The sequence below is a fragment of the Solanum dulcamara genome, chromosome 4, assembly GCF_947179165.1.
Source record: "Solanum dulcamara chromosome 4, daSolDulc1.2, whole genome shotgun sequence".
Taxonomy (NCBI): Eukaryota; Viridiplantae; Streptophyta; class Magnoliopsida; order Solanales; family Solanaceae; genus Solanum; species Solanum dulcamara.
The window spans coordinates 25,901,810-25,973,898 of record NC_077240.1 but is presented as its reverse complement, the minus strand read 5'-3'; the positions used below and the strand labels follow the sequence as shown (position 1 = coordinate 25,973,898).

General features: G+C 34.0%; 3 protein-coding genes, 1 long non-coding RNA gene and 1 other non-coding gene across 6 annotated transcripts; 2 read left to right on the top strand and 3 right to left on the bottom strand.

The window, feature by feature from the left end:
- The first annotated feature begins 20,561 nt into the window (after nucleotides 1–20,561).
- Nucleotides 20,562–25,550, top strand: LOC129884902 (uncharacterized). The gene is made up of 5 exons (XR_008765999.1): nucleotides 20,562–20,671; nucleotides 20,766–20,857; nucleotides 21,476–21,522; nucleotides 22,513–22,598; nucleotides 25,294–25,550. It is a non-coding gene; the product is annotated as an uncharacterized LOC129884902 (long non-coding RNA).
- Nucleotides 25,551–33,715: 8,165 nt separating this feature from the next.
- Nucleotides 33,716–36,648, top strand: LOC129887125 (uncharacterized). Its single transcript, XM_055962085.1, has 7 exons — nucleotides 33,716–33,964; nucleotides 34,081–34,152; nucleotides 34,983–35,071; nucleotides 35,463–35,619; nucleotides 36,070–36,150; nucleotides 36,272–36,367; nucleotides 36,481–36,648. Exons 1-7 carry the CDS (start codon nucleotides 33,809–33,811, stop codon nucleotides 36,520–36,522), a joined length of 693 nt encoding a protein of 230 aa, XP_055818060.1. The 5' UTR covers nucleotides 33,716–33,808; the 3' UTR covers nucleotides 36,523–36,648.
- Nucleotides 36,649–36,838: 190 nt separating this feature from the next.
- On the bottom strand, nucleotides 36,839–47,260 carry LOC129887124 (DNA mismatch repair protein MSH6). The gene is made up of 21 exons (XM_055962084.1): nucleotides 46,188–47,260; nucleotides 45,509–45,602; nucleotides 45,280–45,382; nucleotides 45,144–45,197; nucleotides 44,938–45,012; nucleotides 44,546–44,614; nucleotides 44,349–44,432; nucleotides 44,056–44,250; nucleotides 42,403–42,953; nucleotides 42,199–42,328; nucleotides 41,811–41,902; nucleotides 41,539–41,717; nucleotides 41,262–41,464; nucleotides 41,083–41,184; nucleotides 40,268–40,430; nucleotides 38,945–39,234; nucleotides 38,735–38,872; nucleotides 38,180–38,259; nucleotides 37,948–38,047; nucleotides 37,570–37,699; nucleotides 36,839–37,400 (listed from the first exon to the last, which is right to left on the bottom strand). Exons 1-21 carry the CDS (start codon nucleotides 47,044–47,046, stop codon nucleotides 37,162–37,164), a joined length of 3,930 nt encoding a protein of 1,309 aa, XP_055818059.1. The 5' UTR covers nucleotides 47,047–47,260; the 3' UTR covers nucleotides 36,839–37,161.
- An 844-nt stretch (nucleotides 47,261–48,104) lies between these two features.
- LOC129887122 (uncharacterized) lies at nucleotides 48,105–71,853 on the bottom strand. Of its 2 annotated transcripts, XM_055962083.1 has the most exons (25): nucleotides 71,598–71,853; nucleotides 65,432–65,847; nucleotides 63,365–63,516; nucleotides 62,367–62,606; nucleotides 61,969–62,078; nucleotides 61,788–61,865; nucleotides 61,556–61,662; nucleotides 57,105–57,199; nucleotides 56,890–57,023; nucleotides 56,370–56,473; nucleotides 56,224–56,301; nucleotides 55,929–56,010; nucleotides 55,454–55,625; nucleotides 53,976–54,046; nucleotides 53,512–53,592; nucleotides 53,357–53,427; nucleotides 52,967–53,063; nucleotides 52,819–52,878; nucleotides 52,251–52,305; nucleotides 51,744–52,141; nucleotides 50,576–51,671; nucleotides 50,031–50,416; nucleotides 49,306–49,875; nucleotides 49,157–49,215; nucleotides 48,105–48,845 (listed from the first exon to the last, which is right to left on the bottom strand). In XM_055962083.1, the coding sequence occupies exons 2-25, from the start codon at nucleotides 65,782–65,784 to the stop codon at nucleotides 48,650–48,652; spliced, it is 4,845 nt and encodes a 1,614-aa protein (XP_055818058.1). In that variant the 5' UTR covers nucleotides 65,785–65,847; nucleotides 71,598–71,853; the 3' UTR covers nucleotides 48,105–48,649. The 2 variants fall into 2 exon arrangements, with proteins under 2 accessions (XP_055818058.1, XP_055818057.1); XM_055962082.1 differs by having other exon boundaries at nucleotides 50,031–51,671; nucleotides 71,598–71,852.
- On the bottom strand, nucleotides 61,300–61,427 carry LOC129888155 (U6atac minor spliceosomal RNA). Its single transcript, XR_008766581.1, has one exon. It is a non-coding gene; the product is annotated as a U6atac minor spliceosomal RNA (small nuclear RNA).
- Nucleotides 71,854–72,089: the final 236 nt, after the last annotated feature.

Below are 72,089 nucleotides of genomic sequence, written 5' to 3'. Positions count from 1 at the left end.
CATGAAAGAAGCCCATAATTCTAAGTATTCCATCCATCCAGGTTCAATAAAGATGTATCATGACTTGAGAGAAGTATACTGGTGGAGTGGAATGAAGAGAGATATAGCAGAGTTTGTGTCCAAGTGCCCAAATTGCCAACAAGTTAAAGTTGAGCACCAAAGGCCTTGTGGAGTGGCTCAGAATATAGAGATACCGGAATGGAAGTGAGAAATGATCAATATGGACTTCATTACCGGTTTACCACGAACCCGCAAACAACATGACTCTATTTGGGTGATTGTGGATAGGATGACCAAATCGGCCCATTTCTTGCCGGTTAAGACTACGAACACTGCAGAGGATTATGCCAAACTGTATCTTAGAGAGATTGTTAGACTGCATGGAGTTCCTTTGTCTATCATCTCTGATAGGGGAGCTCAATTTACTGCTCAGTTTTGGAAATCATTTCAGAAGGGCTTGGGTTCAAGAGTGAACCTTAGTACTGCTTTTCATCCGCAAACAGATGGCCAGGCAGAGCGTACGATACAGACTTTGGAGGATATGTTAAGAGCCTGTGTCATTGACTTCAAAGATAATTGGGATGATCATTTACCTCTTATTGAGTTTGCATACAATAATAGTTTCCATTCGAGTATTCAAATGGCTCCTTATGAAGCTCTGTATAGGAGGAGATGTAGATCACCAATTGGTTGGTTTGAAGTTGGTGAAGCTGAGTTGATTGGACCAGACTTGGTTCACCAAGCTATGGAGAAGGTGAAAACCATACAAGAGAGGTTGAGGACTGCTCAAAGTCGCCAAAAATCCTACATTGATGTTAGAAGAAGAGATTTAGAGTTCGAAGTGTACGATTGAGTATACTTGAAAGTTTCACCCATGAAGGGTGTGATGAGATTTGGAAAGAAAGGGAAGCTTAGTCCCCGCTACATTGGTCCTTATCAGATTATGAGGAGGGTAGGTAACGTAGCCGATGAATTGGAGTTGCCTCCAGAATTAGCTGCTATTCATCCCGTGTTTCACATCTCTATGCTTAAGAAGTGTTTGGGAGATCCTTCACTTGTTGTCCCAGCTGAGAGCATTGGGGTGAAAGAGAGTTTGAGTTATGAAGAGATTCCAGTTCAAATTCTTGATCGTCAGGTTCGCAAATTAAGAACTAAGGAAGTGGCATCTGTCAAAGTCCTATGGCGAAATCAATTTGTTGAAGAGGCTACATGGGAAGCTGAAGAAGATATGAAGGCTGACTATCCTCATCTATTTATGCCTTCTGATGACGATATTCAAGGTAATATTCCTTACTTCTACCTTTGAGTCGATGTTTATTCTTGAGTTTGAGTCATTAACCATTTAAGTATCGGAGTTGATGTATTGATGATATTCATTCTTTATGTCTTCTATTTTCATCTTCATTCGAGGATGAATGATCCCAAGGGGGAGATATTGTAACAACCCCTAAAATGTTGTATGTCGGTATTTCAATTCTCGACAAAAATAATACAGCCTTTGTATTTTGGGCATAACTTTTCATAGGTTGGTCCAAATTAGGTGATTCAAATTTCTGGGTAATCAAAACATCCTTACCTACAACTTTCATGAAGAACATAACTTCAAATTCGGAGTATAAGTAGGTCAAATAAATTAATCTTTGCAAGATATAGTGCTGTGACAGAATTGAGTGTTGATAGAAGAAAATTCATATCTCACTGTAGGTTGCTCCAAATTGGTTGATTCTTGAACGATATGAAACTAGACTTCCATATCTACAATTCTTATGAAGAAACCAAATCCTAATAAGGAATTTATCTTATTCAAACGTAGCTTCGAAAATGAGTATTCTGTTAAAAAGAACTCATCTTACCTACCATGGAAACATCTAGATGCATTTGACATCATGCATGACATAAATTGTCCTCCATTTACCATCATCCATGACATCAATATATTCCATTAAATTTTCAGATTTTTCTTTATAATTATTTTATTTATTGTTAGGTCCCTCTTTCCCACCTATAAATACCCACCTTATTTCCTCATTTTATTCATCAAGCTTTCCTAAGCATTTCTTCTCTCTATATACTTCTTCTCAAATATAGTTTTAGTTTTAGTAGTATAAAAATACTACTCCGGTTATTCTTATACTCCGGGTAGTACACAAAATACTCCGACGAGGAGAAAAGGCTAGGGATCCAAGAGTATTCCAATTCGGAGTAAACCTTCGGATTTAAGGTATGTAAGGCTTTCATAGCATTGGATTGAGTTCGTCCATGCGCCCAATATTTAAATTTATTATAATTGAGTTATAGTTGAGTTTTATTCAAATCTTGAATTCTAGATGAATTAATTCTTCTTCTATTAAGTTTGATATATTTATGCATTAATATTATTATTATTGTTATCTCTCATATTATTGGAATTATTGTTCATGGCTACTTTCCCATGAATTCTAATTGATTTGATGTTCATGAATATTTTTACATATGTTTTGAGTAAAGATGTTGGCTTTTTATTTTTTTTATTGATAAAAAGAGAGTTATATGAATTAATACTATATATGTATTTTATTGAGTTTTGAAAGAGTAAAAGAGTTGAATTTGAATGAATTTGAGAAAATGATATTTTGAGCAAGATGTTTTGATGAGATGTAAATGATGTTTTTGGAAGTATAATGATTGATGAACATGAAATGAGATGAGTTTGATGATTTAAATTAAAGTCCAATGAGACTAGATGATGAGTTTAATATGAGCACATATTTTGGGAGTAGTATTGAGCACCGAGTTGGGTAAGAGTTTAATTGACTCAAACCCCAGAACTACGTAGCCAGCGTAGGATGGAGGCTATGCCTCTTAAGTCCCAAAAAGAGGACTTTGATGAATGGATCCAAGATGGTGATGTCCTTTACCCTGGCAAGGTATTGGATGGATGTGGCAACGACATCGCTTCGTTGTATCATCGCTAGCTCATAAGTGATGGTTGTCGGTTAGAGAAACTCCCAACTGAGTAAGCATTGCTTATTACTATTATTTTTATTATTATATTTTAAACTTGCATTACATATTCATGTTGAGATGATGTTGAGTTCTGAGCTGAGTTTTCTTGAGAGGAGTTTCTTGATATCTGTCCTTACCTTCCTGCCATTTTACATACTCGTACATTCCACGTACTGACGTCATTCGACCTGCATCGTTTTATGATGCAGATACAGGTGTTAGAGATCCTCAACAGGCGCATCGTTGAAGATCATTTCTTTTCAGCTATTTGGTGAGTCCTTCTTGTATTCGAAGGAACTCCTTATCCTTTTATTATTGTTGAGTATGATGTTTCTTTTGAGGTAGCCATGGACATGTCATTGGCACCATCTAAGAGTATTAGAGGCTTCATAGACAGAGTCTGATGATGTAATCGGAGTAGTTCTCCTTAGAAACTACTACTTCTAAGAATTATCTATTTTTCCTTTGATTATGACAATCCCACATTAGTATTATTAAGTCTTCCACTGATGAACAAATGAGTAATGAGACCAAGTGGTTCTCTCGGAAGCCAGAGATGGTTTCTGAGTGCCGGCCACGCCTAGGGTACCCTCTCGGGGCGTGACAATTATGTCATATCGAAATTATGCCTATAGGATTTAATAATATTTCAAGCATATAGAAACCATGCTTATAAGATTTTCATCGGGAATGTCATATAGAAATCATGTCTATAGGATTAATACATTATTTTTTGAAGATTATAAAAATAAATCATGTCTCTAAAATTTATTTAGCATAGCATTTTATATAGAAAATCATGCCTATAGGATTTAATTATATTTTGAGCATATTATCTTATATAGAATTTAAAATCATCCCTATAGAACTAGAATTAGTTTCATCACAGTAATTCATAAAAAAAATTATATCTATAGGATTTAATAAATGTTTTCAATATATACTTCATTTAGAAATCATGGTTATAGGTTAATAATATTTTCAACATGTTAGTTATTTAGACGTCAAGTTCATAGGTTTTTTATGCTAATATCATGTAGCAAATCATGTCTATAGAACTTAATGAATATTTTCAGAAGGTTACTTTAGGTAGAAATCATGTCTATAGGTTAAGATTAACCTCCCTAATTAATCATCCCTAATATTAGTGACAAATAGTGTGATCAATCTAGAAGTCATGCTCATAGGACGTGATAAATAATTCTCATCAGGTTAATTTAGAAATCATGCCTATAGGATTTTAATAAATGTTTATCATGATGTTATATATAAAAACCATGTCTATAAGATTCTAATAAATATTTATCATGTTATTCTATTTTTGAAATCATGTCTACATTTTAATGAATTTTTAGCATATCATTTCATTCAGAAACCATGCCTATAGTATATTAATAATTTTTAGTATGTGATTAATTAGAAAACGTATGCATAGAATTTTATACATATTTTCAGTCAACAACTAAAATTGTCAAGCATGCCTTCTTTTATTATAATCACTGTAGTAAATAAAATTGCCCTCATGTGTCTAAATAATGAAATTTTCCTCTATGTTATTCAAGTTTTTATATTTATGATATGTACGCACATACGGTAATCTTTATGATCCTTCACAACTTATTTGTGTTTTCAAGCATGCTAATTAATTAATCCAAGGGCTCATTTGAGATTCTATGTACTAACTGCTCGTCCTATCTGTTTTGTTTTGATGATGTGTCTAATTAGGATGCCTATATTTTCTTTAGTCTAAAACTTATCCTAATAGTACGTTCAATGTCTCTTAGACATTAAGTTGGGCGTTAGATACTTTTTAGGACGTTAGTTTTTATTATTTCTTTTAGATCGCTTTAGGATTATAATAATAAATAAACCTAAGAGGGGTAGGGATAGATAGGTCCTTCGAAAATGATGGAAGTCGACCCGAACAGAAAAATAACAAAAATACTATATTTTTGTCTTTCGATTAGTAAGTCAACGTTGATCCGAAGAATATGAGTATATAAATATTTTTTATCCTGTCTACTTTTAAATATTTTCATGTGTATATATTTGGGGTAGTTTAATATTTTAAAAAATCAAAATGATTCATTTTAGGCATCACTAATTTCTATTATTTTATTTGTCTTCACTCTTATTTAATTAGTTTAATATTTTAAAAAAATGAAAAGTAATGTTCAATTTATATTCTTTTTTAAAAAATAAATGTGCATTACCTCACAAATTCAGTTAATTTGAAATATAGGAAGTACATGTCTAATTTCAGAAAGTTGCAAACAAAGTTCAAATGAAAAAATGGGCCAAAAGGCCCAATACAAAACCTGCCCAATTTCAATTTTTGAAAATGTAAACCTGCCCTGTCCTACCTTCTCCATTTAAGTTTCTGTCTTGCCTTGTTAGGTCTTTGCCCAGCCCAATTCCACCTCAATTGTCATTCCTACTCCCCTGCACTTTGTACTTTTACTGTGAGTTAGCCATAATTTTTTATTTACTCAAGTTTTCCCTATAATCTTATTTCTTACTCTTTCATTTGAAAAACCACTCTCCCATGCAAATATCTCTCACGTGAATTTATACTTCATCCCCAAATGTTAGTGTGTATATCCTTTTAATCCTTGTATACACTGATATATGACATATATCCATGTATATTCACTCATATCCTTATATATTTCTATGGAAGATTTGGAGAAAGACATGGAGAGAGAGAAACATGGAGAAAGATACTAGAGAGGGAGAGGAGAAGAGAAGGCAACGTGGATGCGTAGTGAAAAAAGGTGAGTATATGACTATACTTTTTAATGTGTAAATCGAGTAATAAAGAAAATATATGGCTATTCTTTAAAGTGATTTTATTTGGATTGTTAATCTAGTTAAATCTTCATTCCTTGCTCATGGTATCAGAGTCGGCTCCCCCCTAATTTTTGTCATCTCTAATGTTGGGCCTCCATACTAGCTATCTTGATCATACTTTAGTTGTCGGACCTAGGTGTGCAGTCAGTATTAGTAGATCTGATGTGTTAGATGACAATTCATATCTTTAAATGGTTTTGAACAGTTTTTGTATTTTGAGTTAACCTTTGGCCCATTTTCTTATCAATATATACTTAGATTGTGCAACGTTGAGACAGCCTCATTTTTTAGGGAAAATTACTCTTTTACACATATTAAGATGCTATATTTACTTTTATTCCCTACTACATCAAAAAATTCCCAAAATCCCTCTTTTTCCTTTCTCTCTCTCTCGCTCACTAATACATCCGCCTCCTCCTTCATCCTCGTCCTAATTTGCTCTAGTTAATTTGATCCTCTTCAACCGTTAATCAATTTCAAGGTTCCAACTAAGGTATATTTTAATCTTTCCTTATATGGAATTTCATTTCATCCTCATTCAATCTAATTTCTCCTAAAATTTGTATCTTTTCATTTCTTCTGTAAATCTTTGAAAAATCTTCTAAAATTATTATCATTTGCTTTCTTCTGTAAATCTTTCTATTTTTGTTTCTCATACCTTCAATGATAGATATGGAATTCGTTCATGGTCTCAAATAGTCCAATAAAAATCAAGGAATTCTTGTTTCACCTGGTTCTGATTCGTCTTGGGAAGGTTACGATGAGGTTAGATCCAAACATCATAACGATCCAGCAGTGATGAATAAGCTACGTGAGAAATTAAAGTCGAAATCTACAGTTAAACATGCACCCAAAGAAATAGACAACAAGATTTAAGGGGTTACAACACGCCCTAATCTCCCAAAGGTATGGGTTCAATTACGTTTTTTTTAGAAGGAAAATTTTGTGAAGGTTTTTTTGATTCTGATACATATCATTTATGTATCAGATACATAATGTTTTTTTCAAATGCAATTTTTTGGAGATTTACTATTTTTGATTCATCATGTTTAAGTGTCAGTTTCTGTTGTTTCAAGTTTTAATGATTCTGATACATATCATTTATGTATCAGATACATAATGTTTTTTTCAAATGCAATTTTTTGGAGATTTACTATTTTTGATTCATCATGTTTAAGTGTCAGTTTCTGTTGTTTCAAGTTTTAATGATTCTGATACATATCATTTATGTATCAGATACATAATGTTTTTTTCAAATGCAATTTTTTGGAGATTTACTATTTTTGATTCATCATGTTTAAGTGTCAGTTTCTGTTGTTTCAAGTTTTAATGATTCTGATACATATCATTTATGTATCAGATACATAATGTTTTTTTCAAATGCAATTTTTTGGAGATTCACTATTTTTGATTCATCATGTTTAAGTGTCAGTTTCTGTTGTTTCAAGTTTTAATGATTCTGATACATATCATTTATGTATCAGATACATAATGTCTTTTTCAAATGCAATTTTTTGGAGATTTACTATTTCTGATACATCATGTTTAAGTGTCAGTTTCTGTTATTTCAAGTTTTAATGATTCTGATACATCTACATTTATGTATCAGATACATAATATCTTTTTCAAATGCAATTTTTTGGAGATTTACTATTTCTGATACATCATGTTTAAGTGTCAGTTTCTTTTATTTCAAGTTTTAATGATTCTGATACATCTACATTTATGTATCAAAATATAATATATAACTGCTTCTGATACATCTTTTGTATGTATCAGAATCTCATCTCATGCATCAGATATTTTAATGCATATGATACATCGTATTTATGTATAAAGTCCAAGTTGTATTTAACCATTTTCATGTCAATGCAGAGAATGAAATACGTCATCAAGAAGATCCTGTCCCACCCATTGAGATTCGGAATAACATATAGGGCTAATTTTCTTGATGATTTTGAATCATCAATAGGTGAAAAGGTATAAAGTTATTTAGGCAATCCATATTTGGTCACTACTTAGATATGCCAAACTGCAATTTTCAAGGGCAAATCATCAAATGCCTCTTACTTCTTGAGGTATAGCAAAAAAACAAAGAAGAATTGCACATTCGTCACGTGCAGGGTAATATACTACGATTTACAATAAATGATTTTGCCATCATTATTGGTTTACGATGTATCAGTAATATCAATGACTTTCGATATTCTGATGACCAAACAAGTAGATTATTGTCTTTATATTTTCCTGGTGCCAAAAATGGGGTCAACAAAGCTCGTTTCGTTGAGCATTTTCTGGTTGGAGGATGGAAAACAAATGAAGACGTTGTTCAGATGGCCATTCTCTACTTCATCCACACTTTTGTTTTTTCTCAACTAGGTGATGCACCTATATCTGTTGATGATTTTAAGATGGTAGAAGATGGTAGGTATGAGCAATATCCATAGGGGAAAATAGCATTTTCAAAATTGATAAAAGGAATGCGTTAGGAATTTTCAAATGCTAAACAAATGTATCGTCTAGTCGGCATGCCATACACTCTGAATGTTTGGATATATGAATGTGCATCTCAAGTTCCCTCTGAAATTGTTGTAAGAGTGGGTAATAAAATTCCCAAAATTCTTAACTGGCGTGTTATTGCTGTGAAGCCAAAATTTGAGACCTTCATGTCTACCATCTTCAGTGAGGTACACACATTGAATATTATTCGTTTATTCACTGATTCATTATACATAACATCTAAGATACATTATATATTCATGACCTTGATACAGTATAATTTGATTCATAAAGTAGATGTATCAGCTCATATATTTATGTATCAGGATATAAATGTATCAAGATATAATGTATCTGATACATATACTTTATATAACCTTTCTGATACATATAATTGTATGTAGCAGAAACTCATTTATCAGTATTTACAACTCATGAAAACTCTATCTTATGTATCAAATTATAATGTATCAAGAATTACATCTCATGATACATTTGCATTTATGTATCAGATTCTACTACTTCAGATAATGTTGTTTTTCTATTAGTTTCTCATGTATGAAGGATTAATATTTCTGATACATCATGTTTATGTATCAGAATTAACATGTATCAATTATTCACTTATTTTCTGACAATCAATCAATATTTTTTGCAATATCGATGCTCCAACATTCTCCAATCTCAACATGAAATGAAATCTATTGTCATTCATGGCAGCCAACAGAAACCTGAAGCTTCAATATCAGTTGCCAAGGTCAATTTCAGAAAACCTCATAAAGACCCCGAATTTGAGGACTTTTCAACAACACCACCCACAGAATTATTAAAAAGATCCAGTCATGTCGCTGATACATCTTCTCCACCTCCTTCCAAAAGAATGAAGACTTCCCCTACTAAAGAGCCAATTCAAGTAGAAACAGCCAACATGCACAAGGATTTCATACCACCAAATGAATCAAAAAAGCCTATTTTTCCTGACAATGTACCAGCGGCGAAGTCAGCTGTAGGAGGTGAATCTTACGGTCATTCGGATCAAATTATTAATATGCAATTCAAAGCATTGAAGAAGTCCATAAAGAAGTCTCTAAAGAGATACGTAAGTTATCACTTTAAGATGTATCACATACAATATACTTTTAATTAGGTGATACATTCTGATTTTTCATATACCTGTATCAAGGTTGACCGGAAGTGTAACAACCCCTAAAATGTTGTATGTCGGTATTTCAATTCTCGACAAAAATAATACAGTCTTTGTATTTTGGGCATAACTTTTCATAGGTTGGTCCAAATTAGGTGATTCAAATTTCTGGGTAATCACAACATCCTTACCTACAACATTCATGAAGAACATAACTTCAAATTCGGAGTATAAGTAGGTCAAATAAATTAATCTTTGCAAGATATAGTGCTGTGACGGAATTGAGTGTTGATAGAAGAAAATTCATATCTCACTGTAGGTTGCTCCAAATTGGTTGATTCTTGAACGATATGAAACTAGACTTCCATATCTACAATTCTTATGAAGAAACCAAATCCTAATAAGGAATTTATCTTATTCAAACGTAGCTTCAAAAATGAGTATTCTGTTAAAAAGAACTCATCTTACCTACCATGGAAACATCTAGATGTATTTGACATCATGCATGACATAAATTGTCCTCCATTTAACATCATCCATGACATCAATATATTCCATTAAATTTTCAGATTTTTCTTTATAATTATTTTATTTATTGTTAGGTCCCTCTTTCCCACCTATAAATACCCACCTTATTTCCTCATTTTATTCATCAAGCTTTCCTAAGCATTTCTTCTCTCTATATACTTCTTCTCAAATATAGTTTTAGTTTTAGTAGTATAAAAATACTACTCCGGTTATTCTTATACTCCGGGTAGTACACAAAATACTCCGACGAGGAGAAAAGGCTAGGGATCCAAGAGTATTCCAATTCGGAGTAAACCTTCGGATTTAAGGTATGTAAGGCTTTCATAGCATTGGATTGAGTTCGTCCATGCGCCCAATATTTAAATTTATTATAATTGAGTTATAGTTGAGTTTTATTCAAATCTTGAATTCTAGATGAATTAATTCTTCTTCTATTAAGTTTGATATATTTATTATAATTGAGTTATAGTTGAGTTTTATTCAAATCAGTAATGTTCTTGCTCTTCAACACTGCAATTGCATGTGGACATGGTATCTCGTCTAGTTGAAATCTACCACAAGTGCATGTTTTTCTTTCTAGACACACAATGTATCTTATACCTAATTCGTAAACAGAGTAAAGATAGTTTGATGAAGCAACAATCTGCAGGAATTAAATTTCAAATATATGTATCAGTACTCCTTCCTCACATACATAATTATGTATCAGAACTGATGTAAAAGGGTAATAATTATCACAGGATATACATAACCGATGAATCAACAGCCAGCAAGAAATAAATTTCACATATATGTATCAAAAAGTATGTATCAATTACAGAACTGATGTATCAAAACTGATGTATCAATATATATTTAGAACATGTTATGTTTATAGGTGTCAGTACTTATGTATCAACTACACATTTGATGTATCCGAATTGATATATCAGTGTATAATTAGCACAGGCTATACCTAAATGATGAAGCAACAAACTGATATAAATAAACTTCACATATATCTATTAGTACTTATGTATCATCTACACAACTAATGTATCTACACTGATGTATCAGTATATATTTAGAACATGTTATGCATAACTGATTAATCAACAGCCTAAAGGAAAATAATCTTTACATATATGTATCAGAACTTATGTATCAAATGTAGAACTTATGTATCATAATTGATGTTTTATTATTTAATTAGTACATGTTATACATAACTGATGAATCAATAGCCAGCAAGAAATAAATTTCACATATATGTATCAGAAAGTATGTATTAATTACAGAAATAATGTATCAGAACTGATGTATCATTATTTAATTAGCACAGGTTATACCTAACTAATGTATCAAATAACTATGTATCAAGTACTTATCTACTTAAAAATAATTATCGTGTACCTTCATTCTCGAACACTTGATCGTGTTTGAAACTAGGATATCTTCGAATTTTCTACCCAAAGTATGTTTTATATAAGATGCTATTTCCCTATTTTTGCAGTTCCAAGCACCAAATAACATTCTCATTTGCTCCAAAAAGTCAATTATAGGCAGCTCTCGTGCTTCAACAAGACATCCATTGATACATTCTGCTATGTTAGAAGTCTTCATTCTACCCCTGTTGACAGTGGCATGAACCCTTGACCACTTTTCGTATCCTACATTTTTTAAATATTGTGCCACCCGTTGATTGATTCTTTCAACTTTGGCCATTAATTTATCGACTTTATCTTTTCGGTATGCCTTGGCCATTGAATAGAAGATGTCACTTAGTACAGCTTTGCTCCTTCTGTATTTAGTACACATATTTTTCCATATATGTCATATGCATGCAAAATGAGGAACATTGGAAAATACCATGCTTACACTCTTGATTATGCTTTCGTTCCTATCTAATACAACACATATATTGTCTCTCTCACCAAATACATTCTTGAAATTCTGAAAAAACCACGTTCATGATGTATCATTTTCTGTATCAACAATACCATACGCCAACGGCAATATGCAACCTAATAAATCAATAATAGCGATACAATAGTTATTAGAATTTATCAGAATCACAATAAACGTGACAAATGAGATGACACACTGTTATTCAATAAGCAACAGTATCAGAAAGTAATACCTGCCCCATCAAGTGTGCTAGCTGATACAAACGTCCCTTTATAAGGTCCATCAAGATGCGCACCGTCAACAACAACTACTGGTCGACAAAACTGAAACTCCCTCATCAAGGGCCTTAACGCTATGAACAAATATATGAACTCATCAGTTGATGACTTGTGCATACTTATGTACGAATTTGGATATACGGTTTTTATCATATGTATGTATACAGACAGCTGTCTATATCCATCAGCAGGCTTTTCCCTTAACATCTCCAAAGCATGCTCTTTTGAACGCCATGCCTGTTGATAGGTAATATCAATTCCATACGCTGATTTAATAACCTCTCGTATATCATTAGGGGTGAGAATTCTCTTGTGATTAACCAATTTAGGTGGTGTGAATGCACCAACAAAATCCTTTGTAGCATGAATTTTGTTGAAAATCCTATCTCTCAGTGCACATGAATGTTCACTATTGAAATATCTAACTTTGAATATATCATATTTTTTCCAACATGAAACTTTCATTCTCCAACAACAACCGTCTGAAAAGCATACTAACACATAACTGCATTTTTATAAAAAAAATGACATGTATCATACTAATATTTTTTCATATATAATATCAACAAACAAAGTGACATTCTGATAGGAAGTGTGTCAACGCATGTACTTGATACATGCTTCTTAGTATGTATTATGAAAAAAAAGCATCTGATACACAGAGTCATATGAATCTGATACATACTAATAGCATTATTATCATTTTTTAACTGAGTTACAGAAATAGAGTTTTGATGTATCATGACAGGAAAAAATAATTTTTTTAAGAATGTATCAGATACACACATTCATATGTATCTAATACATATTGTAAGATAATATCCAACATCAAAATTTCCAAATGCAGAATATGCGCATACCTTTTACTGTCGGATCTTTTAACCTTAAAATTAAATTCATTATTGATTTTGTATTTGGCCATTACATCAACTAGAGTTGCTTTATCCTTATTGTAACATCCCATAAAAACGTTGTATACGATGTTTCAATTTTCGCCTAAACATGATACAGCCTCTGTATTTTGGGCATAACATTTCATAGGAATATCCAAATTGAGTGATTCAAATTTCTGAGTAACCACAAGATCATTACCTACAACCTTTATGAAAACTATATTTTAAGATTCGGAGGTTAAGTAGGTCAAATAAATTAATTTTTGTAAGGTAAGATGTTGTGACAGAAATGAGTGTTTATAAAAGAAAAATCATATCTCACTGTAGGTTTATCCAAATTGGTTGATTCCTGAACAATATGAAACTAGACTTCCATATCTACAATTCTTATGAAGACACCAAATCCTAATAAAGAATTTATCTTATTCAAACGCAGCTCCCAAAAAGAGTATTCTGTCAAAGATAACTCATTTCACCTACCATAGAAAGATCTAGATACATTTGACATCACTCATGACATAAATTGTCCTCCATTTAATATCATCCATGACATCAATATATTCCACTAAATTTTCAGATTTTTCTTTATAATTATTTTATTTATTGTTAGGTCCTTCTTTCCCACCTATAAATACCCACCTTATTTCCTCATTTTATTCATCAAGCTTTCTCAAGCAAATCTTCTCTCTATACACTTCTTTACACATTCTCAAATATAGTTTTAGTTCTTAGTAGTAAATAAATACTATTTCGGTGATTCATATACTCCGGGTAGTACACAAAACGTTCCGGCGAGGAGAGAAGCTAGGACTCAAGAGTGTTCATTAAGTCTTTCGATACCAACTAAAGCTTCGGTCTCCAGGTATGTAAGGTTTCAATGAGAGTAATCATTCCACTCTCATGTCTAAATTATTTTGATTATATGATAAAATATATTTATTTTTTTTAAGCTTTACTCTAAGTTATGTGGGTGTTTATCCATGGGTTCTTCCACCCATGTAGTCCAAAAATTCATTCAATTAAATATCTTAATTTCAAGTAATATTTTCTTATGGTAATTTTTATTTTTACTTAATAGTATGAATTATGGTTAAACTAATGATTATTGGTTTATTTTGATGCAACATAATTTTATATGTATGAATTGATGGTTTACAAGTAATTCCTCTATTTATCTATTTTAAGGTTCTTGAAATTCATAGTGGGTTGTTTAAAGCATGATTTTTAATTAATGGATTTCAAAGTATTTATGTATATTTATTTACATACATATTTGCAAGTTGAAGTGATTTGAACCCACCTAGTTTTACTATGTTTTTAATAAAGTTTGACTTGAAAGCTTTGACTCCAAATAAATGTTTATGAAAGCAATATCTATGATAAAAAAGGGAGTCTTATGAAATGAAAGAATGATGAAATGATATGAATGATGGATTCTTTATGCAATAAGGACAATTCCTGCATATTTGAATTATCAAATGTTTTAATGAGCTATTCTACCGAATATGATGTTTGAATTCTCAAGTTATATGCGATGAATATTTTGAAGTATTAAACTATTCCGTGGGATTGACTTAGCACCGAATGAGGCATTGAGGTGGGATTCGGTAAGGGAATCCTAGTAGCAACCCCTTGTCTCATTAACTATGTGCCAACATAGGAGCCCTTGTAGGCTTAGGCTAATGGATCCATGAAAGCCCTTAAAGTTAAAGTTAAAGAAATGAATGAAGTTGACGGAGTTCTACCTGGCAAGTAGTCTCCCCGGCCAATGTAGGGGGTTATGTTGGATTCCATATAATAGCTCGCATGGTCTTAAATGTCGGTTATGGTTAATTTCCCACAAAATGAATATTTTAAAGGATATATATATGATTTATTATGCATACATTAAATTATGTTCCATATTACATAAATGTTTTAATGTTTTCCTCAATGTTCATACATCCTTACATACTTAGTACATTTAAAGTACATACTCTTTTGCCTACATGATATCACCATGTAGGGATCAGTGCTCCTCCTCGTTCTCCTCCACGTGGCTAGTTGATATTCCATTAAAGACTATTTTTGTCGAGTTCCCATATTCCGGGAACAATACTCCTTTATCTTTCTAGATTATGATATGTTAAGATATTTTACTATGACATTTCTTCTATTATAATTAAGGATGAGCTAGGGACTTGTCTTAGCCCCATTAAATCTAATAGTTAGAGGTATTGTTGGACATATGTAAGTTGAAGATTTACTATTATGATTTCCGCTTATTTATTTATCATCATTACCTATGAAAGGCTAAAAGAATGCTAAGAGGCTTGATTGAGGTACTTTTGGGTTCCTCATTCGCCATGTCACGTCTAGGCCCTAGGCTTGGGTCGTGACACTTATAGAATTGATTCTCCTTCACTTCCGCACCATTTGTATCAGCTATGTAGTTTGTCAAATCTAATTCTGCTATATAACAATTTGCGACATTACCAGATTCTTCTAAACCAAAAATGTGGGACTCATTCGCGTTTGATTCGGCAAAAACGATTGCTCCAGATGTACTTACGAATGATTTTATCTCACATCTTTTTATATCAGAGCTTGATATACACAGGGGATAATTTATGAAACCAGACTCTTTTTTCTTCAACTCTATGTAAAGATTAACACCCATATCATTACGAATATATATTGGCGACGAGTTACCTTCAACTATGTATTGGATTTCAATATTTTTCTCTGATTCATCCACACTCAATTCAGCAGCGATTGCTGCTTTTAGATTTGAGTAAGATACATTGTCACCGACAACGATTCCATCACTTTTGTATTGTTCATAAGTAACATCGGATTGCCAAACTCTAGAATGTATCAGTAGTATCGGGATATTCATATCGATTAATTGATGAAACGCGAAGTTTGCTTTGAATTGATGCTCTGTTGTTTTCCTTAGAGTCGATGCTCTGACTTTTGGCTTCAAAATTCATGTACATAACTGTCGCCTTCTTTTACCAATTAATCTCATTGATTAGATCAGTAATTGATATAAAGAGCCAATCATACCTTATCTCAATCTTCTATCCATAAATAGCTGATGTGCATTAACTATTCTATAGCTAAAGTTATGTATCACATACATAACTTATGTATCAGCAAAAGTGAAAAAATAATTGAAATCAACTTCGGTTTGAATTGATGCTCTCTTTTTTTCCATTCGAGACGATGCTCTGTTTTTTGGCTTGAATCTTCATGAACATCACAGTTGCTTTTTTTAACAAATTAATCTCATTAATTAGATCAGTGATTCAATTAAATAACCAATCAAAACTTACATTAAAATATTAACCATAAATAGCTGATATGCATTAAGTATTCTACATCTAAAGTTGATGTATCAGATACATAACTTATGTATCAACAAAACTGGAAAAAAAAATTGAAATCGAATTTGGTTTGAATTTATGCTCTGTTTTTTGGCTTGAATTTTCACGTACACAACCGTTATTTTTTTAACCAAATTAATCTCATTAATTAGATCAGTAATTGATTTAAAGAACCAATCATACCTTATATTAAGATACTATCCATAAATAGATGATCTTCATTAATTATTCTATAGATAATTGATGTATCAGATACATCACTAATGTATCAGAAAAGTTGAAAAAAGGGGATATCGGATAATTTTGGTACAATGAGGGATGTATAGTAATTAGACTTTTCCATTATGGGATTTAGGTAAAGTTTACTTTTTTTTAATTAATAGACTTACTCTTTAATAGGATATCGTCTACCCCATTTTGCATCATTCAAGTTATAAGTTGGATCAAGGGCAAGGCAAATTAACTTACTGTCTTAGGATCTAAAAGTCATAAAGCTACTAAAAATATTATGTACTCCTATAATGTATAGTAATACGTTTTTCTCACTCTTTAATTACTTGAGATTGTACGCGTAAGTTCGTAATTTACTCTATTTGTCTCTCTCACATAATTAATATATTTAATTCCATCTTTAGTTTTAATTCAATCATTTATTTATGTACATTTACTTTTTCTTATTTATGATTTTTTAGAATTAACTATTTCTTTATCTTGTTTGATTGATCCATAAATTAGAAACAAGTTATTAATGCTTCACTTATGAAACTTTTTTAAAGGCCTCTAAATATGGTACAGATGAGCCCACATGGACAACCACATGTCAACTTCTTTCACTCAATCACCTTGAGTAGCATCTCAAATAAAATTGGGAAATTGAACGTCTTGTTGAGTGAAGAGAATAAGACATCGAATCCAACTCTTTTTTAAAAAAAATACTAACAGAGGACAATTTATTGGGATCAATATTTTAATTATATATGTATGTATTTTGTAGAATATATATATATATATATATATATATATATATATATATTATTTTTGAATGAGCCAAAGGAACTAGGTTCGATTGAATTAATCCATAACTTTAATTATACATCCGCCTCATATCTTAAAATTTATTCAGCATAGATTGTCCATGATTGGTTTTCAAGTGAACCCTTGGCCTGGCTAACTCACCAAGCGGAAGACTTAACTCATAAAAATAGAACTCATGATGGTCATGCAGCTTTATAGAATGCACTTCTCATAATATAGTTTTAACATACTCAGAATATAATAAATCTAAATGTTTTCAAGACATGAACTTAAAAGAATAAACTGAATAAACTCAAACATTGTCTGTGCCTAGTCTATGAAACCTCTAAATACTGACTCTAAATAGGTATTGGGATAGGCCCACGACCACCTCAAATGCTAGTAATGTAAAGACTGACAGTAAGACTCAAGAGCTCCCTAGAATGCAAAGAGGTCTCACCAAAGCCGGATGGAATCCAATCTTCAACGATGTGCCTATTGAGGATCTCTATCACCTGTGTCTGCATCATAAAATGATGCAGTTCCGAAGGGCGTCAATACATGAAATATACATTATGTAAAATAGTTGAAAAGAAACTTACTCAAAGATACTCAACTCAACTCAAAGAACTCAACTCTGAAAATAGCTCAACTCAATAAAGCATGCAATATATGTAAGACAATATTTTAAAAGATATGAATAAGTGAATGCAACTCAATATATAAAAATATAATATTTTACTTTTGGAGAGTTTCTCTAATCGACAACCATTACTTATGAGCTACGTGATGATACAATGAACTGTTGTCGTTGCCACAACTGTTCAATACCTTTTTAAGGTGGGGGAAGCAACTCATCTCATGGATCCAATAAAAATCTTCTTTCGAGACTATAAGGAGTCTCCCGAATGAACAGTACGATCCTATCCTACGCTAGCTACGTAGTTTATGGGGGTTTGAGTTGTTTTATACTCTTACCCAAATCCGTGTTCAATACTATTCCCAAAATATATTTATTATGCTCATATCTCAAGTGAGTTTATTTACTCAATTTAACTCATTTAGTCTCTTTTGGACTTAGCTCAAAACACAATTCTTCTCAACTTATCCCTCCACTTTAAGATAGATAAAACCTCAACTCAATAAATGCATTTACAAGCATAATTTGACTTCTCAATTCAATCTCAAAATCGATGTTTTAATGCTCATCTCGTTTAGACTTTATAATGCTCAAAATAATAATTAAGATACTTCTCAAAACTCAACTCATGCTCCAATTCTTTCTCAATTAAATGATGAAAATATATCATTCTTTAATTCAAATAATGCATAAAATAATTAATGCAAAAACTCAACTAGGGTTCATATGAATGTAAACACACACACACACACACACACACACACACATATATATATATATATATATAAGAACTCCATAGAATTTATATAGATAACTCAAGCATTTACTTTATTGGAATTGAAATTCAAACTCAAAATTCAACTTGACCATATGAAGATGTAGGGCACGAGGACGAACTTAGTTCAACGTTGTGATTAGTCTTGCATACCTTGAACAAAGATTATCTAAGCAAAACTCGAACATTTTGCTTGAAACTCTCGAACCCTAACACTTCTCCTTCTCTACAATTTTTGCTCTCAAAAGATTCTACATGTAATTGAGAGAAAAACCTCATTGCGTACTGATAAGGGATTAATGTTAGTCCCAAAATGGCTTGGGTTAAGTTTGAAAAAGGTGGAAAATGATTGAAATACCCCTCATTAATGATTCCAATACATTAATCTTTATGAAAATCTTTATGGCTCATAGAATGTCCCTCATGGAACTGCGGCACAAAATCTATAGAACATTCTATGGTCCATAGACCCCTCGACGGATTATGAAATACTTTGTGGAGTTTGTACTTGGACAGGGGTCATTGGGGTTGGGTCTATAGGGCCCTTTACGGTCCGTAGACCCTTCCACGGGTCGTGAACTTGGATCGTGAGAAATCACATGGGACTTGGGCATTGAGCCACATCTACGAACGATCTCTATGGTCCATAGAAGCCATCGTAGGAGAACATCAGAACTCAGAATTTTGACTAAGTGTTGGGGGGTTCCTATGAGTCTCTTCTACAGATCGTGAAGTGTGCCCGTGGACCCTTGACAATTTATTTTTCTCATATTTTCTCTTAGCTTTTCAAGATCAATCTAAGTTGAAAGTGTACAGGGTTTTACAGTGATTATATGAGAAGACTACAAATCATACTTTCAATCAATATGGTATTAACACCTAACATCAAGTGTTGGTAAGGATACCATAAATTCTAGTTAAAAAATAAAATGAATAAACATATATTCAGGCTGAAACGCAAATATCTTACTCTCTTAAAGAGGGTTCATGCCCATTGCGATACAATTTTCACTAATCCAGCATTATAATCATTGACTTGTCTCCTCCAAAATACAACAGACAAGTCATATAACTGTTATAACCCGTATTTTGCACATTAGGATATTTTGGAGATAATGGTAACAAGTCAAGGACAAGGCTATATTTGATCTTGTTGGATACAAAATTCTTATGACTAAATTAGAATTTCAACTTGGAAATATTATAAAAGGTGAGGGGCAAAAATTGGAATTTCTCATAGAGAATGTTATATCCCATATTTTATACGGTTGGATGTTTTAGGGTAGTTGTGGTAAAGTTAAGGGAATGAACATCTTCCAAAATTTATTTAATATACAAGTTGGATATAAATATTATTTATGATCATTAATTGTGTGGAAATATTGGAAAAGGCAAAGGGCTAAAAGGAAAATTCGCAAAGTGGCCTATGGTAATATTGTGGAAGGCTAGGGGTAAAATGGAAATTTCACAAAGTCTTCAAGAAGACTCATGTGGGCCCCACATGCCACATGACAGCCCATGATTGGAGAAGAGGGGCGTGTTGGACCAATGAAACCTTGACATGTGTCACCACTTAGATCTTGACATTTGTCACCACTTAGGGCTTGACACGTGTCACCACTTAGGGGATGACATGTGTCACCCCTAAAGTTGTATATATATATATGAGTCTTATGACTCATTAATTTCCACACTCATCTAGATAATTCAATACAAGAAAAACGAAATGACAAGAGAAAGAAAGAAGAGAAGAGAAGAGAAACTTAAGGTAGAAAGAAGGAAAGAGCTACGGTTTTGGGAGGAGAAAAAGGTAAGTTCTCCAATTCCGTTTCAAGAATTAATTATATGCGTTATACCATGATGTTATGAACATATTAGTAATGAAATTTTGTGGTTTGAAGCAGCCCAAAACGTTACCAAACAGCCAATAAGTTTCAGCTGCGCTAAAGGAAATTCCGAGGCAAGTTTTGGCGAGTTTTGGTGAATTTCGGGAAAGGTAAAGTTTTCTGTTTTGAACTGGACTTTATGATGATGTTATGAAGTATATTACATGTCTTAAAATATGCTGGAAGTGGAAAAAAATGTATAAGGATGTTTGACGTTGGAAACAAACTAAATGGAAGTCGTAGTAGTTAAATCGAAGTCGCGTAGTGTGTTGTTGTTGTGGTGCTGCAGTTTGGTGGTGGTTTAATTGCGTGTTGCAGGGATTTAAAGTACTCAAAAATGGATGTGGGTGCTTCTGGTTGCATCCACACAACCCTCCGTTTGGTATGACTACATATTTTACGAAATAAAGGTTAAAAACTCTATTTTGGTACCGTAGTTTGGAATGAGTTGTATAGAGCTTGTATTGTGTAAAGTTGAAGTGATTTACTTGTATACATGCTGCTGGCTGTTGTTGTTGGTATGGTTTTTGACATGGTGGCCGAGTTGAAAACTCGGGGATGTTCAAGTTACAGGGGAGATGCTGCCCGATTTTCGGTAGATTCAGAGCTAGTAATAAACTAGTCGAGAGACATAGATAAGGAAATGATTCCTATGGTTACTTGGGTATAGAGTTGGAAATTGGAAAGTGAAAGTTTATTAACCTTAGTATTAATTTCATGTTAAATAGGTTCAAGAGACGACGAGGCGAGCATAGTTAAGAGTAATCCGTAAGAGGTATGTAAAGCGAACCTTTCTTTCTTTTGGCATGTTTTTGACATAAGTATGTAAAGCATATTCTTTCGATTTTCATGTTTTGACATAAGTATGTAAAGCTAATCTTTGTTTTGGTATGGTATTTATGAAACAAAAATATGACTTTTATATAATTTCAAAGAGGTTCCTATTCCTAGAGCCATTAGGATGGCCAATTCCTTGATTTCCAAAAGGTATTTTATTATGCTTCGATACGTCTATATGATTCCAGAAGATTTATTCTGATATAATTCAGGGTAACTTTCGAAAGGTACTTGACATGATTCTCGTCTCAATTTTTAAATGATAGCTCATTCTGATTATTCCATTGAGTCTTAAATATGATTTAAATTGCATATAGTTTCTCACTACTCCACTCGTGGATGCCTCAATGCTTCCTTCACTGAGTCTGGGCCAGGATATGTTATCATGCATACTTCTCTGCATTGTTCGTCGTGTCCCGACGTAAGGGGGCAGGTATGACATGTACATGGGGTGGTAAATATTATGCCACGGAGTTATGCTGTGCCATGTACATATATGTTTGTGATATGATATGATTTGATATGGCCATCTGATATGATATGATTTGTTACGGAGATATTCCCTACTCTGGTGTTATGCTGTGCCGTGGCGCCGATGATGGGAGGGCGACCACACTTTGTTCACCAAGTCCCATAATGGGGCCGGATATGGCATATGTTTTTCTGCATACATTATCTGAGGTTTTGATCAGCATTTGATATCTCCAGACATTTTGCTCAGTTTTGTACATTCTATTGCGGTAATGACTTTACTTATTACAACCCATTATATGTGGTTTGATAAGCATTTGATATTTATGGATATTTTGCTCATTTTTGCACTTTCTGCTCTGGAAATAACTTTACTTATTACAGTTCATGCTCTACATACTCGGTACATTTTCCGTACTAACCCCTTTTCTTCGGGGGCTGCGTTACATGCCCACAGGTACAGACGATTGGTTTGCTGATCCGCTCGCTTAGGACATCCACCATGTTGGTCGACAGTGCTCCTTTGTTCGGAGTCCTATTTTGGTACTGACACTTCCTGTTGTATATATATACGTTGTTCAGGGTACGGCAGGGCCCTGTTCCGTCATATGACTAGGATATCATTCCGTAGAGGTCTGTAGACATGAGATGTGGGTTTTGTATATATGTTTTGGGTTTTTTTTGTGTTTCGTGATGGCCTATCGACCCTCGTGCATTATATCTGTTTAGAGATCCCTTCTAATCATTACCTATATTTATTCGATTAATGTACTAAGTGGGGCTAAGGGTACGTATGGGTGCCCAACTCGGGCACCAGTCATGGCCTACGGAGTTGGGTCGTGACAATAACTCAAACAACTCTGGACAAAATATTGAGTTCAAAGCTCCACAAAAAAACACAGTCATTCAACATAAGTTGAAGACTTAAAATATTTTTCTTTGTCTCAACTCTCTCTTCCATTATACTTACCTCAAAAATATAGTACTTCTCTATCGATCCACTTCTCATCTCCGCAACACAAGAAATAAAACATTCTTTATATAAGGGTAGGATTTTTTCCACAAGTAAATATCAAGAAAGAAATAAAACATTCTTTATATAAGGGTAGGATTTTTTCCACAAGTAAATATCAAGAAAGTGGATGGTAATTTAAGGTGTAGTGGGACAATTAGTGTAACACCCCAAAAAAGTTTACGCCAAGACCTGTAGCATTTTTCATGTACGTATAGGATCGTACTCGATGACTTTAAAGGACATTCATGAGTTAGGATAAATTAATAAGTAATTTAAGGGTATTAGATGTGATTTAGGGTCATAAGATATCCCTAAAATCAAGCCAAGTCCAAAGAATTCGTCTTGGCTAATTTTCCGAATGAGTTCGTATAAGGGTCAACTTCAAACTATCATATCTCCTGGAATATAGCGAATTGGGTGGACCATAACCTATCAAATTAAATTTCTTTGAGTATTCTTTCCAACGCCACCAAAATTGCAATTTTTGGAGTTTGGAGTCAAAGGTTATGACCATTTGACCACAAACTATCTCTGCAGAATTTTAGGCAAACTAGCCTCAGTAGTTTGGGTGCTGGCGCGTCGCGCCAGCTATAGCGCCAGCAGTTTTTTTGCCTATTTTCTAGATTTTTTTATGAAGGGCAACTTGGGAATTTTTCCTAAATGTATATACACGAACTTGGGCATGTTTGGGAGTCATTTTTCAGCCTTTCACCTCTCTAAAGAACCCTAAACTTCATCCTCTTCTCTCTCAAATAATCCCCTCCAATTTTTCTATCAAACTCAAGGATTCAAGGCTCCTCATTGAAGACCAAGAATCAAACTTTCTTAAAAGCTTCAATCTAAGATATGTGGGTTTTCATCCATGGGTTCTTCCACCCATGGAGCCCAAATGTTGTCTCAACTTTGTATATCAATTTTAAATGATGAAACATTATGGTATTTTACATAATGGTTCCAAATGCATAGATTATGGTATAGTTTAGATTTATTTACTCCTATTGATATATATATATATATATATATGCATATTGACTCTTAATTTCAAGTGATGGGAAATTTTATGGATTTTCATACAACGATTCCAAATGTATAGATTCTTGAATATTTGAAGTTTATTCCCTATATTGACTTATGTTGATTCTTATTTACATTAAATGGATGGTCTATCAAGGTACTTATATGAAGGCTTGAAAGTAGTTTTAAAGTGCATATGGTGGGTTATATTTAAGATGTTTGATTTGATGCATTCATATCACTCTCATGCATACAAGTATTCTTTAAATGTATTTGAAAATTATATGAAATGAACTCACCTAGTCTTCTTATATTGAAATGAAGTTGAATTGAAAGTTTGACTCCAAATGAAAGTTTATGAAGCAAATGCCCATGTTTAAGGGAGTCTTGTGAAATGATTGAATGAATGATTGATTGATAAAAGGGCTTCTTAGCCAAATTAAGGTTTCAATGTGAAAGGACAATTCTCACATTGAATCAAATGAAATGTTTAAGGTTATGATATGACATGTTTGACCTCCCTATAGGCCGTCAATGCTTTTGAACATTTTTCCAAAGTGGAAGGTCCGATTAGCATGGTACCCGGAATGGCATCACTGATTGTAGACCTAATTTTTTTATAAATCAAGGTTCATTAGTAGAACAGTGAATAGGGCATGGTAGTCATGATGATATTATAAACCAAAGGTTTTAATGAGCTATTCCACCGATGATGATTTGATGTCTAAAGTTATACAATGCTTATGTTATTATGATATATAAATATTATTCCATGGGATTTGACCTAGCACCGAATGTAGCATGTAGATGGGGACTCGACCTAAGGGGTCCTTAAGTAAAGTCTCATGTTGCATTAACTATGTGCCACCATAGGAGCCCTTGTCGGCTAGGCCTTTGCAGCCACCAAATGTTAAATAATTAAATATAATCTGAATGGAGTTCTACCTGGCAAGTAGTCTCCCCGTGCCAACGTAGGGGCTTATGTTGGATTCCATGTAATAGCTCGCATGGTTCTAAATGTCGGTTATGGTCACTTCCCCACAAAATGAATATTTTACAGTTTCATATGATGATGTCTAATGCATGCATTCACTTATGCATATTGCTTACTCATGTCTCTCTTATGTTCTTCATTCCATAGCATACTCACACACTTAGTACATTCAAAGTACTAACGCATACTTTTGCCTACATGATATCACCATGTAGGAACCGACGTCACTCCTCGACCCCCTCCACGTGGCTAGCTCAAGTTAGTTGAAGAGTTCTTGTGGTGAGTTCCCATGTTTCGGGAACGACATCCTTTTTATTCTAAGCTTATGTTATGTAGAATAGTAAGACTTTTATTAAGATATTTCTTGACACTTATATTGAGGGTGAGCTAGGGACATGTCTTAGCCCCCGCCAAGTCTATTAGTAGAGGTATGTTTGGACACAAATAGAAAAATGTTTTTTATTTTCACTTATTATTGTTTACCGTTACCAATGAAATGCTTAATGATTGCTAAGAGGCTTGGGTGAGGTACCCCGGGTGTCTCATTCGCCGTGTCACGTCTAGGCCCTCGGCTCGGATCGTGACAATTAGTGGGATATAATATAGAGAATATGTCATAGTGGTTACATGAGTTAAAATTGAAGAGAAATTTTGAGAGAAAGTATAATAACTTTTACCTTTTAATGCGAGGATCGTTACAATAATTGCGGAATGGAGTTAATTTCTACATAATTGTAGTATTTTTTCTTATTTCAGTGCCTATTGTTATTCCTATGTTTACATGTTACTTCACAACAATGAAACAACTTTTAGCGACAATAAATATACACATTAACAAAAAGTGCTAAAGCATTTATTGTCATTAGTTAATTGTCATTTGATCCAATGTCGTTATATATAGGCTTTAGCGGCATTTACAAAGAGTGTTAAAATGTAATTGTTATTAAAAGAATATATTTTGCGTCAATTAAGTTATTACCATTATTTAATTGCTTGTAAAAATCTTTTTTTGTATAGTGTTTTCTCTCTTTCACAATTCTTGTTCTCTTATTATATTTTTAAGTCTCTAATTCTGCAAGATCTATTATTGTCTGCTCATAAAAGATTGAATTTTACTTTCTAGCGTCTTCTTTAAAAGTTCAAGCATTGCAACAAACAATCATTATATTGAAGCACCACAACACTATTTTAATATCATTATATGAACATATCAAATTCTTGAGTCAAATCTTATTATTCTAACTTTATATTATAACATTTTCATTAAAAATTTATGTTTTTGATATTCTTATTTAATAATTTATAAATATACTGATAATCTTTCTTTGAAAAGAAATTATTAGAACAAATCAATTACAAAAATAATAATTAATAATTTCACATCTAATTAAAAAAATTAAATAGTAAACTTTACATAAAAATATATATAACAATATTTTTTTAAAAAAAAATAAAAACATATATTTAAAATTTAACTTTAAACCCTAATCTTCTTGAATCGACGTTATCTAATGTTTTTTTTTCCGCTCTGGAGAACACTCCAAAAGAGGAAAGATTGAAAGAAAAAAGACTGGTGGTCCACTACGCAATCTTTTAAAAAGAAATACATATTTATTGGGTTCGGATTAGAGGTTTATTTATGTGTGAAGGCAAATGCAAGCTTGCTGGTCCATTTCTTTCGTTTTCGTAAATTGGTGTCATTTTTATATTCAGCTGTGAGATAATGACAGCAAAATCGACATGATATACTCTCGGTTCAATAATAATTATCTACTATTGATTTGATTCAGAAATTAAGAAGCAGTAAATAATAGAAGTAATTTTATCAAATCACCCTTATTAAATATAAGTTATCTAAATATTAAAAATTGAATTATATTTAATAGCAAAGATAAAATAGACACATTACGATAAAATATTTATTAATTTTATAAATTGAATAAGTATTAATGAATATCCTAAAATAGTATAATGGACAAATAAAATAGGAGCATTAACATACTACTAGTATTTTTCACTTATTAAAGTGTGAAGACGGTGGATTTTTCTTTTCCTAAATTTCATGCCCAGAAAAGCTAGCAAATTGAATAAATTAGTCTTGCTTTTAGAATTTTCGTAGGATGTCAGAATATTCTTATTTGCCTGTTGGCCAAATTATCTGAATATGTTTATTTATTTTTTTAAAAAAATTATCTAGAATATTTTTTAAAAAAAAAGTGCTTTTGAATAGTTACTTAACAATTCATATGTGGCTAATCAATTTAAATAATTTTATAAAATATTAGAACAATAATTTATACTTGACCAAATTTTTAACCGATCTTTCTAGGAAAAAAACTATGTTTTCCATATTAAAAAAAGCAATGCTATTCAATGAACTTATCTTATCTTTTAAAAAAATAAAAAAATAAAAACTTCGATCAAACCCTTCAACTATATAAAATAATCTATCTTTTTAAAAGAAAAAACACTTTTGGTGTACTTTTTAATAAAATTTTCACTAAAAAAAGGTAGCGTGCTGTTGCATGCATCAGCTTATTTGAATTTTAAATTCTGTTTTGTTTTCTATTAGACCGTTCATGATCTTTTTATTAGTCTAAGTCCAATAGGAAAGGTGATTGAAAACCTCTCCATTTTTTCTAATTTGGATAATGTAATAAATTCTACAGCTAAATATATTATATTAAGCCAATAATAGAGGTACTTCTCACTTGACATACTAGGAGTTTCAACTAAAACTCTTGACCTTTGATTTAATTATTAATGTCTCTTAAGAGTTCAATTAATTACTTCCTCCGTTCATTTTTACTTATAACTTTTTGACTTGACATATTTATTAAGAAAATAATTATTGATATAGATAATTACCATACTACCTCTATTAATTAATGTTTAGTAGTATTAGGTCTTGAAAAATATTTTGGAGAATAAATATTTAATGCTAAGGCTAAAATATGAAAATAAATACTCCCTCCGTCCATTTTTATTTGTCCACTATACTAAAAATAGATGTCCAACAATACTTGTTCAATTTATGAAATCAAAAGATAATTTACACTTAGTTCCTAATTTACCCTTATCAGTAATTAATAATCATTTTCCTATTACATTTTTCAAGACATTGTATTTATTATATTCAAAAAGTGATAAGGTAAAATTACCCTTTTATTTATAGTTTCTTAAGAATTATGTAAAGTCAATAGTGGACAAGTTAAGATGTACGGAGGAAGTAAATAATTGTCTTTCTTGATATGTCAAAAGTGACAAGTAAAAATGACAATATATTTTAGAAATAATTGACAAATAAAATGAACGGATGGAGTATTAAAGAACATACAAAGTCATTTATTAAAAGTTTGTATAGAAAATGGGAGATTATAAAAGAAATAATACATAAATATGCTTTGTAATTTGGTCTCAATTGATATATATCTCTCCAATTTTGGGTGTGCATAAATAAATATTGTCTATTTAGCCATGTGAGATGAAATCATGATTTGAAATTATAACATGAAATCATATGAGATGAAGTTAAATTTGACCATGCAATTTAAATTTTTAAGTTGTATTTTTTGCTCATAAACATAAAAACTTCATCAGTTGTGAAAAATATCAAATTTGCCTTAATTCTTTATGCTATCTTGCGAACTAAGCAAAAATTCATAACAAAAGTATAATTAATACTCTATCACAAAGTTATATACGACACTTATTAATCAAACTTTAGTTCAATAAAAAGGGTAAAATTGAGCATGAGTTATAAAGTACTATATTTATTGAGTCGTTTGTTGGTCAATATCATTAATAACTATATCATCATGTTTCCATGAATATTTGATCACTCCTTTGGTATTCCTGCAAAAAAAATTATGTAGATATAAAATGTGATTGTTTTTACAAAATATAAAGTTGGTCAATTTTTATATTTGAAAGATGTGAAATCATGATATGAAATTCTCAAATCAGGCTTTTTGGAGAATTTGGGACTTCGTCTCATTTTTTGAAATCACATGTCCAAACGTTGATTTTATCTCATGATTCCAAATCACGAGATGAAATCACATGTCTAAACGTCTACTTAAAATTGTATAAAGTTGAAAAGTAAACACATGCGTCCTACGTGACATCCTACATGATAATCCGTGTCCTACGTGTATAATATCATGGGTTAAAGGTTGCTTTTGATAAATCACATATCTATATACTCCTTTATAAAATAAATATTTACGATTTACAAGTTTTGAAATACATATATTAATATAATATAAAAATCCACTACACAACAATAATAGTAATTATATATTATTAGTATAAGTCTTCACATAATACAAATATATAATTTAAGTTTATTAAGTTTTTTTTTTTGTGTGTGGATTTCATGAGTCTTTATTTGTGAGCTACTGTAGGTAGAATTGTTGCTTTCACAACTACCCTTCTTAGCTCAAAAGTTTTAATTTCAGCAAGGATGTACGTGAATGCCATATCTGGTAACGCTTCATTGCCCAATAATTTGCTAATTATCACAATATAATGCCGACCATTTAGCTTTATTCTCCCCAAATTTGCAACATCCAGACCAGGTGATTTACAAAAATAATCTTAAAAATGATTAGTCTTGAATTTTAATCCTGATTTACAAAAATAATTTTAAAATGAGCAGTTTTGAATTTCAATCCCGTTATTTATTTTAGGAATAGATTTAATAAATGTTATTTCATGCAACACACTTTTAACCTTTTTATTATTATTTTTCACTCGATATTCGATACCTATATTAAAATTCGATTAAATTCAGATTCACGACTGTTTTTTCTGTCTTTGAACGAATCAGCTTTTAGAATAAAATTCGGAATCGTAGAAGAAAAATAAGACTCTATCCCTTGCCTGGCCAGCGAAGAAGGCATCTCCGAAGCTTTAATTTCTTTGAGTTCTCACAAGTGTCACGAAATGTCTCTAAATATAGCCAATTGTGTGACTCGGTCAATTTTATTTTATTTTTGCTTAGCTCCTAATGCCAATCCAAGTAATATGCCAAACCGCATTTAATTTTAAAGCTATGTTTATAAACTATTCTATTTTTATTTTATTTTTTGCCCTGAATTTTTCTGTTTCCCACTTTTGTGATGTTAGATTTTGAGGGACCCCCATTGTAAGCCCAGTGGGCTTTTTAGAGATTAGAGAGAGGTGATAAGAACGAGAAGAAGAAGAAGATAAGCATACATGTCAGCAATCAACATTCTCTCCAATCAAAAATATCCACCATAACTTACAATTAACAAATGTGTTCTTTTTATAATAAAAAAATCCACAACAAACAAATCACAATTCGAATATGATTTTGTAAGCTCATTAAATTGTCACAAATAATGAAATAACAAAAATATGATAATTTTGAGATATAGAAACTTCGGCTATGTAATTTTTTTTAAAATGTTAAATAATATTCAAATAATATATATACAATATTATAACTTGTTATTTTGGTTACTTATAATTTTCTTCTTTTCATAGATAAAAAACTATAGGCATCATATATTTATTAAAAAATTACAAAGATCCATAATATAAACTGAGAAATTTGACATATAATTTATATAAAAATTATTAGAGGAATCCCGAGTTCTAAACCGAGAAATTTAATAAATAATAATGAGGAATTTTTGTATATAGTCATTTAAAAATATCTTAATTATGTTTCATAATTATTATTTGAGTAATTACATTTCATAATTATAGCTATAACAGCGTTTGTATAATTCGCAATTTTTGTATAACGTCTGTATAATTCACAGTTATTTATATAGCGTTTGTATATTTCGCTATACAATTCGTGCACAACATTTGTATAATTCGCTATACAATTCGCTGTGTTTGTATATTTCGATATACAACTCACTTACAATGTTTGTATAATTATGTACATCATTTGTATAATCGTATGAAATATACAAAACTCAAATTATAATTATAGCTAAATATTAATGGCAACTGTAATTAATTTATATATTAATTAATTAATATATAATTATCCCTTCGCATAATTTTTTTAATAATTTATGTAAGAAGTATTAGAGGAATTGAAAGACAGACGGGCCGTCGAAATGGTCCCTACAGAATCATTTCTTCTTGTTCTACGGTGAGAGCGCGTTACTAATTTTTGGATAATAATGTAGGACATAGGTCCCACAAAGTTTTTAAAAATTGTTGGCAAGCCGAACTAAGTTATAGCCGTTCATCAACAATCAATCAAACAGCTTTTACAAATTCAAAATGGATTACAGGTAGACAATTAAATCACAAAAATAATTTTGGGACTCTACTAGGTAATGCATAGTTTTGTTTAAATTTAAAATTGAAAAACCCTTGATTACCCTCCATCTCTTTAGTTAATTACATACTTTACTCATTTGATTTTTTCATATGTTGTTAGTTACACACTCGAAGGTCATTTCATATAAGGAATAAGTGATAATAATATCTAAATAAAATATTAAATTATTTTATTTTATATTTGATTTGGAAAAAAAAAATTGTTAAAAAAAAATAATCTATTTTTTTAGTTTATTTTTTTTAAAAAAGGCATAATACATAAATATGACCCTTAACTTAGCCTCAGCTGGTAATTATGACCTTTAACTTTAGTAGTGTACAAGTAGGCACTTTAACTCTAAAACTTGAACAAATAGACACATTCGTCTTGCATGACATCCTACATGACAATTTTGTGTTCTAGTGGCGTCCTACGTGTATTGTGCCACGTAGGACATGTGTGTCTACTTGTTCAATTTTACACAAGTTTAAGTGTCTACTTGTGCACACCCAAAGTTGGAGGGCTCAAATGTGAAATGAAACTAAATTAAATGGCATATTTATGTATTATGCAAAAAAAAGAATGACCCTTTTTCTTTTTTGACAACATTTTAATTTCAACTTTCCACATGTCATGTTTAAGGTCACAAGATTAAAGGACATTTGATACATTTGACATAACTTTAATTTAGAACCACAAGATTGAAAAGTCTTCTTTATTTTCTTAAACTCCGTGTCAAGTCCAAATAGATCATTTTTTTTAAATGAAGAAAGTATTAATTAATTCATGAGATTAGTTATCTCACTATTTATACTATAATGATGGAATAAATTATCTCATATATGTGGTGGGATAACTAATTTCATGAGACATCCCAATTTATGGGATAAGTTTGTCCTTATCCCTCGTACCAACAACCCCTTAGATGTTCCATACAAACAGGGCAGAGTCAGGTAGGTCGAAGGGTTCTAGTATGTTTATTTTTTAAAATTTTAAATTCTAAAATATTTTTGAAAATTCTAACTCAACCCCGAAATAAAAATATAATGAAAACATATAGGACCCTCTTGATATTCTTTTTCTATATATTTAATTTCAATGATTCAAGCAACACGCTCCTTTATGTTTCACATGTTTAGGTATTCTATAACAAGTAAGAATTTAAGTTTTATTCATTAATATTTCATTGAGAAATTAATTACATGTTAGCGTTTAGATTATACAAGAATTGATAACCAGACCAAAAAGCAAGTAGCAAGCCAAATTAGGTTGAGCATTTTTAAAAAATTATTTACATATATCATTAATGAATAACACTTAATTCGTTGAGTATTACTAGCATTGAACAAATAGGAAAAATTAACGTTTTTTTTAAAAAAAATTCTTCTGATCATTAATTTTATTAAAATAAATATTTAATTTATGTCTGTTATATGAATTAAGGAGTAAGGGAGAAGGAGGGTTGGTAAGTTAGTTTGTGGGAAAGAAATAATGCTTTAAAGTGGGTAAACTAACTTTAATTTTCTCCTTCTTAAGCTAAACAAGATTATTGATCGCTTATCAATGCTTACTTACTCATTTAAGTTGTTTTCTATTAAATCAGTAAAAAATAAGTATATGATACATACGTACATAAAATATATTTTATTGATTAACTTATTTATATAATGAACATTTAAGATCATATGCAATTTTTTATAAAAAAAAACTGAATAAAAATTATCAACTAAGAATCCTTTATCATATGTTTGTATGATCAACTGAAATAAACTGTAGTTCAAATATTAAAATGAAAGTTAGTGACAAGTAGTAGCGGAGCCACCTTGTGGTTAGGAAATTGAACCCCTTCGACAGAAAATTATACTATTTATATATAATTAAAATAATTTTTTAGTTATATATAATAGATGTCGAATCCCCTTCAATTAGTTTGTGCGTTTACTTCTTCAGATTTTAAACTCCTAAATCAAAATTTTGACTCCCCTAATGGTAAAAAGCATAAGGGAGGTCAATGCATTAAACCAAAAGAATAATATTAGAGTCTGCATGTATGAATTATGATGGATAAATTGTTTAATCATAGAGGTGGAAAATGAAAAAAAAAATGATCTAATTTATTTAAAATTTTATTTTATATTTTTCGAAGATTCTAAAAGATTTAATTTAATTATTTCAAGCGCGTATTGATTATGTCTACCTTTGGGGACATGTAGAGTACACCTTGTACCTATGAGTTAGATTCATTTGAAAATTACGAACGAGGACAATCTCGGAATTTCACACTCCATCTTCTTGGTATATTTATAAACTCTGTGAAGACTCCAAGAAATGAAGAAAAACAGAGAAAGAAGGAAAGAACCAAAAAAAAATATATATCAAAGAGAAGGGAATTTTTTATTTTTTTTGAAGAGATAATAATTATGAAAAGCAAAACCCAGATGGGAGAAGTGATAATATATGTTGAGGATTATGAATTTTTCTCTTCTTCAACCTATTTATGTAGAATTTGTCATGATGAAGAATTTGAAAGCTGTAAAAAATTAGAAGCTCCATGTGCATGTTCTGGAACTGTAAAGGTAATTACTAGTACTATTAATTAATATTTTCTGATAATTAAGCTGGTTAATTTGATTATTGTGTTTTTAGTGATCAGATGTTTGGATTATATATATATATATATATGTTTTTACAGTTTGCACACAGGGATTGTATTCAAAAATGGTGTAATGAAAAGGGAAACACAATCTGCGAAATTTGTTTACAGGTATTTTTTTTTTTTATATTCAAATTTCAAGAAATGAAATTTGAATTATTTTCGTACAGAACACATATTCTCTTTTTCTAATTAATTAATCTGACACCATTTTAATTGTTTTTAATTTATTTTTTCATTACCCCTCCTCAGTCCATCCTTTTCTTCTTCGCTCGAATACACAATTTTAAAATTTGAGAGTCATAAGCTGTTTACCATTTGAATAATTTCTTTTAATCGTCTTTTTTACGTGTTTTAAGTTTGCTTCCTCTGTTTTTTTTTCTCTCTACAGAAATGGGTCAGCCATAACACGTTCTTTTTTTACAGAAATAAAATGAGTTATTTTCGCCGAGTTGTAATTTCTTTTTAATTATTGACTTATTGTTCCCTTCATCTAATTTTCTGTGGAAGTTTTCGAGTATGAGGATAAATATAACTTTTTAATTTTTTTCAAAAAATTAAAATAAAAAATATTAATAGTTTTTGCGGAGATAATAATAATGTCACATAAAATATAACATTGAGAAAATGAAGGCCAGAGACAATAGATAATTGACATATGACAGCAATTAGATTACGCTTCTTTTCAATATTACAGAAAATGAAATATACTATTACTAGATATTATCTACTTCTTGCTTATTCCTTGACGTTCAATTTAAGCGACGCAATTTTCTATCAACATTTTTTTTAAAATTATCTTATTTGTATTTCTATTTAGACTGTTCATGCATTATTTCTAAACTTATATCACATGTAAAATTATATTGATCGAATAGCGAAAGTTTTAGCACACCGAACTGGTGTTTATTTTTAAATGTGTTCCTCTTTTAATGTTGCAGAAATTTGAACCTGGATACACGGCTCCACCTCCTAAGAAGAAGGCCCACTTGGTTAATTATAATAATAATAATACAGCTGCAATTATTAGGTATTCCACTGATCCTTAAATTTGTTTTTTCAATTAAAAGAAAAAAAGAACAAACGACCCTTTTTCATTTGGCACATTATAATTTTAGACAAACTTTTGTTGTATTTATTTAAGATAAAATATTGCATTTGTCTCCTTCATTGTACTTGACTAGACAGTTAATACATAGATGTCTGAATATTGTTTTCTCCAACATTGGATGTATTAAATTAATCGTACAAGTTCAATTAACATAGTATTTGTCATGAAAGGCAATATTTGTATGACATTACGTACCATTTTTATCAAGTAACCAATTAAAGATTATCTTATAAGTTATAACCTAATTGTGTAACTATTTTTTAACGCTTTTGGTGTGTTAAAATGTTTGAAATAATGTTGCAATATGCAGAGGAAGTGTAGAAACGGATATAGAAAATGGAAGTGAAAGATTAGAGTCTGATTCAGAATCAGAAGGAAGAGGAATGTTGGAGAGGAGTAGTCAGTATTATGAATGCTCACAAGCTGCTGATAGAAGCGCCTCTTGGTGTCGAACTATTGCTCTCATGGTAAGCACTTATTTAAGATTGAGACATAGTAATTATTATTCCATCGATATTTTGATTTTGCTTAGTAAGTTTTTTGTTTTTGTTTTTACGTAACTAATGGCAAAATATAGAAAGTTCAAATTGAACAACATTAAATGGTTAAGATGGGAAATCTTGACTATTAAGTAGTGTTATTAGAAACGTAATCCACCATTTATTGACAACTCCATAAACACATGTGCTTCATATTTTATTATTTTATGAAAATTAAACCAACATTTAAGTTATTCATTTATACTTTATTCTTGCGATTTGCACCCAAAAACATGAACCTAAACCACATGCAATATGCATTATGCACTTGTTCGTGATCCTGCGTGGATATTAATTAACTTCATTATCTTATTAATTTGATCATTAATATGATATTTATTAATATATGTGGATATTTTCATTGATTTAAATTGGCAGTTCACAATTCTGCTTATGATGAGACATTTGTTAGAGGTGCTCAATGGAGGAGCAAGAAATTATCCCTTTTCACTTCCTACAGTAAGTGAACTAACTTTTTTGATTATGATGTTTATGTAATAGATTAATAATTTGGTACCAACTTAACCTTTTCTCACAACTACTTAGTACCTAACAACCTTATTTGTCTTATTATTCGCAGTTGCTAATTATTAAATCCACTGGAATACTCTTGCCCATGTACATTATACTTCTGTTAATCACAAGAATTCAGATTATCATTAAACATCATTATCTGGTAATCTAATTTCTTTATTTTTGTTAACTCAATCATTTTCAACCTCCTGTTCGTTAGCTTAGCTACATCATTAATACAATCTAATAAATATTTTGTTTGTTTCTTTTATTTAGGATTCAGAAGATAGGCTATCCAACTCTGACCAAGACAACTAATACAAGTGTCCAATTTGCATATTCTTTTTTTATTAACAGTGTAATTTGTATTTTTAAGCATCGTACTGATGCTTATCTAACTGTTTTTTTTTCATACACGTGGAGAGTAATTAAAAGTTTCACAAATCAGATTCCTCGGCAGTTACATGATTATTATAGTAATACAATTTCATTGCTTCTTTTAACAAACAACTACTCCCAACTTACTTCTATTACTTATTAGCTTACTAACAATGACTAGTACGAAAGGAAAATACTAGGATATTTTAGTTAGGCCAACGACCCTGGCCTAACTACGCCCGAGATGCAAGACAACTGGAAAATAAGCCAACTTTCTAAAACAGTTAGATACTGCCAACAAACTAGGTTGTTTTGAGTAGTTTATTATAAGAAACTACATACTGGATAGAAACAACCCTCCATCATGCCAATTTACTGTCTTTGATCATGTTGTGAAAAAGGGAAAAAAACTTAGCACAGTAACATCATTTCTTTTGTAAAACTCTAATAGCAACCTTAATCAAAGAGCTGACATGTTTCTATACAAAATTGGCAAACTGAAAATAGTTGCAGTGTCCTCTAGAAATACTCTAGGGAGTAAGAATGCACATATTGGCACTGTACATTAAGATTGCTTTTTCAATTTTGTTCAAGGAGTATTCTTGCTCTGTTCTGCAGTCCATTCAACTCACCAAGAACCACACCCTTGTTGTCGTCGCATTTATTATGTACAACCAAATTTATCAAATTTTGGAGCAGTGTTGCTGTCTTTCCTTTCAAAATCTCAGAAGGGTTTTCTTCAGATTGCTTAGTGTGTCCATAAATCTCAAGCTCTTCAGATTTTGCAGCAGCTCTCTGAAGCACATCATCAGGGAGTCCTGAAAAGAGTGAAGGTAAAAGAATGTGGCTTAACAAGCTAAGCTGAAACCCAAAACAACCCTCACAGGTCCACAAAAGAGAGATCAAGTCCCCTGAACCTTTATGAGGTGGAATGAAAGCAATACACCAAAGCAAGGGTTCAAGATGCAGTAGGAAAAATAGACATACCAGCAAGCCGTGCAACATTGACACCATAACTTTTAGGGCATGCACCTGGTGTCAACCTGTAAAGAAAAGTAACTTCCTCAAGACCTCCGGACCCTTTCCCAATTTGGCATGCCATATGGCAAAGCGACACCTGCACAACCAAAAAAAATAGCATCCCAAATAAGTGATCTACTGAACACCAATTTTAGCAGCTTAATTAGTCGAAATCAAACATCAAAAAGCTAATGAGCATCACCCAGAAGGCATCAGATTATTAATTGTCTGAATCTAATATTCGGCTAGCTATTGGATGAAATGTGCAGTCAAAATGCTTGATCCCTAAAGCAACGCATATTAAATAAGGCAATTCAAAGGGAAGTGAAAGATTAAAGACAGTACCCTGGAGTCTTTCTGATAGTCAATAGATAACCGATGATAGTGGGTAGAAAACATTCCTCGACATTGCACCTTGTGGACAAAGTGTTCCAGAACTGATTCACTGCCAACAGGGCCAGAAAACATAACAAACATAATGATCTTAGGTGAAAATGATTGAGCAAATAAAGCTGAGAGAACAAAATCCAAAACATAACAAACAACCAATAATGTTTATTGTATAAGTGGCACATACGCTATTGCTTGTCCATCAGAAGTAGATGTACCGCGGCCAAGTTCATCAAGCGCGACGAGTGAATTACGGCTTGCCAAAGACTGCAATTATTAAGTAAAACAAATGTTTATATCTCTTCATGGAGATGAGAGAAATGAATATCAACAAGCCAATTATGATCTCCCCATTTTTGCTCTTAAAAGCACCCATGTCTAAGACCATCTTAGCAAACACCATAATATTAATCGATTATTAATCTTTTTGTTAACATAATTCTCTCTCCTTCACTCTTAATTAAATAGTAGTATCATATTTAACGACACTGAATGGTAGCCAAGCAATTGATTGATTACAGCCTTTTAGTTGAAATTAATATCAACCTCAGTTTGCTCTTAATAATGACCACGTCTAAAGGCCATCCTAAGCAGATTACCACAATATAACTTGATTATTTATTTATGTGTCTACATAATTCTCTCTCCCTTTCACTATCAGTCAAATGGTATTACATCTAGCAAAATCAGATGGTAGTCGAGCAATAAATTGATAACAGCCTTTAAAATAATAAAACCTCACCAGCATTGAAGCAGTTTCCAAGAGTTCTGTCAAGAATGTACTCTGGCCTGCCATAATATGATCTTTGGCCCCCATTCTTACAAATATACGATCAACAGGTGATATGTCAAATGATGACGCTGGTACATCAGCTCCTACCTAAGAAGCATCAAGAGTTTTCAGCCATCAATAGATGAGAAAAACTCTAATTTTCTTCTGGAAATAACTCACCTGGGCCAAAATTACAGCCATGCAGACTTGGCGCAAAAGAGTTGATTTCCCTCCCATGTTAGGACCAGTCAAAAGGATGAAGCTGGCATTTGGAGGACCCCCAAGGGAAACATTGTTGGAAACAAAGGTCCCCTTATCTAGAGAATCGCTCCTAAGAACAGGATGTCCTAAATTTTCAGCGAGAAGAACTGGCACGTCATCTTGACTTGGCACTGACTTGATGTTTGGACGACATGATGGTCCCTCATAATAATCGCTTGCAATTGATAAACTGATTAAAACATCCAATTCTGCAAGAGATAACAGCCACATTTTTAATGTAAAAGATCCTAAATGTGTTCCATTAAGCTTCTTTTGTTTTATACCTGATAATATAGAAGATGCTCTTGAATCTAAGTTAAATCAAATTTAAATTTGAACTTCATGAGCAAAAAGCTCTTTCTAAAGCAACAGATAATAGTTATGTTCAACACATAATGCTATTTACTGAAAAATTGGTTTGGACAGTGACTAATCTCTAGATTCTACTCTAATTTGAAGTCAAATGAGCACAGAGAACCAAGTTGTTTTTTAACTTAGAAATTGCTACTAAATAGGGGACCTCCTTCCAAGTTTCTTATAATCACAGAGATATTTCCTCTTATCTGGAAAGCCGATGCCCTTCTGGTAACTGTTTCTACAAAAGTCTTATAAAATATAAGAAAGAGTAACTAATATGAAAAAATCACCTTTTTTACCCTCATAAAAGAGGTAACCTTTTTATCTCTTCTTTCTATTTCAGAATACACTATTATGGTTTTACTTACCTTTCCTTGACTTTCACTTCCCTTGTTTCTTTGCATATAGAGAAGAGACACAAAGCAAAAAGAGACTTCATTTTGCACCGTTTTAGAGTATTTATGTTCCTAGTACACTGTTCAGCTGGGGCAGAGTGCTTATATTTGAGTGGAAAGACTGTCCAAGCACTATAAACGAATGTCATCCTATTGCATCACAAAGGAAGGTCAAAGCAGGATCCAAAGAATGACACATAGGTTTTCCAGCTCCAATTTTCTTAAGGAAAGAATACAATCAAATATGCATGAAAAAGAACAGAGGTAACTTCCATGAAACATCATGTAGCTGCCCAAAAGTATGCAGAGAACTGAGAACCTGAAAGTAATCTTTTCCACCATAATCAAGTAAGATTTTTTTCTTTCTGAAAGACTTTGACTAGATTCACCATTATGCACTAATGATACTATTGCTCCAAAATAGGTAAAGAAATAGAGGAAAAGAGACTTATGGGCAATATCTGATTCCATGTCCAAATTTCAGCAATACCTGCGGTAATACTAACTAATTCTCTCCACTTATTATGATGTTCACAAAACCGTCCTATCAACCTCCGCAAAATGCTTTTTAGCTTAGATTCCTTCTCTGAATCAGCTTGTGAGAGCTCTCCAATTAATTTCTTCAAGACTGGATTCCAGTACCTGAAATAACCCTGCAGGGAAAATAGAAGATCAGTAAAGGCACATGGCTGGAGATATTGCTTCTATCTCCTATTAAACTAGTTTCAGTACTTCTAAAAACAAAGCAAGTGCACAGCTACTGCTAACCAACAAACCAGGGAACTAGACTACTACATGGTGGTGATTTACTTGTTTAAATATAGTACGAATAGCAAATACACCACATAGTCGCCACAGTTTTCCAAAGATTAAAGGAGTCTTCATGCTCCTCATCCAACCCAATACAGATAACCACATAAAAGGAGAGAATTTGTCACATATTTACTATGTTTGTAAGGAGGGATAATATAACTCACAAACAAACTAGAAACACTGCAATTAACTGTTGTTAAGCAGCAGCAGCAACTGCATGGATGCACAGCTCAATAGAAAAAAGAACATGGACAAAACAATTTTATTCAAATTAGCAATCTTCAACAAAATGGTTTTGAAACCATCATCTATGTCGACTTGAGCATCATTCTAATAGTAACAGGCACTGCATGCAACAAGGAACCAGCTTTGAACTTTCTAAATCTCATTAGCAATAGGTAAACTTTGCCGTCGCATAGCAAGAAATCTCATGAACACAATTTCCAACAATTGGTATTTCAGCATTGACCATGTAGAAGTACGCCTACTAACCTTTTTCGATGACTGTAATTCATACTCCTTTGGAATGCTCCTGCACAAACTTTCTGGTACTTCCAAAAGGTATGCATCTTTTCCTATAGTCACATAATCTATCTGCAACATTTACAAAATATGAAGTGGATCTGGATAACCTCCTATTGTTCAATAGGATATTTAAACTATGTTCTTACTGATAAGTCTCCAAGCAGTTTCCTTTGTTCCTTCAAGTGCTTGGATAATTTAAGTTCAGCCTCCTGAACTTGTTCACATGCGGCATCATATTCCTCATCAACCCCTTCATGAGGTATAATACGACCTGAGTTATTTGCTTCCATCCAATCAAAAGCATCTTTGAAATGCTTGAGAACCAAATCTACATCTGGAAGACCTTTGCCTATAAATTCAAATAAACCGTCAGATGCCACCAGAATTTGCAGCATGATTTGAGTAATTCAATTTGACTAGTACCGGGTGTTAATAGATGATGTAGCAACTTTGACTCTGTGTTTCCCAAGATCGCCCCAAGTGAAGAGCATGCATGCACCATTGATTCACATCCACGTAAAGCTGATATGAACTCTTGCAGTTGTTTCTTTGCTGCATCCTCATATAAAGTCACTTTATTTGCATTTCTTCCATTTGCTTCACTGCAAATTAAAGAGCAAAATACTTGAGCAACGACTACAGAAGAACTAGTTAAGAAAAAAAGATTGTCGAATCCGAGAATTGTTGATCTTCACCTGCTACCGAAGAGGCGTGCAAGCAACCGTTCCATATCAGGAAGCCTTGATAACTCCTTTCTAAACTCAAGAACAAAAGGTAGATTGAGCCCCTAGAAAAGCATTAAGCACATTATACCATCTCATTTGTCAAAGCAGCTCCATTAGAAGCTACCACTATGCAACAGAAAATTATAAAGAGGAAAGAAGAAAGTTGACAATTCTTGTGATCCTTCTTTATTAGATATACCCGACCTTTAGAAGTACTACATCATAGATGGATTAACATTTATCACCCTCCCCAGCCAAAAGGAATTAAATAATGCCACAAGCAAAGGACCACAAATCAAAAAGTGCAAAAGTTAACCATCAACAATACAAACACTGAACCTTAGGAACCTGAACGTACCTTTAATCCAGCTACAGCATCCTGACGTTCTCTAATGGATTCTGGATGATATAAGGGTCTTGCAAGCCATGATCTGAGCATCCTTTTCCCAAATGCTGTGATACAGTGGTTGATTTGAGCGTATAATGTCCTATATTAACAAATGAATCACCTCTAAGTTTCAAGACAAAAATAATCAACAAAATGCAATTAAGCTAAATATACCCTGAAGAATCTCCATTTCGACTGTTCTCAAATATCTCAAGATTCTCCAGTGCAGCTGCATCAAGAACCATATGCCATTTTTGAGTACCATCACAAAACCCAGAAAGGGGAAGTAGCTCAAATTTCGCAAATTTGAGCAGGGATTCATCCAGAAAAGCTTGCTTCAAGTAGTATAGAGCTCCTCCAAGTGCTGAGAGTGCATAACTCCCGTTCCCACCAAGATTTATAAGCTCACATAAAACATTTGGTAGAAAGTTTCTTTCACCATCTTCCTCAGAGGCAGTGCTTTCATGTGTTACCATTTCATTTAGAGATGATGACAGCAGTGAAGAGCTCAGGTTCCTATATACCCCCTTCACCTCACAAATTGTTCTCTCAGCATCCCAAAATTCAGAAAGGGGAACCAACTCATTCACCAGCGGATTTCGTGTGTGCCGCAGCAGCACTCTCTCAGTCTCATGACTAAGCAGTTTAGCTGGCTTTATTATTTCCACCGGTCTTAACTCAGAAAGTAGACAACACAAAGCACTACAATCTGAATCATCCTCAAACTGTTAAAGAAATACATCAAATTACTAACATTTCATTTTGGTAAATGAAGATTAGACAATATAGAGATAGAATAGTGTACACGATGATAACAAGGTTCCTCTCAAAATTAAGAACTTTTAAATAAATACAACTGTAGAAGCTTTGTTGTACTACGGGTCCTTCAGTGTACTGGCAACAGAGAACCCCAGACAAGATTTTATACAGATAGCAGACAAGAACAGTGATGGCAGACCTTATCACCTCGCACATACTACTTCTCTTGAATGTTCTTGCACTTATTTTCATGGCTAAACAAAACAAGTTGCTTTCAAACAAGCATATAATCACATTCAATTAACGAGTTGTCAAACACAAAAGAAAATTTTTAGACAAGATCATTGATAAAAGTAAATAAGCAAAAAGGTGATGCTTATGCTAGAAACCTAAATAGTGTACGATGGGGTTAAGAGAGAGAGTGGAGAGGTTTGAGGAAAGGAGAGAGAAACCAATTAATGAGATTAGGAAGATGGCAAATCCAGGAAGGGAGTCAACTAATGCAGAAACCAGAAATGGAGAAGGCGCCAAGTTGGTTGGAGAATATCAACATTATCACTGGTGGAACTTGGAATTAAAGATATAAAGGGAAACTTCTGTTTAGTAGCATTTCAGTAAAGTAAAGACATATTTATAAACTATTGTGCTTTCCTCTACCATCACAATGATGATTTAATTAAGTAAGCTGAATATGAGAAGAATTTGCCAAAATTAATAAATATGACATGAAGTTCTTTGTGCTCTTACTTTCAATTATTCAAAAGACATGGTTCGAGCTTATAATTAACTACTGTTGACAATTGGATTTTGCAACCTATCGATATGATTGATTAGCCAGTTATATGCCCTTAGGCTGTGAAGTGCGCATATCACTATATGGGAAGGTTGATCAAAACTAATTAAGGTTCTAGTGAACAATCTCATGAAGCTAATCAAATTGAATTCAGATAGAGAGGATTCACATAAAACTATCACCCACAGAAAGCAACCTAATAGAATCAGACTGATTGACAACAAAATAGCACAAAACTTTTTACCAATAAAACTAAATAAGCTATTGCCTAGTACCTGTCCAATAATAATCCTGCTTGTGGTTATATCCAGCATACAGACACCATAAGTACGCTTCTGCTGTTGGAATCCAGCAGTTTGAGAGCTTTCAGTCACTGCCATCAAATATGAAGCATCAGGGTTTGCAGCAAGCATTTCTCCCTCAGTTAATGTTCCTTTAGTGACAACTGCACATATTTCACGTCTGACAACCTGGAATGGGGTTTGATGTGTCAGCTGCAGAAAGAACTGAGAAGGAAGTAAAATTGTCATCACTATGACTGCTTCATCTTATGTAGCACAATAATGACCTTATCTTTAGATCCCATCTCTCTTCGACGATTCTCAAGCTGTTCAGGTGTCTCTGTTTGCTCAACCACAAGAACCCTATAACCCTGTTCCATCAAAGCAACTTATAGTAAGATCGTTTCCATGAAAAGACAGGCAGTCAAACTAGCATCGGGAATATAACACAGATTCTGAACATTGAGCAATTAGCAATTACAACCTTCCGAGCCAACTTCTCTACATTCATTGAGAAGTTCTTTTCTGGAAATCCACAATGTGGTTGCTCTCCCTGGAGACACAGGCAACAGTCAGCTATAAACTTTACTTCAAGATGCACAGAAACTTAAAGAGTAAAACTGGAACATTCTATCGCAAAGAACACCCGAAAAGGTTCTACCTTAAAACAGAAACATGCAATTTAGTCACAACATGATACAAAGCATAAACCACTCCCTTCCTAAACAGGAAAAGTAAAAGTGAAGCATAAAAGATGCATGCTTGGCTCGCTTCCTTTTCTCTCTTTTAGGCATATCTACACATGTTGATAACCAGATTGTTTTCATCCTTTGTTATCTTTCATTTTTCTATTTTGGGTTCATAGACTCAAGTTACCTTCATATACTGCAGATGAAGTTCCTGGGCTCCAATATGTGCATCCATCTCATAAAGCTCATAGAATTTTCCCATCTGATTCATAAACCATGGAATAATCAAAATCATCATATAGAGGACAAGTTAAAGAAGAAGAAATGAAAAGGCGGCAAAACAACTTCGTTGGCAAAAAGATTGAGCCTTCAATATGCTGCCACCATCATTACCTTAAAAAAAAGAACTTTATCCATGTGCTTCGACTTGAACTCCCACCATTGTCTCTGGGCATCATTTACACCATTTAAGTACTCATTCTGATAAGGAAAGAATTCCAAAGATATCTAACCAGGAGAATCCAATTACCTGACCACCAGTTAAACCTTTTAAAAAATTAGGAGGTAGGTAGAGAGTCCTTGGATCATAATTGGCGCCCCCTGGGGACCTCCTATTTGCATCCTTTCTATCTCTGTTTCAGAGCACAAGAAAAATTCAGAAAAAGGCCATAGCAAGCAAAATGGTAAAACGTCACCCATCTCCACCTAAATCAAATAAAACAAAACAAAAAGTGAACAGATAATGCAAGAGTACTTACTTCCCAAGGAATGGGAATTTCTGTGTTTCACGTTGTCCAAATCTATCTGCCGCACCACACAGCAATACATTGTTATTGTTGGATACCTTGGCACCTGCAAGCCAACAGAGCCACCTCAATTTTATTTCCTAAAACATTTAAGCCTTAAATTTTCCTTGTCAACCCTGACACCTAGGTAAGAAATTTTAAATTAATATGGTAACAAACTGCAAAATGAAAGCTATTGACCAATTAGGCAACCTCATTCCCACTTTACTACAAGTTCACATTTTCATTTGGATCCAACCTTTTCCCCTTTGTTTTTTGTTTTTTTGACAAGTGGAAGTTATCTCTCATTTCCAATCTTCCCCTTCTAGTCTGTTTCCTTTTTGGATTGTTTTACACTTCCCTCGCAAGAATGCCCATCTTTCGTATGAACAGCAAACAATCATTTTTTATCCATACAAAGTCAGAGAGTCATAATAAGCCATACATAATTGGGAAAACGATACTCATGGTTTAATATGCTCATGTGAAAGGAAATATAAACATTCATAGCAGGACCACTGTAATATAGGAAGCAGATACTTAAAATGACAGTTCTTATCATAGTACAACACCATAACCACCAATGTTCTAGAGTATTCAACAAATAAACTGAACTTAATAGGAAGCAAAAGATGCAGGTTCAATTACTTACTATCCTCATTGGTCGCAACAGGCTCTTTTCCATTTACTCCAATCACAGCAGAGTCAATTTTTCTATTAGCACTCCTCTTATCTGCAACTGTCCTACTCTTCTTGCTCGAACTCGGAGTTAACTTCACGCCTTCATCAGTCTTCCGCTTCCTCGCCACCACTTTGCTCCCACTCGCTTTCTGACTTTTAGGTCCTACATCATCACCGTCTTCTTCCTCAATCTCCAAATCCATATCCTCGGAAACATCCTCACCTCCAGAAACTTCTTTAGCAGCATTCTTTCCCCAATCTTCATCATCTGAATCGTCCTCAACACTCTCTAAATCCTCCAATTTCTCTTTCTCTTCATCTTCCACCCCGGAGGATCTCCGCAACCGCCTCAACTTCCTCACAGGTGCCTTGACCCATTCAATCTTTTCTTCAGCTAAATCAATCATTTCCTCATCACCATCATCATACTTAACCAAATGTTCACCGGAAGCACTGTCAAAAGACTTCACACAGCCTTCGTACCAGATTTTATCCAATGGCCAGTAAACCTTAACTCTTTTGTCCACTACCTCTTGTCCATATGATGTCTTAAGGTCAACAACGGCTGAAATGGGCACAGTAATCTTCCGCTTTCCTTGTAGAGGAGAAGGAGTTGTAGGACTAGCACAAGGACTGATACTAGTATTAGGTTTAGATTTAGGATTAGTATTAGTATTAGGGTTAGGGTTAGATTTTTCTGGAATTTGTTTGGGGAGAAGAGGTGAAGGAGAAGGAGACGACAGGGCTTTGGAGAAGAAAGCAGTGATTTGGCTCTGCTGATTGACTAGCGGTGATCTGCCATTGCTGGAGCGGCGAGAAGAAGCGGCCATTTGTGGTACTGTAAATGGAGAGAGTAAGTGGAATGAGTGAGAAGAATAATTAACTGTACTACTATATATATATATTGCTTCTCCCAATGGCGGGAAGAGTGAACGTTGAGCGCCCCAGTTGGCGGGAATCCTCTTCTAAGCCATTCTTTAGTGGTTCATTAGAGTGTGCAAATGGGGTGCATATGTTTGTTTTTCTGATAAGGCTATGCTAAGGAGGGAGGTAAAGGTCGCGTATTAATGCACAAGATTAATATTAATTATGAATTTTAGCATTGTCTGATTGATTATTGTTTTCTCTTTTTTATATTTATTTTGATATTATCTATATAAGATAAGGTATGATCTATATATACTCAATTTTTTCTAAATTTTATTTCACCGGATATATTATTGTTTATGGTTAAGCTACCTCCAATATCATTACTAGCAACATTCCCCACAAAGTATATGATGCAACGAATGATACTCTTTGATAAAGAATGTGATCTGACTCCAAATGCAAATACAAAATATTGAATAAAAAATATAAAAAAATGAAGAGGTCACCACATTTCATTAGCTCCATTTTTTATTTTTGAAAAATTACTTGAACATCGTTTGGTTTGCAAATAAGTTAAATTGTGATTATAATGTGGGATACTAATATGATAATTTAATGATAAAGAAATTATTTAGTAAATTGCATCTTCTTTTTTAATAGTTTGATCATTATTTAAAAACGACATACATCAATTATAGTATAAAATATGTTTGATTTATTTTTATTTTTTTCCATTTAATATCCACGTTGAAGTCCAACTAATCTGGATTCACATCAAATAAGGCCCCATTCAAGGGGCAGTAGCGCTCCCTATCAAGTATAGTATAAGATGTGTGTTTGATTTTACAACATATGATAGTTTTTTTTAATTAAAAAAAAATCGAACTTAAGCCTTTTAAAGGACTTGGGAAAAGAAATACGGAGAAAGGCATTTAAGTCATTTGATTATTTTATCACGCGATAATTAATTTTGAGATTATCTTTTTTATATTAATGTTGTATAAAAATGATATCAAAATTGTGTAAGACTAATAACGGAATTGCTCATATCAAAAATAAATATTCAACTAGACACAGGATTAAATAATTCGCATACATAGGTTGAAAAAAATATGCTAAACAAGGAACTAATACATGCATTGTTTTTTTTTCTTGTTGCTGGGCTAGTACACAAGGATTAAGCTCTACTACATTCAATCTCAGTTAGGAAGTTTGGCTATTCGAATCAAAACAACAAAAGGACTGAATCAAAAAGTATTGTAAACCTTCGGTAATCCTGTTTTCTGAAGTGACATTCTCAAGGAGAAACATAGTAACTCCATAAAGCTCTGGTCATGCAGGTAGCAAACCCCAAAAAAGATGCTCCTCTCAGTATCTCCAGATAGTAATTCTAGTTGGTGAAATCTGTACTCCAAACCCAGCTAAATCATACAACCGACAACTCTAGACTCTGAGACTAACAATTTCCAGCGCACAGGCGCTGAAGATCCATTCCACAAAATTGGATCCGCCAGGCAGTTGGAAGAAGGAAAGAAAAATAATAAGCTAAGGAGAAACATGCCCTCATAAATTTGATAATTTCTTGGTAAACCAATCTGAAAGACTCTTCATTTTCAGTGAAAGCTCTCTATTTTTGGCAAAGTAAGCCTCACCATTTGCTATCATCACAGAGAAATCATGTTTCATTGCTTTCAAGCTTCTATAATAGTTGTTCTCTAACCTTAACCTGATTATATCAGGTGATAGAGGAACAGGGAACCTGCAAAGAGCAAATCATTTATCGTGTTGGGTCCATTAATAATCGTGCACGCCAAGCAACCATGTAACAGACATAGGTTCGAATTTTGAAAAAGTTATTATAACAAAACCCATCCACCCCAAAAGAGAAAAGAACATTGAAACCCCTGCAAAGTATAAAGAGAATATAATAACGAAAGAGGAACAAAAGAGGCTAACTTCTAACTTCTTATCTCCTCTTTTTAGGGAGGAGGGGCAAGGTTCTAAGTACAATATGGAATTTCTTCAACTTATTCAAAGTTCAAAGCAACACAAGTAATTTAAAAAGAGTACCTATTCATGAAGTCCAGTTTCACAGCAACATGTTTCAATTTTAGAATCCCAAAGTTATCCTGTAACATGCATAACCGGGTCAGCTCTGATGCTTTGAACTACAAAGTTCAGTTGTTAATTTAAGGCTAGACAATTTAAAAGATTGAAACCTGATTTCTGTTGGCTGACTGCAGTAGTTCAGTGACAGATGACAAAACTCTATTTCTGCTTTCCGAGTCAACTTGAGGTTGCTCCCATGAACTATCTACATCATGTAGTTCCCAGGGACTATGAGGATGGGGTTCTACTTCACCTTCGTATAGGATACCACATCTTTCCCATGGACTGTCAGGAAACTGATCAAACTTGGCTTTCACTGAAACTACCCGACCTTTCCACCACCTACCACCTTGCTCACTTTCATCCTTCCACCAAACCAGACACTTATCTCCATATGACCAATTTCTCTCCATTGCAGTCTCATACCTTGATCTCTCAATTAGAAAGTCAGGGAAGTTGACTAGTTCAGGCAGTGTAAGCTTAAACTTCTGTCCAGAGACAGGGGAAGAGGTATCTATGAATTGAAGAGTAACTTTACAGCAGCTCTCACCAGAGCCAGGAAGAGTTGCATATGAAAGATGTTTTACCAAGCAAATTTCCACAGCTTGGACTGCAGCTGCATTCTTTGTCCAAGGACCACATTCTGATGAATCACTATATTCAATATATTCTTGATGCCCCTAATGTCAAGAAACACCAAGTGTAAATCAAATAAAGTTTAATAATTCGATATGAAAATCACTAATGCAACAAAGAAAATATTACATTAAAAAACATAAATGGGGTAAAAGGAAAGAAGAGGCAATGATTAACCAATAGAAACTAAATAATGCACCTGTCGGAAGTATACTACTTCATCACCTAGCTGAGGAATGTAGCGGTAACCCTCTTCATGCTCTGACAATAGCAACCAATTCAGTTCTTTTACTGCCTCATTCGAGCTTATTCCAGATGAAAAAACATTTTCATCCCTGGAAGAACCCTCTTTAGTGTTTCTAGATGACCGGCACTTGAACACATTACTTGAAGTCCATCCTAATGGTGAAGAACCAGTAGCCTTCTTGGTTAGCTTTTCTGTGTTTCTTGATGAACCTACAGCTACACGGTTCTCTCTTATTTTTAGGTCATCTTTCCCGAATGCTGTGTCTCTTGACGTTGCAGTAAATCTTAAGGATCTCTTTCTACGTGCTGCATCAGTCGCGGCATGAGGGAATTCAGAACCTGTTTCGTTATGATCATTACAAGCATTAGAAGCACTTTCACAAATATCATGACTGCTACGCAAACTGCTTCTAGATCCATGAGACTTGTTTCTGCCAACAGTATCATCCATCAGTACACCCCAATGCAAATTCTGACCAAATCTATCAGGGCCATTACCTGTTTCTGGAACTTGGTTTTGTTCCAAATGGGAGAAGATTTTAGATGTTGATTCATCTCCACAATAAGCATCTGTAGGAAGATTAAACTCAGAACGAGTTTGAGACTCCCGGGACATTTTCTTTGATTTTATCTTTATTATGTTTGGCTTCACTTTATATTTGAGGTTTACTTCAGGATTGTCGTCGGTGGTAGTCAGCTTGTTTGCGCCAGGACCGATGCCTATTTGCTGCAGCTGATGACTGGGTGACGATGACAAGTGCAATAATGAAGAACTTTTAGCAACTCCTGAGGAACACAGTGCATCTCCTGAACCATTTCCAGCCAGCAAACTGCTAGCTTCAAACTGTCCCAGATTCGTTTGAGCCCTGGCCATTAAATTATCAGCCAGAGCTAGACTTTGGATATCTGGACCAGCAGAAGGTTTTCTATTGATATACTCATTTAAAACATCTTTGGGTTCCTCGTCATTAACCATATGTTCAGTTTTACTGTATTTCCCAAACAGCTCCATGCCAATCTCATCTGCTGAAGATGATCCTGGCTCCTTTATCCTTAGGTTAACCACATTATCTTCAATTATCTCTTCACCAGCTTGAGAAGAACATGGCTTATCAGCTTGATCACCACACTGAGCTGTAGTGTCTTTTGATAGCTCAACCTTATTAGCATCACGGATTTTCAATTTAAGGACTAATCTCCTTTTATTCTCGCCGTTTGTTGGAGGTTCAGTGGATTTAGGAGGCACATCGATAGCTCCACCTGTTGGATAGCTCCGCTGTGTGCTTGTCAGCTTGTCATCAGATGCCATGTTCTGATCGCTTGACCAACATTCTAATGATTCTGTTTCCAATGAATCATCCTCAGAACTAGCTTCATCTTCATCATCTGAAGAAATGTCAAAATGCTGATATACAATTTCAGGATGTGCAGCTCCTCGGTGAGATCTGAATGACTTTGGTTTAGTTGACTTCCTTTTAGTGGTAGATTTCCGCCCATTTCTTGATTTCCTAGTTCTAAGACTTCTACATGAAGTGCCAACATCTTCATCCTTAACTTTCTTCCTAAGACGTCTTCCAGATGATGCGACTTCCACCTGAAAAAGATGCAAATGTTGCTCAGCCAGGGTAAACAAATAGGTAATTTGTTTATGAAAGTAGATGCTTACTTCTGATGAAGATATTTTCCTTTTTGATCTGCGTAGGCTATCTTTCCGACTCCGTCTCATCTTCTGTTCTTCACTACATACTGAACCACTAGAAGAGCCGTCTCTTAAACATTCGTGCTCTCCTTCAGCAGAAAGCTCTTCATTCATATTATATTCTGAATCAGTCTCATCATTCAGAATAACATTATCTGGCTCCCAGAAAAGGGTATCCACAAACTCCGGCAGAGGTTCAGCTATTATGTCCAAGTCAGCCACTGGTAAAACCAGGTATCCTAGGCCCAAACCACCGTCTGTGCCTACAGAAAATTTAATTGAAGAAGGACGCCACTCGTTACCCAGAGCTCCTAGGCGGCGGCGCTGGTACATACTCTGATATGGTTCAGGATATGGAAGCATACCTAGTATTCCCATTAATTCATGTTTGGGGGAAAAAAACATTCATTACCATCTTCTTGAAACTGACCAAAAAAAAAGAAAGAACGAATGACGAAAGCAACTAATATCTACTTGCGTCACAAAGAAGATCTTGCATGTTCCTTCGATATGGAGCTAACTGTGTCTCCTGCAACAGGTAAAAAAGGAAAAAATGCCTGTTGTTCATAACTTAAAAAATCTTGGTAGACTTATACAAGATGGAACAGCTGTAGGTATCTGTGCTTACAGATAAGACCATCCATGTATTACCCAGATAAGTTTGATATGAAATTTCTCAAGTTATAAAAACAAATGATGGAACTTAAAAATGTTAAAGAATAAATCTTTACCTCTCTTTGTCACAATAAACATGACCTACTTCTTCTTTTTAGCATGACCTACTTTGACTATAGAGATTAACAGTAAATTGTTTGGAAAGACAATTAAATGGATTTAGATACAGTGTAACAGTTCAGACTTGGATTAATCATTTGAAAAGATTTCATACGAAGTCTTAAATAATGTCAATGATATTATTTTGAATGGGATGGGTGGAAAAAAGAATGACATCAAGGAAATACATTTTGGAAAGGACAAAAAGGGAAAATGTGTCATAATACAGAATTGACGGAGTGAACTAGTATGTCAAAACTAAAGGTACCTGATCAAGAACGTTTCCCTGCGCATCCTGGATAAGGGGCCGGTAATCCCCAAGGAAGAACTGTTGAAAGTTACAGCCTCAAGATTGCATACAGTAACTGTAAAATACTTAAAACAATGATGAGAATGAAAGAAACCGCCTCATATACCTGATCATATTTAGCATCCTTTTGAGACTCGCCTTGGCCTGTATTTAATAAATATATTTGTCCAACATCATCAGAAAGAACAATTGATGTTCCATCCCTTTTCACAAAGAAACAGCACATCTCCACACAATAAGTAACTTCAACATTTCAAATAAAGCAAAGAACATTTGCACCAGTTAGCAAATCTAATGGGAAATGGAACTGAAAGAGTTATTAATTCTGAAGCCAGCATAGGATTGGCGTTCTTCTATTACCCCAAATCAGAAAGCTCTGATGTCTAAAATTTGAAGTACATTAAGGAATCACCATTTATATACACAAACTTTATAATTCAAATATCAAAGATACAGGAAATATTATGATGTCCTCTTTAAATTACTTAGTACTTACAGTGAAAACTTTCCATCAACCAACTTGAAGCGTCCTATATCATATGTGCGGATGGGGATCCCCTCCCATATCTTGAAAGAAATAGCAAGAGTTCAACAAACGAAACACTTGTGTAAAAGGATGTGATACAATAATCAAAAGAACCAGCCACCTACATCCCACAGGATGGTTTGCCCATCATAACCAGCACTCATTGCGATTCTGGGGTTGAAAGGATGAACATCCAGAACATATGTCTGCAAGAGTCGAACACAAAGTGTCAATTAACCCAGATATAAGTTTTTTAATAGGTGTGGGAGTGGAGGAGTCATATCAGAAATTAGTACCGGAATTGAGTGACTAACATTTTTTTTAAGTTTATTATGACCAAGAAAGTGAAAATAAAGCACCCTAAAGAATTGCATGACTCTTTTATAGTGCCCGATCAAGAAATTAGACAATGGTGGAAGAAAGAGGAGAAAGAAATAACCAGTGAACACATGTGACTAAATGGAGCTTAAGTGGAAGTTTCTCAAAAATATCTAACCAAGATGACACGTGAAAATGTATAACTAGCCTAAGCAAGCATTTTGAAAGAAAAACTCAGAAATATCAGCTTAATCATAGTCAGATAACTTACAGACTGTGCATGACCAGTCAAGGAGTGCACCAAGCTACCATCACTAGCATTCCAAACACAAATTCGGCAATCTGCATAAGTTCACCTTATGAGTTGAAATTTTCATATTCAAGCACCATAATTTCTCTGCTTCAACAAAAGGAACATAATTTGAATTCACAACCCCCATATGGAGGTATCGTCCTTTCTAACAGGAACCAAGAAGACCTTGATTTCAAAACCCACGAAGTTGGAGTTTGACACTCAATGAGTAGGAAGAACATGAACCAATTTTGTGTTGTTAGTCTTGCAGGTGCTTAGGCAAATATTCACACTTCTACGTGTCCAGTTAGGAATTGACTGGTCGCAAACATGGAAAAACAAGAAAAACACAATATCCATTTCAGATATGACTGGACCCTCGGCAATCGAGGAAATATCCGATCCAATTCCGATACAGGGTAGGATTCACTGGCCGCTAGACAGAGCACATAAGCTAACAATAGTATGAATGGGACAGGAACTATTCAACCAAGTTTTCCTGCATGTGGCTCATCCATGATAACTTCTTCGGATTTGTGTGAACTAGCAGACGATCACTAAGAGAGGATGCTCCCTCCAGCATGAGCAAACCCTTTCGGAACTGCTTAAGAAAGGCAGTCACTATCCCAGCCCGGATGACTCTCAGAGTAAACTCTTACGAGACATGCTTCATAGCGCCTTTGATCAATGAAAAAAATATACTGGGAAGTCAGTCTACAACTTCTAAGCTGTGTTAGATTTGTGCTATACTTAATAGTTCATGAGGAATAACCCTCCATAAGGCACCCCAATTATTCTCAGCTCACACCATTATCTACTTGCAGTAGAAAATAAGTTTCCTAAGCATTTCTTTTCAAAACTTTCACATGCCAGCATTATTTCTTTTTTTCTTTCAACCATGGCTGCATTACCCTAATGGGGGTAAACGTAAGCCCATGCCAGGCAACAACATGTCTTAGAATAATCAGAAAAAAGATTTAACATGAAGTTGAAGGTCATTATACAGTAGTTACTACATACTGCTACAACTAGATGTCTGATAGCGTGCGTGAAAAAAGGGCAACTTTTGGCCTTTAAACTTTAAAGGCAACAATAAATCAGTAAAGTAAGGAAATATCCATAGCAACAATATTCGCTGTCAATATCATCCTGATATAATTTGTTTCCATTATAACATAAATAAAATTCATTTAGTTACTCATTATCAGCATGAATTATTCACTAGTGTAATGAGTACACCCACTAACCAGGCTTGTGAACGTGTGTTCATGCCTGTTGAGCATCATCTTTAAATACTGTATAGTAGGTCAACAACAAGATGTTTCAATTCACAAAGACCAAACTATTATGGGCAAGAAATGAAACTTTCATCCCATAATCATATTTAAAATAGTTTTTAACGAAATAAAAGTATGAATTAATGCATTTGAACTGAATATGCAACTAAGATAAAATACCCATTATAGCAGCCAGTACAAAGCGATTATCCAGGCTCCACACTATCATATTAACACCACGAGGAGTAGGGCGAAATCTCTGCCGTGGCCCTCCTCGAGGAGGCTGTGGTGGCATTGGTGGCGGAGGAACTTTAAGATGATATGCCTTACCCCAAGAACGTCCAAGTTTTCCCTGAAAAGATTAGAACATTAATAGTCAGAAAGAACCAGCACAGAGTAATGTCTCAATACTGTAGGTCAGTTAGACTTAGTCCCAATTTACAGATGTAACGGTGTGATGAATTAGTGTCCAACCATTGAGTAAAGCAGAGCATACATTCTGTAGTATCCCTATAAAAACATACAGGCATAATTTTGTGCATGTATTCTTTTTCTTATTTCTCACAAATAAATCCACAAAAGGCCTGGGAAGTTGAACAACAATTATCTCAACTTATTCCATGAAAGAAACCAAATTTTGAAGTCAAGAACTCACATGGGACGACTTGCGTGGTTTTGGGGTCCAAATGATTGCACTTCCGTCACGGGAACAAGTGACTATGTTGTCATGGCTAAACCTGAAAATTGTGTTTTAACAAGCATGATCATTTACGCAAGTTAACACAACTTTATCCATCAAACAGGTTGACCAACCAAACTCTATTTTATGTTCAACCATGATTAACTAGAGCTGATAAGAAGGATATTAGGACCATTTGAATTTTTTTAATTTTTATTGGTATTAGGACCATTTGAAATAATTTGAACAAGGAAAAAAGACATTCACAAACCAAGAATTCCTAAATTTTGGAATGCTGTCCTCCACAATGGAATCAGATGTTGAAGATCGTGAAGCAACTGCACAGCCACTGCACAAAAGAATAGAAGGTGAGATAATGATGAACATGCTTAAGGGTGACAACATGACAGCACCAACCTGAACTGTACATAGTTGACATCATTTTCGTGACCAGATAATGTATCTATTTCATGATTTAGCTCCTCGGGGTGATCTGGGGAGAACTTACAAGCACTCCAGACCTGAAGACAGATAATGTTTGTGATTCCATACAATCTCATCATCCCATTAACAGAAAATACACTGAAAATAAGTCAAAATGCACCAAAAACTTTCACATTCTTAACATTTCTTGCATACTTCATACAGTAAACTCTATGTTTAACCATTACTGAAAATTTCTTATCGTCAGGTTGTCAAACATGTGTTTTGACATAAATAAGCTAAACATTAATTAGAGGACTTTGATAAAGAAGCTCACAACAACTCTTGTATCAGTCAGATCCTAAGAAGATTGATACAGTATTACCTTACCAAAAAAAAGGTAAACTACACTAAGAGCTTATTGACTGGAAACAAAAAAACTCTATCCCAGCTATCTTATAATGAAGATTTGACAATATTATAATACAGCATAACATTTGATGCTTGTTCATACCCTTGCTAAAGTATCAGAGCTACCAGTGACAAAGACAGTTCCATTAGCATTGTATGCACAACACAAAATTTGATGGCTATGCGATGTATTACTTGAGGACTGAATGTTGGTTGCTGCGGTACCACTGCTCCTCACTGCATAAAATTAAAATCCACTCATAGGCTCGCCAACTACAGCACAAACATTATCAGACAAATAACTTGTTCTCAGCTAACCCGAAACGTTATCCTTTGGTCTTGGCGAGTAAACGCGTGGAACACACTGAGAAGACCTAGCATCCCAAATGCGACAAGTTCCATCATCTGATGACCTAACAGTAGCAAACAAAAACCCGAGGGAAGGAAGTCACACATTTATGAAGCAAGTTACCATAAACCCCGTAATACTTAAGCAAGAAACTTTAACAGACACGAAAATAGATAAAAATGATTTCTGTTAATTGTACAACCTAGTGTAAAATCTTTACTAGGTTTCTTGTATTTTAACCATCTTTATTTCTTTGTACCTTAGTCTAAGGCTTCCATATCTTCATCTAATGCTTTGAGTTGGCCATTAACTCAAAAGAAGTTTTATAGAGGAATTAAAAAATAAATTATAAGAAAAAAACTCGTACATTTATCTTTTGATTTAAGCCTTTTAACATAAATATAAAAACATGCACGACCGGCACACAACTACACATATATGTTCGAGAGTTCCTTAAAATGAAAAATTGTGATGTAAGAATTCCACTATTATGAAGACCAAACAGCTATATATGGAGTGGCAGTATACACTAACCAGACAAGAGCACAATTTTGTGTTATATTTTAGGAGCCATCTACGATCAATTGAAACCTGTGTATAGGTCTCTATAATTATTGAATATACAAAATACATGGTAAAAGGGGAAATAAGGTAATGACTACAAGACCTTGCTGTGGAGCATGTTCGGAGTGGAAAGGATGACGCTTATGGGAGGTGCTTATAGGATCTAACACCTGAGGAAGAGAAGGAGAAGTACAGCAAGCGAAGTAGCTCCTTTTTTGCTTTCCAGATAAGTAAACGTAAAAGTAGTTCATTAATAACTTACGTGGACAATATTGAAAGTGAGAAACGGGAGAGCATCTGAAGGAGTAGAATACTCTTTTGTATAGATATTTTGATGAAGTATTCAAAAATGTAGAGGCATCTGAATGCACAAGGACAATTGCAGGTAGTCCTTGTGCCAGAATCTTCGCCCCATTTCATTCTTGGGGTATAGATTAGTGGAACATTTTTATTCTTTGCATATTTTTGGAGTGTTGTTGATAATCAAGTCATTGTTGATTCTTTATCATGCAGTTATTGTTGATGACTAGATGAATTTGTAGGGAATCATGATTTGTTGTAAGATTCTCTACCTTTTGTACACACCTCGCAAACAGTATTTTCCATCACATCACTAAAATTTGAACTATAATCTCATAGAACAGGGACAACAAAAGAATATAAAACCACTGACAAAAAGAACAATAAATTTAAATCCTAAAATTACTAGTTTACTAATATACTATAGGTACTGCACACCTAGTTCCCATCAAATTACAGTTATGGATTAGTCCACAAATTTCCCTTCCGTTTCTTCTGCTATCATGTTAGCTTCTTCAAATAGTAGATTTGTTAGGCTCATTGTAATTAGCATTTTGGTCACAATTTTTGGAGGTTGCCAGCATACCATACCATTAATGCTGAAGAATACAACATTACCAGTTTAAAAAAAAAACAAAGGGAGAGTCGAACCAAATATTTATTTCATGAGGAAACAAGTTGAGTACCAACTCACGTTGAGATGGAAGCTCCTAAGGTTCTACCAAACACAAGACACACCAAACAGTAAAGCAAGGGGACATAGCATGGCTACTCCATAAAAGGGTCAATTAGTTGGTTTTACTAAATCGCCTCAGTGAAACAATCTAAACATCCAACCCAAGACGTCAATACAACATGTAGAGTGGATCAAAATATTATGAATTTATTTGGGAACCCTTAAATAAACAATGACAAGTGTATTCTCTAACACCCTCCCACACTTCTGTTTTTTTTCCTTTTTTGTCTTTAACAGGCGCAAAGAGTTGCGTAGTGGGTGTAGAGCAAAGTTATTGGCACAGCTGAATTGAGAGAAAGTGAAAGAATCCTAGAGGGGCTAGATGGGCTGAGTTGAGAGAGATGTTTCGAGCAATACAAAAGGTAGAGACTCTGATATAATAGATGTCACAGGATCCTTCCAATAGGAGATAGAATATAGCTATGAATTTTTTGCTCTTTTGAAATCTGTATAGACGGCCGTAGCACAGCCCCTTTGTGCTACTTATAGAACATGTTACCATTCTCAAAAATACAACAGGTAGAGTGATGACGGTAATATAGTAGGTAGAGATCAATTTCATTGGAGACTCTTATACAACAAATGAGGGACAAGTGTGTTTCCTAACAACCTCCACTTTCTCGAGGGTGGAGCAGAATGGGCCTCAATCAGTTTAGTACAAGGTTCCACAGAAGTTCTGGAGATGCTAAAATTCAAGAAAAAATTAATATTGCCATGAAAGGACAAGGAAGCAAATAATCATATAATGTGAAAGGGACACTGGAGGTAGGGCATGACGATCCTGGTGAAAAGCTGGGAGAAGGTCCCGTACCAGTTAAATTTCAACATGAGGAATGATGTTCAAGAAGGTAGTGACAAGAGGAGGTTACTCAGATGGTAAACACCCTCCACCTTCAACCTTAAGGTTGTGGGTTCGAGTCACCAAGGGAGAAAAAAAAGGCAGGAGCATCTAGGGAGGGGTAAAAAAAAAGGTAGGGAAGCTAATCACTTGGTGATGTCCACTTCAGTTAAGAAGATGTATTCTGATTATGATGAAGCTACAAAACTTTTAACACAGCAATTTGGATGCTGAAACCATATAGACAAAGGTGTACACAATGCCCCACCATAGAATTGATAATATCAGATACGTCAAATGGCAGATTTGGAATACCAATGAGCTAAAGCTTTTCTTGAATTTTTGGGCGTGAAAAGTTGGAGCCAGTGAAGAGAAGAAATGGAGATGTTAATGTCAACTGAAGGATATATAACCTCTCTCTTAAACAGAGTGCTATTCTTTTTTACTTTTTCTACTTCGAGACAGATTGTTTTTGGTATCACACAAATTGCTAGAATAGCTTTTACAAATGTGTTGTCACTAATTGACTACAAAAGCAAAAACACAACATTCACTGGAAAAGGATTATTAGACAAAACAAAACTAGCAAATGGGATGAGATTGAGGCATCAAATGAAGTTCATTTCTAAGTTTAAGGGGCCATTTGGCCATGCAATTTGGATTTGAAATTTGTGTTTGTTTATGACATTTGAACAAAACTCCAACTTCAATTTGAATTTTGATTTCAAATCCCAATTCGCCTAAAAGGTAGAATTTTATTTCCAAGTTTGTGATTTCAATAGCTCTTAAATTTAAAACTTGACCCATAAGTTTATATTTTGCAAACAAAGACCCATACTTTCAAATTTTGTCAAAAGAGACTCATGATCGACGTGAAGAGATTGTTTGTACCATGTGGTAAAATTATAATAAAGAATAGCTAGTAACTACTATTAATTTATGAGTTAGTGGTCAAAAACACACCTGATATATCACCATTTTGCGAGATTCACACCTCAACTATCAGCTGTTCCTTTTCGTACCTGGACTATCACCATCTATTCCTTTTTCTACTTGAACAATCACCATCTATGCATTAAAACAACCTCAAAGCTGACTAGGCAACCTATTAGTTGTTCCCTTTTCCTACCTGAACTATCACCATTTACTCAATATATAGATAGAGGAAAAGAGAACAACTGATAGATGGGATACGAAACTCACTAAAAAGTGATAGTTCGGGTGTGTTTTTGACCATTATCTCTTGATTAATCGGACCAGTGGATATTTGTTAAATTAAGCGTATTTGAAAGCTTGTAATGGCATGTAATCACAAACATTTAGTTATAAACGAAACATGGAGATGTGTGATTTATTAATAGGACTTCTTAGGTATTCCGATACATTGTTTATGAACTATGGTTCGCTCATTTGGTAAGATTATGTAAGAGTTGGGAATGTTTTGATAGTTTTCACAAATTGTGAGGTTTCCATGTTTATGAGAAAATGTACAACTTTTTCAAATCCAAATTGCATGTCCAACCAAAATTGCAACTTCTTTCAAAATTTCAAATTCATGTCCAAACGCCTACTAAATATTAATTGTAAAACTAGAAAGATACAAGACCACAATCACCCATGCGGCAGTCGTGTCTCAGAAAACAAAGATACTCCTAATTTCCAAATTCTGAAATTCGCCAATTTATTAAAATTTCATAAGCCACAGTTTTTGTGTTTTTGACAACTTCTAAAAATTGGGTAAGATCCACCAAAGTGGGTAGCCTTAACCGGATGTGTCTGGCAACAGGTAAAGCCCAAAGGCTTTTCCCGTCCCTATCGGGGGAGATGCCAACCATCTCTCCTTTCTAAGAACACTCCATAAGCCACAGTTAAATCTGTATGGCTTAATCAAATAGGGCTAAATCTCTTACGCATAATAATGCATCATGTTCCTACAAAGAGAAAGGAGCAACAATAAGTATCAAGGTTTAAAGGTAGCTTACGATAGAAGCTGATATACAGAGCTAGTTTTTGGAGTAAATGCGATGGCAGTAACAGCTCCAGTGTGACCACGCAAAACTGAAATAGGTAATCCGTCTGGCAAGCGCCACTGAAGTACAGAGAAAGTAGATAAGCCGCTCACTCTTCAACAGAGGAGAAGATCTTCAAGCCCAAAATTATTACTCTTCAAAGAAAGCAAGAAGATATCTCTGTCAAGAGGAAGGAGAATCTTACAACTCGAATGCTGTAGTCATTTGATGCAGATGCCACCAAAGCATTGTTTGAACTGACGGCTAAATCAGTGATGTCACCCTATTAGCATGAAAAGCAAATAAGTGTACAAAGGAAGAGTAACTATTCATAAGGAAGAACTAAAATTGAGGACCCTTTTGGAAGCATATCTCAATGAACTTACTTCATGTCCTCGGCAACTAGCCAGGCATAATCCAGTTTCCATGGACCAAACCTTGACAAGGCGATCATCAGAACCAGTAATCACATATCTTCCTGAGCGATCAAATATTGCTACACAACAGAGAAAAGGCAGACAAATTGAGCTGAAGGTTCGCATGTCTTCTTGACAGACAACCCTTTATATCTCTAATATGATAAACCTTAAAAGCTATTGAATGTATCTAAGATTTAACAAAAAAGAAACAGCTACCTTTAAAACTATTAGTAGCATTCAATTTCTGGAATATTACGTATAGCAGGAAAAGTGTGTTTTATTGAGCATCAGTGAAAGCCCTGAATGAGAACCTATTTGAAAGAACTTTTTAGTGTCTAGATACTAGAAGAGTTTTAAAATAGTACCACAATAAACAGCATCCCTATGTCCCCTTAATTTCTTTATGTTTTGCATCTTTTGGACCATAGTTGACGGCTTTGCAACAGCATAACTTGCAAGACGGATAGATGGAGCACGATGATGTTTTGGAAAACCACCTCCAATCTCTCTTAAAGTTAGACCATGCACCTGATTAGCCTGCATGTGTGGCCAACGGAGGTATGAAGGAAGGGGTTGTGCTTGCTTATTGACTCTATTTCGCTCACCTGTTCATCACATATTCAAACTTAGACAAACAGAAAACCTAGAGTGGCAACAGAATGTACATATCATGCTACTTAAGAGAGAGAACATAAAAGGGAGAGGAACAATGTGCAGAAGAGATCACAGTGCGAATGACCAAACGAGAGATGTTTGTGAAGAATTTGTAGTTTGGAAGGCCTTCCTGGATAACTTTGCTCACTTGAACAAATTGATGACAGTAAATCATTCACGATCAAAGATGCAGAATACATGCCAAAGAGTTTTTAAAAAGTACCTATAAGCTGATTTTGCCTTTCAGTAAGACGCCTTATAGAAGCCAAAGAAAGGCACAAATTCAAATGCAATACAATCGTCAAAATGCTACTCAGTAAATTGTGGCTTTCATTTTTCTGGCTTATCCTCTTTTGGCCAAACGACTACCAAAGATATAGTTTTAACTGATAGTGTATGTCAGTTCAAGAGTAGAGAGATAAAGTTAATCTTGTAATATGCTTGGATTCCTGTTAGTTCACTATCTGGTGACATGATATTGGAGAAATGTTGAGTAGTGCAGGGAAGAGGTTTATATAGCTTTTGGCCAAAACGAGTACCAAAGCGATAGTAGTGCACATTCCAGAACAGAGAGTAGAAAAATTAATCAAGGATAAAAGGAGTAGTCTGTTTAAACCAAAAAAAATAAGGAAAAAGAGAAAATTGAGACGGGAGAGGTTAGTTTCCAAGAGAATATTTATTAGATCTTAGACCTCATAAGACTACTTACAAGCCAAAAGAGAAAAAGGCCCAGATCCAAGTAGCGTGGGGACATCAGCAGCACCAGGGGCATCTCCCCCACCACATTGCAAAGGAGGACCCAAACTCAGCAGCAGTTGTTTAAGCAACTTTACTAAGTGATCTTTTTCAACATGAGGATACCTATCATCAGCAAACTATAGGTTTAAACAACACAAGGAATCAAGAATATCAATTAACTATTTAAGCAGAAACAGATGGATATTGTGGCATGTTAACCAGGTCAACTTTCCCAGGAACCCAGCACTTGATAACATAACCATTTTGAAAGCGTCATTAAATATAAATAATTCAATTCTATATAAACAAAAGGTTCTAGTGAGAAGGCATTATATAGTATAATAGAAAGTGACTCATAATTGATTTTTTGGTTATAACAAAGAACCCATAATTGAGTCTTTAAAAGAAAGTTTAAAATCTATAGGACTCGATCAAAATAGCTTGACATTCTTTACCAGAATTAAATTACCATATATTTATATAAATTCATAAAGGAATTGAATAGATGTATCCAAGGAGATTTATCTTTGAAGCAACTATTTCCTAGATCACATGTCGTCTGACTTCACAACTGAATCAATCTAAAATTTAAAGAGGACCTCAAGTCATGGATCTATCAATAGGTAATGTTCAACCAATGTTCAACCAAAGGGTGACTGCCATACCAATTAAAACACAATTGTCACAGTTGGTCAGTGAAATGGATATTGAAATTTATTAACACTCTCTAGAGAAGGTACTATTAATACCGCAAGTACTAAAACCATTAGAAGAATCTCAAGTAATTTATTGGACACCATACAAAGTATTCGACATATAGCAAAGAAATATAATTTAGGAAATATTCCCAGACAGGTGGAAATGTATCTGATATATCACCAACAATTGATGGTTATAAGAACAGGTAAGCATATTACATCCAATAGTGCCTAGAATTACTATTGAAAAATAAAACATAAAAGCTCGATGGGCCAGGAGGATTCTCCATCATATTTATAGCCCATATCTAGCCAAAATAGCTCCTTTTTTTCTATTTTCTTTTAACCCTCCCTAGGAGCTCCCACCTTTTCGCTCCCTTATTGACTCGAACTCACAACCTTAGGGTTGAAAGTGGAGGGTGCTTACCATCCGAGCAACCCCCTCTTGTCAAAATAGCTCTTAATATGGGATCATTCAAGTTAGTATTTTCTTTTATACTGTTTAGGTGAATCTTACAGATCAATCCCACAGGACACAAGAAGGGGGAGCTCTTTGAAATTTGAGGTTGAAGAGAATTCTACAGGATTACAAATCTACAAGATTAGAAGATAGGCAGATTCCAAAGACCGATTGAAGTGATCTATAAATTCAAATGGACATATTCTGACCAGGATACTTGGCTAGAGAGCGGATTGTTCACAACTTCACATTAAGTCTTATTACACACAGATTATGGGATAAAGAGGACACAGCTTTCCCATACCTATTATTCTGGATCCAAAGAGCCCCCAAAGAAGGTATACAAAGCTTTCTCAATACAACAACATGTTTGGACCTGATCTATTCTAAGTTGTCTCAGATACAGCGGCGAATGCAGGATTTTTCATAAGCAGTTTTGCCATTTAAAAGGAGTGAGCAAATGAAAGTGTAAGAGGAATTTTCATAAGTGGTGTCACCATTTAAAGGAGTGAGCAAATGGACATGTAAGAGTAAAAAAATAAGGCTGAACAAGTTTGAACCCACGACCTCTCACATAAAGCTGGAGCACCTAACCACCAAGCCAGTGCGCAGCTTTGTTTACAAACAGTATCCTTTTAGTATTTCTACCTTCTATTGTCAATTTATTATTATTTATATATGTGTATATCTAGTACAAAAAATCAACGAAGCAGTGTCACGTTACACTGCTCAGGCCAAGGTAAATCAACCCCTGCACAGATATGACAGTGGTGAGGTAATGATGAGACTGGAGCTCAAAGCAAACACCAGCACACGAAACTGCAGCAGGCATATTTAATTTCAGCAAGAAGAAAAACATAAATATGTTTACAAAGCACACCTTAGCACCAGATCATCATAATTTAGAGGAAAAGAAATGCCATCGTCGTCGTCATCTCCACTGAGTACACCTTTTCTTGAATACCAAGCATGATATCTCCTAGGCAGAAGCTCATGTTCCAAAAGTTCATCACAGAATATCCCAAACGTTTTTCGGCACGGCCCAGATGACAAAAAATGCATCATCAGAAAATAAACTTCTCTGAGGTCAATATTTACATCCTTTATTGTGGCATGTTCAGCAAATCTCTCTTCTTCGAAGAGAGATTTTGTGTATACCCTATTCAGGAAGCTTGTAGGTGCCATACTTGATGATGAAGCGCCATTTCTAGATGTACACTTCCCTGAATCCATCCTTTTTTAGCAAATAAACTCCCCACACTGAGTATTCCTCTTCAAAGAGCAAGATCCATGACTCTACATTCTCAAAAACTAAAATTAGAAAGCATACTCATCATTTTATAGGAAGTAAATGCAGAAGTTCTCATAATTCATAAACACTTCATGAAACATATTCTAACCACCATGAACAAGAGGACACAAAGGTCACTACACAAGGTCAAAGAAGCACTTAGATATGATTCTTCCAAACACATGTTATTGTGCAACAAATATGTGACAACAATAACAAGAAAGCCTCCCCCCCCCCTTCCATTTCAGCTTCCCGTTACAGCTGCATGGAAGTTATAGGACATAAGTTAAGTTGCTAATTACAAGTATCACACAACAAAATTAACACATGTGTGCACACTAGCAGTAAGTAAAAATGGTGAAGTCAGAATTGGCGCAAACAAACTAGTAAAACTCTCTAACTATTGCAAACCTATTTCAGGGGTATAGAAAAAAGGGAAAAGAGTCAAAAAAAAAAATTAACGGTTACGTCCAATATGGCCAAACTTACCCAATTCGAACTGATTGCCCAATTAAATCCGTGACCCACCAGACCCACATCAAATCACAACAAAAACTGAAACAAATCAGTCCCATAATTGGACCAAGGCATTAGCAAAAAATAAAACTGAACAAATCTCAACCAAAACTAAACCAAATCACAACCAAAAAATGAACCAAATTAGTCAAATTGGAATAATGTGCTTTTGAATTTAATTTGCTTTGAGTCTCAGCATCTAAAGAAGAAAGCCTCTTCCTAGGTTGATCTTCCTGGTTTTGAATTACAGTTACATCTTTTACTATGAAGTTTCTGCTGCAATCTTACTGCCTCAATAGATGGGAATTACTTCCCTCTGTCCGGAATCATCTATGTGATTTGGTGACCAAATGAACCTCAACAATCTTTGACCCTCGATCAGCTTTTGTTTCTACTGCAAGAACAGGTATTTTAGTGTCTTGGTAATGGGGGAGGAGTTCTCTGTTCTGGGTTGAAGCCGGTGGCTATGGAGTTAACTGGCGATAATTTTTCCAGAGGTGATGGGCTTCACAACTGAGTTGCGGGTGGTTCATGGATCTGGAAAGGGACGTTGTATATGGAAGAAAGGGGATTCACATGATGGTGTTAGGGTGGTGATTCATGGTGGAGTTTGGTGGCAGACTGGTGTACAGGGAGGCAAGGGCGACTGAAGGTGGTACTCCTTTTTTTACCAAAAATCTGCCTTCCCAGTGACCTCACCCTCCGTGTATCAGAGCATCGTCTCCCTCTATCCAGTGAATGCTCTCTTAGTGCTCGGATCTAATCCTTGATAAAAAGGAAAAATGAAAAATTCCCCTCTATTCTGTGCTATCTATCCAAAATCCTCCCTGTGATTTGGTGTCGGTCTGGTGAGTCAAACTGGGTAATTTTGACCAGATAGGGAGAAATCAACCTCTCTTTTCGGTCACAGCCAGCAGTTCGCTTACATCTGATAAGTTTCATAATAGCAAAGGTAATACTGGCCAGATAGTATAACGGAGGATAAAGTTGAACAATATAATAAAGTAGAGGGGTAAATTTGACCCTTTGCCCTAGAAAAAAGTTAACCTGAAAGAACTTTAGGACTTGTATGAGACTTCAACCAACAACCCTAAGTAGGAAAGTATGTCGCCAACAAGTTAATGCATGAGTTCAAACATTTTATCATTCAAAGAATGCAAAAAAGGGGGAGGGAGATGGAAAGAGAAGAGGTGCACAAAGCATGTTACATCAAATTAACAGGAAAATACTTTTAGAATTATGTATGGTATTTCCTTGACAGGTACTGATGCATTTTCATTTTGATTAATATAATAATTTAACATGTGTAGTGCCAAATTGCAGAGGAATAGCTTAGTTCTTTTTTGTTTCGATAACTGGAAAATTCCTAAGGATCAGTGATGCACGGTTTGAAACTCAATGATAATGGGTCCAACCCTCTATCCCTCTCCACTTAATTACTAGGTTTTGTCTACAATGGGGTTCAAACCCATGGATGTGTGCCTAACCGATACATTACAAATTGAGCTTTAACCACTGCACCAAAGCCCTGGGACACTAACTTGATAATTTCTAACCACATAAGAACTCTTTTTAGGTTAGAGGGAGGAAGGCTCTCCATGTTTCTCTCAGTGCAGTAGTCACTCATGAACATTTATGTCTGCATCATCCTAATTATGGACAATCCTCAGTAACACAACTTCTCACCAACCAAATAAGGAAATAGATAATTGGTCCACTTTCCAATGGAAAAATTTACTCCAAGTTCAACCCACATTGTACACAAAAAGTGAAAAAAGTCTGGAATAGCATGCAATACGACAAGAGGGAGTTGCTAGGATGGTAAGCACCCCTCACTTCCAACCTTAAAAGAGGACTTGGAAGTTCTAACATTCCAATTTAGGGAAGTGCACATGTACATTTATACTTAGTTGATGATTGTTCATGCATTTCAGTATCAACCTTGTACAAATACCAAGGTGGAATTTCAGAACACCTTTCAGGAAACCTCCATAAATCACCACCACAATTGGTATCATAAGGAAAAATGAGACTAATGCGGGTAGAAATTGAAGAAAATGTGCTAGAACAAGAAAAGCTATTAACATTGTAGGCACATAAAGCAGGTCAATAAGCATGCCCTCGCATCCTCGCCATAGTCGGATATAAAAATTTTCAAAGACAATCAATTTTGACATCAATTATAGTGTAACATACAACAACTCAGTACATCGAGATTAGAACAACAACAACAACATACCCAGTGAAATCCCACAAGTGGGGTCTGGGGAGAGTAGAGTGTACGCAAACCTTATCTCTACCTTGTGGAGGTAGAGAGGTTGTTTCTGGAGGACCCTTGGCTCGAGTACGGCAAATCAAAGTAGGTAAGAAAGGAAAATAAAAACGACGATGAAGAAAATATAGCAATTAGTCAAGGGAACAATAACAACAACAAAATAGTGTGATAACCAAAACCCAATAAACACAGATGATGATAGAAATCAAAAGTGATACACTACAAGAAGGCTAGTACTACGACATACAACACTCCACTACCTACTAACCTTCTACCCTAATCCGCAACCTCCACACTCTCCTATCTAAGGTCATGTCCTCGGTAAGCTGAAGTCCTTTTCCTAAGTATGAGTTGAGAGGATCAGAGGGATAAAAAGTTGTATCATGTCTTATCCAATCACCTCTCCCCCAATACTTTTCTGTCCACCTCTACCTCTCTTCATACGCACTATATCCTCGAGATGAACCACTTCTATTACATCCTTAGCCCCCTGAAGACTTCTTACAGAAGAAGTCAGTAACGTGGTAGAAATAAATCACAGAAAAAACAGAATAATTAATGGTCTTTATGGTAGGTCAAAAAACAGTTTGATACATACACTTTGCTCTAAAAGCACCACATCAACAACCTGTTAAGGCCAATACGGACAACCTAATCATTTTCTGATAATTTGAGCTTAATGATCCACCATAGTTAAAGTGCAAATATAAAAACAAAAGATGATCCACCATAGTTAAAGTGCAAAAATATGATGAGATATGTACTTTCTACTAGTTTTTTTATAGCTTTTACACTTTTTTTCCTCTTATTTTTCCTTTTGACTTTATTGTTCATCATCTAATGGTGGGAAAGCACAAATTCAGTTACTAAACCTACTGCAGCTCATGAATAATTTGACTCACTAGAGCAGTCAAAGTGTGATTTAGTAGTCAATGAATTGAGTTGAGAACCATGAGGTCTCAAGTTCAATTCTTAGTGGAGGCAAAAATACAAGATTATTTCTTCTCATTTGTCCAACCCTTGATGAAAAGAGTTACTCGGTACCTGTGTTGATGTTATTGGAAGGTAGTAGGTTCCTTGATTGAATTAGTCGAGGTGTGCGCAAGCTGGCTCGAACACCACGGTTATAAAAAAAATAACAATCCCTCCATTCCCTTTTACTTGTTCACTATACTAAAAATAAATTTTCATTTTTACCTTTCCACTTTACCATATCAAGAGAACAATAATTTTTTTAATTTTACCCTTAACATTAACTACTCTTCCCCAAATTATTTCCCAAGTCCATTGAGACTATACACCAATTAATTTGGATATTATGATAAATGTGCACTTCATTAATTATTTCTTAAGAGGAGTGCAAAGTCTACTGTGGACAAGTAGAAGTGAACATAGAGCGTAACAATAATACGTACAACTATTGTTCCCATGCATTTGATCACTACTAATTCTGGAGGACATTATTAAAATTGTAAGTTTCCTTTTGCTTAGTGTCGTTAATACTTAGTACAAGAATATGATCTCTTCCCTGGGATAATATGGCAAGGTTGAATGTGCCTGTCACACACTTTCGCTCCACCAAATAGAAATTGTGCATGTTGAAGCAATTATTAAACTACTTTTCTGTCAAAATAAAATCGTTAGCGATGTTCTTGTTTAAACTTCAAATGGTACAGACATTGGCAGCCAAACAACAATTAGGGCTTTCTCTGACACCTTTATTGGACTGAACAAAGCAGGACAGATGACTATTTTAGTAAAATGTGTAACAATATAAAATCACCCAGGAGGAAGGGATGGGATAGCAATCAGTCATTACCCCTTGCAGATAAAAAGAAGATGGACATGACATCTTTATTTTACGTCCTTCCTTTTCTCCTTTTCATAAATTCCATACAAGTGCTGGACAAAGGATATCAGTGCCACTACAAATCCCCTCACTGTGTCTGCCTTGGGATCATAATCTAGGGTTATTTACTTATCTTCCAGAACCATAACAGCCAAAAGATTTGCAAACATTAACATCTACACATTTAATAAACCTCAACAAAGTTTTACGGGAAAGAAATTAAATTACTTTTTAGTTACTAAACCACAAAGAATCATCTTTTGAAAATGTAGCACATTAAGAAACTGCTTGATAGTTTCTAGAAATATTCCAAGTCCCGGGTTAAATTAATACTACAACTACCATAGGCTACAAAAGAATCTCTTAAAAGAGTGAGGTATCACAAGTGAATGACAGGATGAGGAGGAGGACACAAGAAAAAAAGATAACAAATCAACTACGGGAACAACACAAGTGATGCAGTCAATCAAACGACCAATTTATAAATGATCTATGTCCTAATCCCATACAGATTGATTGACTATATGCATGGGCAGAGCTAGGGGCACAAGGGGGTTTATCCGAATCCCCTTTGCTGAAAAAGTACATTGTTTATATAAGGTCAAACTTAACTTTATGTCATATATAGTAGACTTTGGATATCTTTGACTTCTTCATGTGTTTACTTATTTATATTTTGAGATCCTATTAATGAAAATCCCTAGCTCGGCCACTAGTCGACCCATTTCATTCCAATTATGAATTTATGATCAATAATTTGTAGTTTAAGGCAACTTAGGTTTGTCTAGAGATTCACTAAATCTCACACTTATTCATAAACTAACATGCAATTCTCTAACTAGATCAAAAATGAGGTGCATGCCTAGTGATTTTATAACATTAAGAATCCTCTAAACACAAATGATAAATCTACCTAAAACTTAAAGCCCAGTCAGGTGGGGTTTTCTTAATATTTTTTTCCAAGTAAAAAAATAACTATATTAGCATCTCTTTTCTTTTCTTCTTCCCAAGTTCAAATTTTTTTTTCACTACAAAAGAAAATAAGCATGAATTGAGATACCCAATGTTACCAAAGTTAAGAAAAAAAAAGGAAGACATAGTTTTTGATGATTAACCTGGAAGAAAAATAGGGCAAGCTTAAAAGGGTTTCTGCCAGGGCAAGCTGTAAATTGATTGAGATGCAGATGCAGATGTTTGTCCTCAGCCTTCGAAATGCGAGAAACTTGTATCTGAGAAAATGGAAAGCTAGCTCCTTTGGGGACAACGAGGGAGAAAGATTTTGTTTTTAGGAAAAATAAAATAAGAAAGAGACAATAAATTCTGAGTATATAGCCAATCCGTAAAGTGGAAAAAAGAAAAACGCCCAATTCCTTGGGCCGTTTGACGCCGCAACTCCCACTTTGCTGGTAAAAAGCAGAGTAAATAACCTTCGTCTTTTCCTTTTCTTTGTTTAGTTTCTCTTTTAAAGAAAATATAAATAAACTTATCTATATCTATCTATCTATATTATGTATAATTTGATTGAACTAATCTAAAAACATAAAGCATTCTAAAAATATTTATTGAATTTTTTGTTCTTTATAAAAATATTATATAATATAGAATTA

Excerpts from the sequence above, each read along its gene's own strand:
- LOC129887125 (XM_055962085.1), top strand. The coding sequence starts at position 33,809 with ATGAAAAGCAAAACCCAGATGGGAGAAGTGATAATATATGTTGAGGAT. Across the intron at positions 35,072-35,462 it reads AATACAGCTGCAATTATTAG|AGGAAGTGTAGAAACGGATA; the intron begins GTATTCCACTGA and ends TGCAATATGCAG. Across the intron at positions 36,368-36,480 it reads TCATTAAACATCATTATCTG|GATTCAGAAGATAGGCTATC; the intron begins GTAATCTAATTT and ends TCTTTTATTTAG.
- LOC129887124 (XM_055962084.1), bottom strand. The coding sequence starts at position 47,046 with ATGGCCGCTTCTTCTCGCCGCTCCAGCAATGGCAGATCACCGCTAGTC. Across the intron at positions 42,329-42,402 it reads CGAAATGGAGATTCTTCAGG|GACATTATACGCTCAAATCA; the intron begins GTATATTTAGCT and ends TTGTTAATATAG. Across the intron at positions 37,700-37,947 it reads ACTATCAGAAAGACTCCAGG|GTGTCGCTTTGCCATATGGC; the intron begins GTACTGTCTTTA and ends TTGGTTGTGCAG.
- LOC129887122 (XM_055962082.1), bottom strand. The coding sequence starts at position 65,784 with ATGGATTCAGGGAAGTGTACATCTAGAAATGGCGCTTCATCATCAAGT. Across the intron at positions 62,607-63,364 it reads GCCTTTTTCTCTTTTGGCTT|GTGAGCGAAATAGAGTCAAT; the intron begins GTAAGTAGTCTT and ends TGTGATGAACAG. Across the intron at positions 52,879-52,966 it reads AGGATGCTAAATATGATCAG|TTCTTCCTTGGGGATTACCG; the intron begins GTATATGAGGCG and ends AACTTTCAACAG.